We start from the raw sequence: 72,089 nt of genomic DNA on the forward strand, positions 1-72,089 counted from the left end.
ACAATAAATCGGCTATATCTTTAAGAGTTCTTGAGATTTTCACTTGAAATTTTGTAGAGACATTCTAGAATTAGAGTAGATTCGAATTAAATCAAAAAAATTTTTGACACCGAGAATGGGGGGGGGGGTCCCCTTAATTAACATCGGATAGTCCGTTTGCATGTTATTATAAAATTAATTTTTAGCACAATTTTGACCATTTTGTGGGGGAGGTACCAGAAGGAGTGGACCAATATTCCCCGTCTTCGAACTTAAACTAAATTTGGAAGAAATATTAAGATTTGCTGCCTTCGAGACAGACAGACGGACAACGCGCGGACGGACGAACATGGCTAAATAGACTCCAAAATTTTCTTAAACGGATTTGGTCCAAAGAAACATTGGGTCTAAAACCAATATTTCGATGAGGCACATTTTCACCGCATCAAAGTGTATATACTACCCTCAATAGCCTAAAGGCTGGGGGTATAAAAAGCTTTGTTGATCCTTCAAAAAATTTTATTTCAAAAATCCACGCATTATGGGTCTTTCAAAAAATTTTATTTCAATAACCCACGCCTTATGGGTCCTTCAAAAAATTATATTTCAGTAATCCACGCCTTATGGGTCCTTAAACAAATTTTATTTCAATAATCCATCCCTTATGGGTCTTTAAAAAAATGTTATTTCAATAATCCACTCCTTATGGGTCCTTCAAAAAAAATTTTATTTCAATAATCCTCTTATGGGTCCTTAAAAAAAAACATTTTTCAATAATCCTCTTATGGGTCCTTCAAAAATATTTTATTTCAAAAATCCACGCCTTATGGGTCTTTCAAAAAATTTTATTTCAAAAATCCACGCCTTATGAGTCTTTCAAAAAATTTTATTTCAAAAATCCACGCCTTATGGGTCTTTCAAAAAATTTTATTTCAAAAATCCACGCCTTATGGGTCTTTCAAAAAATTTTATTTCAAAAATCCACGCCTTATGGGTCTTTCAAAAAATTTTATTTCAAAAATCCACGCCTTATGGGTCTTTCAAAAAATTTTATTTCAAAAATTCACGCCTTATGGGTCTTTCAAAAAATTTTTTTTCAAAAATCCACGCCTTATGGGTCTTTCAAAAAATTTTATTTCAAAAATCCACGCCTTATGGGTCTTTCAAAAAATTTTATTTCAAAAATCCACGCCTTATGGGTGCTTCAAAAAATGTTATATCAAAAATGCACGCCTTATAGGCCTTTCAAACATATGTATTTTAAATATCCATGCCCTATGGGTCCTTAAGAAAATTTTTGTTTCGAAAATACACGCCTTATGGGTCCTTCTAAAAATGTTATTTCAATAATCCACGCCTTATGGGTCCTTCAAAAAATTTTATTTCAATAATCCACGCCTTATGTGTCCTTCAAAAATTTTGTTTTTGCAATAATCCACACCTTATGGGTCCTTCAAAAATTTTGTTTTCAATAATCCACGCCTTATGGGTCTTTCAAAAATTTGGATTTCAATAATGCACGCCTTATGGGTCCTTCAATTTAGATTTCAATAATCCACGCCTTATGGGTCCTTCAAAAATTTTGTTTTCAATAATCCACGCCTTATGGGTCCTTCAAAAATTTTCTATTCAATAATCCACGCCTTATGGGTCCTTCAAAAATTTTGTTTTCAATAATCCACACCTTATGGGTCCTTCAAAAAATTTTATTTCAATAATCCACACCTTATGGGTCCTTCAAACATTTTTATTTCAATAATCCACGCCTTATGGGTCCTTCAAAAAAATTTTAATTCAACTTTCCATGCCTATGGGTCCTGCAAAAAAGTTTTCTTTCAAAAATTCGCGCCTTATGGGTCCTTCAAAATTTTTTTATTTCAAATATCCATGCCTTATGAGTCCTTCAAAAAAATTCTTTGAAAAGTCCACACCTTATGGATCCTTCAAAAATTATATTATATATTTAAAAACTCTTTTCTGGGTCCTTGAAAATTAATATTTAAAAATATGGATCCTTGAAAAAATCTCCTTTACAAAATACGCGCCTTATGGGTTGAAAAATATTCTTTAAATATTCATATAAAGAGTGAATATTTCCGTTGTCTTTCTGTTAATTTTCGGTACGGTCCCTAGCACAGTTTTACAATCTTAGTGTCGGTAATTTGGCATTTTGTTTTCCCGAATAAAAAACCAACATGCATAAATGTTACAATGATATATTCTCCATTTTTAAAAAAATGTTGGATACACACCTCTATGTAAAGGGTATTAACACTTCGGCTCGGCCGAACTTACCGACGTTTTTACGTGTTTTTATTTCAAATGTTAAATTACAGATTCGTTTTTATTACACCCCACTGAGGTAATCTAAATTCCATTTCCACCGGTCTATTGGCCCATAACGTATACGTGTCATGTCATTACTTATACGCCATCCATATGGTTTCAATAATTACCCAAATCAATAGTATTTTCGAACCAATTACAAAGTTGTTAAAAATTCGAAAAACAAATATTTTGAAATTCAATTGATTGTTGTTCCAAACAAAAACCAAATATGATTTATATTGAATTAGCTAATGATGATTAAAATACTTAATAGTCATGTAAACAATCCCATTGCCAAGTGAACTGGACAAGGAGCCTGGTATTTTGCCAAATGCCAAGTGAAATGAATGAGGAGCGAAATAATTTGCACATTTCTGCAATTAATTTTTGCAAATGTTCTACAAAATGAAGTGAAAAACAAAAAAAAAAAAACGAAACAGAAAATGGGCACAAACTAATTGTTTTAATAATGGGGTGTCGATATAATATTGCTCGTGTAAACGGGTGTAATGGTACTTTTTTAAGATTATACTGAAATAATTTTTTAAAAGAGAAAGATTTAAATAAATTATTTCTTTAAAAACAGGATCATCTTTGAATTTAAAAATAATTTGGATTTTGCAAAAGAATGACTGTATAATGGAATTTAACAATCAAACAATCGGAGAATTTTTATCAGACGATGATAATTTATTCCATGTGATTAGGATGATCTTAGCTTTCAAATGATATTTATATAGCTTTAGTGGGTTGATTTAAACCACTACAAAAATCAATGTTTTTAATTTTCTGAAAATCTTGTTCAAAAATTTAGGGATTCGAATATAACTTCGAAAATAAAAGTTATTATCGAGTTTTGAATATGAGATGTGAATTTCGTGTATTTGAGGGTCTTACGTAAAATCGTATGACCGACTTGTGATATTATGTTTACGATTTATGGATGTAAAAGATGCACAATTACTCGAAGTAGTGTCAGGATATGTTTTAGAAAAATATATATAGCATTCTATTTAACTGGATACATGTCATAACTACAATAATCTGTTATAGCCCCAATTAAATATATTTTGGTGAGATTTTCTACCCAATGGAAATCCAAAATATAAAAAAACAATAATTTTGTTTGGAAAACGGTCCGTTATATGGGGACTATTTTACATCGTGGATCAATACTGTTAATTTTTAGTAGGAATCATTTTGCACTATAATGAACCAGTAAGGAAAGAAGAAAAGTCGGACGGGGCCGACTATATGATACCCTTCACCATTTCGGGTATATTCAACAGATGAATCCTAACAGACGTCGCATTTTTAAAGGAACAGTAAACATGTCATTCTGCAACCGCTATTACATTTTTCCTTTGGTCAGATATAGAAGCTACATCTAAACCTGAACCGATTTCAGGAAACTCCACACACATCATTCTAGACCTAATTCATTACGCTGTGCCAAATTTGGTGCAAACCGTAAGATATTAGGGGACTTTGGTACCCCATTTACCTTAAATCGGACGAAAATATATTTGGGAGCTATATCTAAATCTGAACCGATTTTCCCCAATTTCAATAGGGTTCGTCCTTGGGCCAAATAAATGAGCTGTGCCAAATTTCATCCGATTCGAATAATAAATGCGACCTGTACTTTGTTCACAATTTAACATGGACAGACAGGCGGACAGACGGACGGACGGACATGCATAAATCGACTTAGAAAGTGATTCTATGCATATTCTCAAAAGGTACCATGTGTCTATCTCGTTTCCTTTTGCCTGTTACAAACATATGCACAAAGACATAATACCCTGTACCACAGTGTGGTGAAGGGTATAAAAACGAAATTCCGGCTACCGGTTGAAAAAATTAGCCAAAAGTAACGCCCACACTTCCCGACAATTTTTTTACCTATTTCTATACCCTACACAACTGTGCTGTTATGGTATTATAGATTCCCAAGAGTTTGTAACGCCGTGAAATATTGGTCGTAGACCCACTTTTTAGTATACCGATCATTTCTAGACTAGCTGAGTTCATGTAGACATGTGTATCCTTCCATCATTACAATTTGTAAACACGATGCAGGTAACAGTTGTGGACCAAACTTCACGAAATTTTGCATGTAGTTTCGATTCAGACCAAAGAATTGTTTTTAGTGGTGATCCGTTAATATTAAAAGGATCCGAATGACCAAAAGCTTTAAAAATTATTAAAAAAAAGATACGAGGGTAATACATAATTTTGACTTCCAATTGGCTAACATGTTGCAAATTTTACTAAATATTGCCCAGGAAGGTAATTACGCAGAATGTTAAATTCACTGACAGTTGTAAAGAGTATCGTATGATCGGGCCCGTCTGATTTTTTTCAATATATTTACCATCAAAATCTTCGAAATATTAAAAAAAACTGAGAAAATTAATAAATATATTACAAACACCCTGGGCTAGGACCCTCAACATACCAAATCAGTGAGCGGAGCAGTTAATCTGACGGGGCCTACTTTACAACTATCACTTTGCTCTGCGGATCTATATTCCGATCCTGTGTAATATTTTAAGATATTTGCAATCTGTTGACCGCTAAGAAGTCAACAGCGCCTCTGCGGCATTTTTTCCGTATCATACAAAATTGTTGATTTTCGGTATTATTATTGGTATTAATTCAAGGGACAAACACTCCTCTCGGATATACTATCAACATTACGGTTCTATGTCCTTCAGGAGTAAATATATACGCCACAGAAAACAAACAAAAATTATAAAATATAAATAAATATATATAAATATAAATATAAATATAAAATATAAATAAACATAACTATAAATATTGGCCGATTATTATAAACAACAATAGGGGTTTTCTTTGGCCATAACCCGTCCTTGCATATAGTTTGTGACGATTGCCCATGTATCGACTAGATCGACTCAGTTGGTCGAGATTGGTATAAAAAACATGGGATTAAGACCAATAATTCGCAGCGTCTTGGAGCCACAGAAAGCTACAACGCCCTGACAACATAGTTAGGTAGGGTATAAAAAAAGCTGGATATGTAAAAAAATCTCATATTCGAATTTTACTGATAAGAAGTTGCATTATTCAACAGGAATACAGAACCAATTATTATAAATTCTATTCTCTTCAGAAAATGGTGCGGTATCATTATATGAGGGGTACGTGGAAACCTGAAAAAAAACATTTCAAAACAGATTTGTCTCAACCTCCAAGAATCTGAAATTCCAAATTGTGGCAACTGTCTTAAAGATAAATGGTACAGCTCATGGTTCATTCGACAGCAATTTTCACCGCCGACGCATATTGGCCCATAGAGGATATTTCTCTCAAACACTCCAAGAGCAGCCTCATTTGCTTGCGCAAGTACCCATGCTTCAGATCCACACAACAGCACGGGTAGTATCAGCGTTTTGTAGAGTGTATGTTTGGTCTAGCGAGAGGTGGCCTTGTTCTTAAATTTTTAATCAGATCATAGTAGCATATGTTGGCCAACACTATTCTGATGTTATAATTTTGTGTGTGACGTTACCGAGGTATATAAAATCGCTCACTGCCTAGAAGCTATAGTTTTCAAGTTCCACACTTTGCCATTTACTCTCAGTCCCACTTTGGCAGACTCCTTCTCAATTCGTTCAAAGGTGGCTGTTACCGCTCGCATTGCTCGACCGATTTCGTCGGCGTAGGCGAATAACATATGCTCTTTGGTATACACAGTGCCATTTCTGTTCACATTTACATCTCGTATGACCTTTTCCAGCCAGTTAAAGTTAATCTGCATAGCCGTATTAATTTCGCTGGAGCGCCAAACGCAGACATGACTTTAAACTCCTTTAAGCGGATTGGGCTGTCGAATGCGGATGGTTACAATATGTCGATATATTTTTCGTGGGTCTTTTCCATGATTTGGGACAGTGTGAAAATTTGCTCAAATAATGTCATTGACCATTGGCTTCCGTCGTTTACATAGCACGCTGGATATCATTTTATATGCGATGGAAAGGATAATAATTCCTCTGTAGTTGACACATATCGTCTTGTCTCTTTTTTGTGCGCGGGACACAGGATGCTGCGGCTACAATCATTGGACATGCATTCCTCTAGCCAGTACATGCTTCTGATCAACATCTGACAGCCTTTCAGTGAAAAAAATGTGGACGAAACGCTGAAAAATACCAAAAATGAGGCGGGACCTTAATATGGCGCCTATGTCGAAAAGGGGACCTCTATTCAAAATTTTCTAAAACATGTTTGTTTAGTAGAAGATCCTTACAAATACAGCTGGTGCAAGAATTGAAACCGAACGATCTACCTCAAAGCAGAATTTTTGATGAATGGCCTCTGGAAAAGTTGGCTGTACATTCCCTTTTTGAGAGTATGCCAAAACTGATCAATTTAAGGCACAGTCAACATTTACATGAAATAATCTTCAAGCTTTAAATCAGATTGACCATATTATCAATTCAAATAAAGATACAAATGCATTTTTCTAAACTCTATGTGTTTTTTAACTTTCCTATAAATCTTTATAATATACCAATTGCATCTATTTGTTTACAGTTTTCTAATTCAGTCGCATATTATTAACAATAAATCACGTTCAAAAATTAATTAAATTTATATATCGTTACACCCTCATACATCCCTAAAAACCCACACCTGCTAGCTGCTACCATAAAAATTCTATGCCATTAAAACTTACCTTTAATTTGCACTCCTCCAAAGTGTTTAATTAGGAAATGAGAACAATTCGAAGATGTAATGATTTCACATGGAGTGTTGGTGTCGGTGTTGGTGCTGCTTCAGCAGTTGTTTTTGTTGTTATTGACGGCTCGACTGAGTTCGGAATGGTGCAACTTCTTCTCGGCTCGAACAGCACTCACTAGGATTTTTGTGTTGGATGTTTTGAACGTTTATAATAAACACAGTTCACACACGCACATTATGAAGGCCGGTCTAGATCCGTATTGACCCACTTTCGCGGCACAAGTACCAAGTACAACAGCAACAACAAACATTCTGCAATTGAGAAGAGTGAAAAAAAGTGTGTAAAGAGAATGTGAATTTGTTGTTTTTTGTTTTTATATTTTTTTTCCATTGAAACTTCAATAGATGATGCAAAAATAAAGAGGAGAGGAAGAAGCAGAATAATAATGCAGCAAGGAGAACAATAACAACAACAAAAGCAGGTGATATCAAAGGGAAAATGTTGTGTGATGTTTTGTAAAGAAACACATGGACACACATACACTGCTACAACATCAACAACAACAACAGGATTGAATGGAATACAATATCCTACATATTTAAACATACACACACACTCACACACCTACGCATACTTTGCTGCTGTTATTATATCGACGAGTTCAACATAAAAATCCGTGAGTATTTCAGTCATATGCAAATTCAATTGAGTGTATAAGTACGTACCACTCGATGTGTGCATTTACATACATACGTACGTGCACATGTAAATATAATGATTGAAGATGGAAAACATAATACGTCCAGTTGAATTGATGTTGATGTTTCAACGTATGTATGTATGTATGCTTGTGGTCTGTTGCATGCAGTTTTCTGTTCTGGCTTTTTGTTCTTTTGTGTAAAGATCCATATTTGTTCCTAGACACATTTCACATTGATTGCTGTCGTTGTTGCTGTTACTGTTTCTGACATTTTGTGCATTTTACAATTCACTTCAACAATGACATGGCATATTTATCATCCATCGAAGCATAATTTCAACCGCGTGAGAAGTTATTTTTCAGATATACATGTACTGAGGCATTTAATTGGATTTCAATGGGCAAATGCATCCAGAATGGAATTTACATTAGTGTGCTTGTTATTTAAATCACTGTCGGTAATCGAAGTATAAATATTTAAGTTAAATTTTATGAAGTATGTGAAATCGTTGGTTCTTGAAAAATTAATAATACTATCCAAGATTTTGGCAGGTGTTCTTGCAAATCTATTTAGAATACTTATATCATTTTCGATTGGAAAATGCGGCAAATTCCTTGAAAATACCTAAAAATGGGCAGGATTCTTATATTGGGGCTATGTCAAAACATGAACCTATAATGAAAATTTTCTGCGCAAACATATGACAGAATACCTCGAACGGTTTTAGATATTTTGAATGCGTAAAGAATTAAGATTTCTGCCGAACTTATTTTTTACTAGTTATAGCCTATGTGGTGAGAATATAATAAATTTGTATGTCCCCAAGAGTTTGCAATTAAATGAAATATTATTATTCAAATTACTTTTTATCGATTGTCAAAAATCGGTTTGCTAAATCGATTTAGCCGCACGTGACATACCGTCTATTATAAGTAGTAGTCAAAGCACAGGTCATATTTATGAACCCATCCTCACGAAATTTTGCATAAAGTTCCAGTTCATACAAACAATTTTAATATTATCAAATTGACCGTTTTTCTATTCAATCTCCCAACCAAAAATATCATCCTAGCACCACAATATTTTATTCGGTGACAGGGATCAGTACTATTTTGAAGGTCAAATAAACCAAGATTTTTGTGAGGAAAGTTGCAAAATTGTACGTTCATTCCGGAAGATATGGTTGTGAAAATTTAGCATTGTATGAAAATTCCTTTAGGAAACAATATTTTCGGGCCATAGGAGCCAGATGACAATTTTTATACCCTTCACCACACTGTGGTACAGGGTATTATGTCATTGTGCATATGTTTATAACAGGCAAAAGGAAACGAGATAGACACATGGTTTCTTTTGAGAATATGCTTAGAATCACTTTCTGAGTCGATTTATACATGTCCGTCCGTCCGTCCATGTATTTTTGTGAAAAAAATTTGGATGAAATTTGGCATAGGTCACTAACTTGGCCCAAGGAACCCTATTCAAATTGGGAAAAATCTGTTCAGATTTAGATATAGCTCCCATTTATATTTTCGTCCGATTTAATGTAAAAGGTGCACTAAAGTCCCCATATATCTCTCGATTTGCACGAAATTTGGCACAGCGTAGTGAATTAGGTCTAGAATGATGTGTGTTAAATTTCATGAAAATCGGTTCAGATTTAGATATAGCTCCCATATATATTTTCGTCCGATTTAATGTAAATGGTGCACTAAAGTCCCTGTATATCTCTCGATTGGCACGAAATTTGGCACGGCGTAATGAATTAGGTCTAGAATGATGTGTGTTAAATTTCATGAAAATCGGTTCAGATTTAGATATAGCTTCCATATATATTTTCGTCCGATTTAGTGTAAATGGTGCACCAAAGTCCCTAAATATATTTCGATTTGGACGAAATTTGGCACAGCCTAATGAATTAGGTGTAGAATGATGTGTGTTAAGTTTCCTGAAAATCGGTTCAGATTTAGATATAGCTCCCATATATATTTTCGTCCGATTTAATGTAAATGGTCCACCAAAGTCCCTACATATCATTCGATTTGCACGAAATTTGGCACCGCGTAACGAATTAGGTCTAGAATGATGTGTTTTAAGTTTCCTGAAATCGGTCTAAATTTAGATGTAGCTTCTATATCTGACCAAATGAAAAATTTAGTTTCGGTTGCAGAATGACCTGTTTGTGGATCCAATTTGATTTTGCTAGTCGTTTAAAAATGCGACGTCTGTTAGTATTCATCTGTTGAATATACCCAACGTGGTGAAGGGAATCATATAGTCGGCCCCGTCCGACTTTACTACTTTCCTTACTGGTTTGTATCTCTATTCGTTCAGTCAATACCACATACACTTAATTTAGTTTTATTTAGTAGTGTTCGTTCAAATTTCTAAGAATTTCTAATATTCGCACACTTCTAGCACGAATTTCCAAAAATCCGTTCTGTACATCAACCCAACAATACATTTGTGATCCTCAATCTAAATTTTAATATTCTAATATTCTAACACAAATACTGAGCCTAGTTCAAATATCCAATATACTAAGATATTGAATATAAAAACCCGGAAAACAAATTCAAAATCCCTTACCGAATTAAAGCTGTATATAAGAAGGGATATTTAAGATGAAGATTCCTATATGTGAAAAAACCACTACTTATATTCATATTTCATAGCCACAACCTTTATTTAGTTTTATTTAAAATTTCCTTGTCAATTTTTTAATTAGATTCTTCAATTTTCTTCCGCTTCTCAAGGCCCTCGCACAAACGTAAATGTCATATTATTTAAATGAAAATAATATAATTAACCGATATATTATTTCACAGAACGCCTTGTATGCAGATGCAGTGTATTAATTATCCAAAGGAAATGCAATTTAAAAGGATTCCAAGAATCATTTTCGCGTTCATTTTCATTTGGCGTTCTCAGAACAGAGAACAAAAAACAACAACAATGACATCGAGCATATAACATTACTGGGGAAGAGAAGGTGAAGGAGGGGAGGAAGACGAAGCGTGAAAGGTATTTTCTTTATCCTTCCTTCGTTATGTGTTGGATTTACTGTTGCTGTATGTTGTTGTCCTTTGTGCAATTTACTTTTTTCACACTTTTTTTCCGTTCACTTCAAGGCAAACGATAGCATAATGGGGTAAAGTATGCCAAATGGTGTTGTTGTTATTTTGGCTGCATGTATGGAAGAGGGGAGAAGGCGGAAAGGATGCTTTCGTTTCTTTTTTGCTTTTCATTACAACATTTTGCTCGTTACTTTTATGGCTCACGTTGCCTTTTGTGGTTGTTGTTATTTTGTTTTTACTATTTCTGTTTTTTTTTTTTTGCTCTCATTTTCTATTTCTTTTAAATCCTTTTTGTGGCACTGTCCTTAATACATCTATTATATGGGAGCATGCATGCATACATGTGTGAGTGTGTGGGAGCCTTTACGTTTGTGCGTATTTTTGTAGTTTTGTTTTTTATTATTACTTGGAATTACTTACACAACGAACACAGGACGCAATGTTTTGAGTTTTTGTTTTGCTTTGGCCGTTTGTTTGTTGCCTGGTGGTTAGGTTGTTGTTAACGTTTTTTTTTTGTCCTTATTAAATTATGGTTGAAGGGCGTGTAAGTGTGTATTTGTATATACTATGTCATACACACACTTTCTCTTTTGGCCTTAACTTGTGTCACAGCTTATTAAAAACAACGACAACAACAACAATACTTTTCATTTTCCCACCAACACTTTATGAATGCACGCTGGCATACACAGACACTGGCAGCAGCACCACCACGGCCACTACTACTGCCATAGAATTTTACTCATTGACACACATACACCGATACAGCGTACAACGCGCTTTCTGCCAAACAAAGACAATGTTTACGCATACACATGCACACACACACACAGCTTTGCGAAAATTTATTAGGAAAACGTAACAAAACGAAAACGTAACGAACGCAACGGACACGGGATAATAACAATGAACTCAAAGAAGAAGAAGAAGAGCAAGCTGGAAAAAATAAAATTTTTCGCACGCTTTCCCTTTTTATTTACCGTACGAAGACAAATAACCACGATATAATAGTTTTAATTTGTTATTAAATATCCACAATGGCCGCTATTGGCCAATTGTTTACACTGAACACCGAAAAAATGTAGTATATTTTTAGGCGCCCGCAGGAGTTTACCGCAAACTTTCACTTTTCTTTGGAAATTCCTTTGGAACTTCTTTGTTTTCTCTTTGCTTTTTACCTTTTTGTTATACTTCTTTTTTATCCTTCGTTTCAACTTCTTTTATTCTTCTCCTTCTTTATTTTGGGTTGTAAAATATTTTTTTATTTTCGTTTTATATTTTTTTATTTGCTTTTTATTTTATTTATTTTTTTTTGTATTTTAGCTTTATATAAAATGATTATAATTTCACAGACACACTGACACTCAAACTGCAGAGTTTTTGAAAAACCAGATATCGTTCATTTGTCCGCGTTAGACATCCGCCAACCGAGAAAGTTTGTGCTTAAAAGAGTTGTCTGCCATCAGCAGGCAAGTCGGTATCCCCCAAAAAAATAACATTAAGAAAAACAAGGCTCTCATTTCTTCTACTCTCTCTCCTTTATGAAACACAGACACACACTCTTCTGACACAAAATGTGGCGCGCTCGCTCGCATATTTTGGATTTTTTTTTTTTTTTTTTTTGTTATTTTCACCTTTCCTTCTTCCTCTTTTTTTGTTTTCGAGGGAAATTTCTCATTTGTGGCCATTTGCAAACATCTGTTTACATTTGCCTTTGCTGCAACATTTGTTTATATGGCCACATTCCCACACACGCACACTCAGTCATACTTCTGTTTGGGACAGCGTGACCGTTGTGCCACTAAAGTGGCAATTTTGCCACTTTTTTTCGCCTTTGCTACTTTTGTGATACTTTTTCATTTTGATACAAAATGTGCCACTTTTTGAATGTTTGTGAAACTTTTTGTTACTTTGTGCCACTTTTTTAAAAAAATAAAAAAATTTAAAGCGATTTTTCATAAAACATAATGATTTGTTTTGTAATATTGTATCAGACGGAGCGATTTTTAACTAGGTTGCGTTTTTTAACAGACGAAGCGATTTTTATTAGTAGGTTGCATTCGCATTTGTGTGTTGGTCTGTTCCCGTACTGCAAGAATCTACTACTTTTTACTACGATAACGAATTTTCCTTTATGATATCGAAAAAAATAGTAAAATCTAGTAGATTATTGCAGTAAGGGAACAGACCAATAGTATATACCGCTTATTTATTGTAAGAATATGTGATTTTATTTAGTTTTTTTTTCAGTTTACTGTATATTAAATACACATAAATTAATTATTTGTAATGTTTTATATAGTTTTTTATTAAATAAAAAGTAAAAAAGTGTGCCACTTTTTGTGACACTTTTTCAGAAGTTATGTGCTACTTTTTTTAAAAAATGATACTTTTTGTGATAGTTTTTGAAAAATTTCAGCGGTCACGCTGGTTTGGGACACATTCATCATGTTTTGGCTTGGTTCTTCTTATTGTTGTTTAATGTAAAGGAATTTGATTGTAAGGCGCATGACGCTCGCTCTCTCTCTCTCCCACTCAACTACATAATGTTAAATTTTAGTACTCACTCACCTGTGTGTTTGTACTAATGTTATTGTTACATGGCTATCTCTCAGCATGAACATTTGTTTTTCCATTAGAGAGAGGTAAATTATTTCTCTTGGACTATGTTTGAGACTATTTGGGTGAGATATTATTTTATTTGCCTGCCATGTTGTGGGAGTCCAAAAAGAAACACAATAAACCTGTTAAGCGATTTTTGTTGATTCTCATCATTACATGGTAAGTACTAAAATAATAGGGTGGTATGTAGGTATTAATGAAATAATCGAGAGATAATTAATTAACCAGAGATACCAGAAGTAAACTTTACATTCTTAAATATACAGTCTATAAAAAAATACAAAAATGAGACAATAATTTTTGTTCGATTCGGAGCTACCCAATGGCTCGTTATTTTTGGTATCAGATATTCTAATGAAGGATGCCTGAAAAATGGAGCTATGGCCAATTATGTACCGATTTTCAATTCCCAAATTATATAATATATAGAAGAACTACTATATATAATGAATCATTCATTTCGTGGGTTCTTTGCATAGTAATGGAAATTTCCCTATAAACAATTTATAAAATTACGATAGAATGTGATTTGGTGCACCATTTACATAAAATCGGACGAAACTATATATGGGAGCTATATCTAAATCTGAACCGATTTTCTCCAATTTCAATAAGGTTCGTCCTTGGGCCAAATAAGTGACATGTGCCAAATTTCATTCAAATTTGACAGACGGACGGACAGACGGGCATGCATAAATCGACTCAAAAAGTGATTCTATGCATATTCTCAAAAGGAACCATGGGTCTATCTCGATTCCTTTTGCGTATTACAAACATATGCACAAAGACATAATTCCCTGTATTATGAAGGGTATAAAAAACAAGTTAAAAAAGGTGTAAGTTGGAACTTTGGAAACCCTCCCCCATAAGTACGCTGACAGATACTTGCAATGAACATGTAGGGAACATACTGACGGACAATTCTACAAACCTATTTTTGTAAACCATTATGTACACCAAATAGAAATTTCAGCAAACTTTTAATGCGGATTTTCCATAAAATCTGAAAACCTCAAAACGTGGCCGATATCCTAAGAGAGCGGAATAATTACCAAAGATGGCTAAATCGTCTTAGTATTCCATAATTTGTAGGGTAAAAAGTTATTACTTCGAGTATCGACTATCCCCCATACTATGGCAGAATACGCCTATATGGGGACAACCCCAACACGCGGAACAAACCAGCTAAGTATTTTAATATAAAAAGGCGGTTATATGGGGACTACCCCTAAAAGGGGCGAATATTAATGATTTTTGGAAAGAAGATTTGCTGCCATATACGATTACAAAATACCCAATTACAGAGAACCCCAAAATACGGTTCCCTTATATGAGGGCTACCCGAAATAAATGCACCTATATTTATAATTTTTAATGGAGAGATTTGTTACCCAATAAGAACTAAAAATACTAAATTTCAGCGAATTCATTGGAAAAACGCTCTAAAAACCCTCAAAATACTGAAAATTGGGGGTACCGTTATATGGGGGCTACCAGAAAAAATGGACCTATATTTATAATTTTTTTCGTGGAGAGATTTGTACCAAATTTCAGCGAATTCGAACTCAAGAACCCCAAAATATCGAAAATTGGGAGGTACCATTATATGACGGCTATGCCTAAACGTGGACCGATATAGCCCAGCTTCGAACTTGAATCTGCCTGCAGACAAAAGACGATTCTATGCAAAATTTTGGCCATCTATCTCAATTCCTTCAGAAGATAGCGTGATTATAACAGACGGACGGAAGGACGGACATGGCTAGATCGGATATATGGGTCGGAAATGGATATTTATATTTATATGGGTCGGAAATGAATATTTCGATGAGTTACAAAATTTATATGGAGGGTATAAAAAGGCTGTTATATGCGGGCTACCCCAAAAGGGGCGGAAATGGATATTTATAAATAAATATGCCCTCCATACTATGGTGGGGGTATAAAAAGGCGGTTATATGCAGGCTAACCCTAAAAGGGGCGAATACTAATAATTTTTGCGAGGGAGATAGAAAGGCCCCGCCTCATTTTGGGGTGTTATAAAAGTCTTAACAGAATTTTCTCAACGAAGTGGATATATTCTGGTGAATAAATAACTTATTTCCGGGAATTACTCAATACAGGTTAATGTTTTTTATTTTCTAGTTTAATTTTCAATATGTTGAAGTTCCTACCTCAGTTTGAGTGCCTGTAATTTGGCGCATTCAGACCTGAACAACCTAATACCAAATAATACAATAACCTAGTCCTCAACCAGTAAGGAAAGTAGTAAAGTCGGACGGGGCCGACTATATGATACCCTTCACCACTATGGGTATATTAAACAGGACTATTAGCATGAAATTGGATGAAATAAAATATATGATATTTATCTAAATGTGAATCTACCTAGATCTATCCATAAAGTATGTAAATCGACTTCAAAGAAATATAAATAGGTCATCCGTTGGGCTATGTCTGTACTTCTAGAAAACGCAATTATATAATTTTATGCTCAATTTTGTACGATGTGCAAACTTTTATGTCAATTTGACTAACAAGAGGAGTTCGATGCCCAATTTACTTGAAATCGGGCGAAAATATATATGGTGCGTCAATTACTTAAAATCAATCTATAATAAAAAGGGCTATATCTATCTAAATCTGAACCGATTTTCACGAAACTTGGCTGACATCATTCTAGACCTAAATTATTAGGCTGCACCAAATTTCGTGCAAATCGAAAGATACATAGGGACTTTGGGGCACCATTTACATGAAATCGGACGAAACTATATATGGGAGATATATCTAAATCAGGGCCGATTTTCATGAAACTTGGCAGACATCATTCTAGGCTCAATTAAGTACGTTGTGCCAAATTTCGTGCAAATCGAAGGATATATAGGGACTTTGGTGCACCATTTACATGAAATCGGACGAAACTATATATGGGAGCTATATCTAAATCTGGACCGATTTTCTCGAAAGTTGGCAGACATCATTCTAGGCTCAATTCAGTACGTTATGCCAAATTTCGTTCAAATCGAAAGATATATAGGGACTTTGGGGCACAATTTACATGAAATCGGACGAAACTATATATGGGAGCTATATCTAAATCTGGACCGATTTTCGCGAAAGTTTGTAGACATCATTCTAGGCTCAATTCAGTACGTTATGCCAAATTTCGTGCAAATCGTAAGATATATAGGTACTTTGGGGCACCATTTACATGAAATCGGACGAAACAATATATGGTAGCTATATCTAAATCTCGACCGATTTTTACGAAACTTGGCAGACATCATTCTAGACCTAAATGATTAGGCTGTACCAAATTTCGTGCAAATCGAAATATATATAGGGACCGTTTACATTAAATCGGTTAAGTATATATATGGGAGCTATACCTAAATCTGAACCGATTTTTCCCAATTTCAATAGGGTTCGTCCTTGGGCCGAATAAGTGACCTATGCCAAATTTCATCCAATACGGATCATAAATACGACCTGAACTTTGTTTACAATTTAACATGGACAGACAGACGGACGGACGGACGGACGGACATGCATAAATCGACTTAGAAAGTGATTCTATGTATATTCTCAAAAGGAACCATGGGTCTATCTCGATTATGTTTGCCTGTTACAAACATATGCACAAAGACATAATACCCTGTACCACAGTGTGGTGAAGGGTATAAAAAGAGGTCCCGACTGAGATAAAAAGTTCGGTCCGATTGACGTGGTTCTTCTATCTCGTCGTCTATATTTATGCAAAATAATATGTCGAAATTTCCAACGAAAATGACAGGAGGCACCAGGCAGGACTTGGTGTAGTGAGAGCAATGTAAAGTAGTTCTCGTTTATAAAACTCGACCTCAGTGTAACATCGAAAGAACCAAAGGCTGTCACATAAAAATGCCAACTAAATACCTAAATGAAATTCTGCATTAATCTAAAATTGGTTAAGATAAATATGCAACCTATTATTAAATAGGAATTGATTTGGCTACATTTTTGAAACTCTACGTTAATATCGTCGCTGAAAGTACTCTTTAAGTTTTACATATCCCCCATATATAGGCTAATTTTCATTTAAATTTTAAAATTTGGTCCTGCGGATTTTTGGTGATTGGAAGACATATTTGCAGAAAAACTTAAAAAGTGGTAACTTAATATCATTATAAAACCAGTGAGCGGATCAGTTTAGACAGACGGGGCCGACCATATGATACCGAACACAACTTCCACGAAAATATAACTTTCTGTAGTTCTATATTCTGAGCTTGGGCAATATTTCACGATATTTGCACCCTCTTGACCGACCAGAGGTCAACAATTATTACTAATACTTCTAATTACTTGTCCAGATTCCCTTCACCGTGGGTTGTGCTGTGATGTTCGGCTTCCAATTATGACCAAAAAATTAAATTTTCGGTCCACCTCATCCCAATATTATTATCTGATCATCACCGAAAACTAAAGTCGTCTTTGATACAGGTATGATCCTCATGGAAAATTTCAAAGCGATCAGAGCTATATTTTCGCCATTTCGTTACCAAACAATATCTGAATACGAAAGCACCTGTAAATATTTATGTGTAACTCCCGCATCCGAGTACCTACGACAATATAATTGGTATCAATTTAAAGGTCAACCACTCCTCATCGATATACTATCAACTTCTCGGGTCTATATCCTTTAGGAGTAAATATATACGCTATACAATAAAAATTTTGTCATTTTTCACACAAAAGTCAAGGTCCATTTGACCCGCTAAATATCGGCCCAATCCCCTTCTCCGTGTAAAAATTCGATATGTTTGGGCCATAATTGCGGCCTCTGGAGCGACCAGAAAAACGGACAAAAATTAAGTATTTGGTCCATTCATCCGCTAAATATTAACCGATCTTTACCAAAAAGAATAGGGGTCTTCATTGGGCCGAAACCTTTCTAATTTCGTGAAGATTCGTCCATAACTGTGGCCTGTATCGTGTTTACAAATTATAATGGACAGACGGACGGACGGACACACATGTCTAGATCGACTCAGCTAGTCGAGATATGACGATCGGTATACTTAATGGTGGGTCTAGGACCAATATTTCGCGGCGTCACAAACTCTTCAACAACATAGTTGTGCAATTTACTTCAAAAAAAAAATAAATAAATAAAAATAACTTCATCTGAATTTGTTAAACCATGGTAAAACACCTCTTCAAAAAGAAATTTGCAATAAATTGAAACTTCTGTGACAATATTCGATTTTTCTATTGAAAGTTTCTCCATTAAAAACGAAAAAGAATAGAATGCAAAAAAAAGAAAACATTCAAAAGAAGTGAAAACCCTAAATTGCAAAAGAAATCGACAAAAAAGAAACTCGTTTTTCATGTGGGTTGCATATATGTGAAATAAAGTTACGCTGTTCGACTGTTTCTAATTTGAATACAATAAATATGGAAATGTGCTCTTTAAATATATTTGACATAAAAAAACAGCACAACAACAACTTGCTTACGCAGCTAACAGACAAATACAATTGTAAATAATCGGCAATAAAAGAAAACGAAGAAGAATATACAAAATCTACATAACAATAAAATTACAACAACAACAACACAACATATTTAAATACTAACAAAACGAAAGGAATAAAAAAACAACTGAGGAAGACATTTTAAGGAGACCTTTGATAGAAATCTCCCACACTACCTTTTGTAAACGAAAGTTGAACTTTCCGAAGGACGAGCCGCCGTTAAAAGTTCAGAACAGTAACTAGCAACGTAGTTGTTGTAATAGGATTTTTTTGTTTTTTTGTTTACACGCACTAACAAATCAAATGGGCATGATGGGCTGCTCATATGTAAATGCAAAATAATGCGAACATCAGATATAGGTAACCTACATAAATCGAATCGAAGACAGAAATTAATGCAATTTGGGAATGAATAATAAAAAGTTTGGAGTAAAGCACGTACTCATGGTAACAGATAATTGGGTGATAACTTTAAGTCTTTTTTGGTGTGTATATGTGGTGGATCTAAATAACGACTTCCATGTTTAGAAGGTATCTGCAAAATTATAGCTGGAAGGCATGGAAAATACAATGTAGATTTTATTTTTTAAATAGAAGACCTTATATAGGTATTTTATAGACATACGATTATTATTTTGTTAATATTGGATTTTTTTGAAATACGTATTATAACGATACGAAAACATTAAACATAACAATGTTCCATAAACATGTATTTCACTTCCAATATCCTGTAATGCCAATGATATGCCAAACATTGATCTGTACTGATAAACCGATATTGATAATTTTTGGCTGGAAGAGAACCTGTAAAATCAAATTAAAGCCAAACCGTTCCACACCCCAACGAAATACTAAACAATGGGGTTCAATTATAGGGGGAGAAATCGGAAAATTGAGTCAATATTGGTAACTTTTGTTAGACCGTTTTTCTCATAAAAATATGAAATTTCATACAATTTGGTTGAAACACCACCTCCCCATATATTAGTTTGCGGGAAAAGAAATTCATTATGAAAAATCGTAACTTCGCCTAGGAGCTAAAAATCTACCATAAACCATTTACACAAAGCTGGATTAAAAAATAAGCTTGATGTTTGGATGCCACATCAATTAACAGAAAAAATAGGATGGATCGAATTTCCATCCGCGAAGCCTTGGCCAAACGGAATGAGAAAGACCAATTTCTTAAACGGATGTTGACTGGAGGTGAGAAATGAATCACATATGATAACTCTGTGCGAAAACGATCGTGGTCAAGGAGCGGCGAAGCACCTCAAACGGTGGCCAAAGCAGGACTACGGCCAGGAAGGTTCTGCTACACATTTGGTGGGACCGGAAAGGGATTACTTATTATAAGTTACTTCCATATGACCGTTTGAACATAGCAATTGACCAGAACGCCCAGAATTGACCAACAAGAGAGATGTTGTGTTGTGACTCGCCAGAAACTTCGAAACACAATAGTGTGGCTCAATTCTTCCCGCTAAATATTGACCGATCTTTATCAAAACAGTCAAGCCTTTTCTATGGTCAGACCTGTTTAATTGTGTTCACTTTCGTATTGTAACCTCCAGAGCGACCTGAAAAACATACAAAAATAATGTTTTTGGTCCTTGGCCAGAACTCGTCTTACATGAAAATTTTCTTGACGATTGGTCCATAGCTGTGATCTGTATCGTGTTTAAAAATTATAATAGACAGATGGACGAACCCACATGTCAAGATCAATCCAGCTAGTCGACATATGACGATCGGCATGATGATCGGTCTAGGACCAATATTTCGTGGCGTTAAAAACACAAAGCTATAATACCCTTACGACATTGTTGGGTAGGGTATAAAAATAGACTCCTTGTATACTTATAAAATATCCTAAAATATAATATGTATGTTAAAAAATCCGTTCTTATATTTTTTCCTCAAAATTAATTTAAACAAGTAAAAAAGTGTCAGTCGGTGTGCCGAAAGATGTATATTCTCACCCTATGGATTGCGGAGGAAGTCTTCGGAGTAAGGTATATTTTTAATTAAAGATGTTTCGTTTTTTATGTTCATCAAATATATAATATTGACCTTTTTGTGGGAAGTACCAGATGATGGCAGACCGGATCCAGCTTTGGACTTGATCTGGCTTGGTAAAGATAATATGTTGTGCAAAGCTTGGTTCAAATCGGACATTCCATTCATACTATGAAAAATTTAGACCATTTGTGTGGGAGAAAAAGTAGACCAATGGATCCTATCTTTGGACCTTATCTAGGCTTGGTAATGATAATAGGTTATTCAAAGTTTGGTTCAAATCGGGCATTCCATTTTCATAAATATTAAAAAAGGTGGAAAATCGAATAGTCCGTTTGCATGTTATTATAAAATTTATGTTTAGCACAAATTTGACCATTTTGTGGTCAGAAGGAGTGGACCTATATTCCCCAACTTCGAACTTAAACTAAGTTTGGATGAAATCGACTATTCCCTTCCAATAAGGCTGAGATATCTCTTGTATAAAACCAAAGTGGTGAAGGGTATCATATATCCGACTTTTTATGTAGGTGACCTTCAATTGGAAGCTGATGCATGGACTTTTCGAAATTTTGTCAAAAGATGGAACCCTTCAAATCTTCTATAGTTAATGTCAGCCTTTTTTATACCCTCCACCATCGTATGGAGGGTATATTAATTTTGTCATTCCGTTTGTAACTCATCGAAATATTCATTTCCGACCCTATAAAGTATATATATTCATGATCAGGGTAAAATTCTAAGACGATATAGCCAATATATAGCCGTCTGTTGTTATCACGCTATCTTTTGAAGGAATTGAGATAGGGTGCTGAAATTTTGCATAGGTTTGTCTTTTGTCTGCAGGCAGGTCAAGTTCGAAGATGGGATATATCGGTCCACCTTTAGGCATAGCTCCCATATAAGGGTACCTCCCAATTTTCGGTATTGTGGGGTTCTTGAGCGCGTTTTCAACCGAATACGCCGAAATTTGGTACATTGAGTTCTTATTGGGTACTAATGTCTCCACAAAAAATTATAAATAAAGATCTAGTTTTTCTGGTAGCCCCCATATAGCCCCCTAATTTTTAGTATTTTGGGGGTATTTTATCACCGAATTATCCGTAATTTAGTATTTTGAGGTACCAAATCTCTCCACAAAAAATTATGAATATAGGTAAATTTTTTGGATAGCCCTCATATAAGGATACTCCCAATTTTCGGTATTTTGGGGTTCTTGAACGCGTTTTTCAACCGACTTCGCTTCAATTTGGTATTTTGTAGTCGTATATGGCAACAAATCTTCCTACCAAAAAAAATTTAATGTTCGACTCTTTTTGGGGTCGTCCCCTATAACCCATTGTTTATACCCTTCACCACACTGTGGTACAGGGTATTATGTCTTTGTGCATATGTTTGTAACAGGCAAAAATAATCGAGATAGGCCCATGTTTTCTTTTGAGAATATGCATAGAATCACTTTCTGAGTCGATTTATGCATGTTCGTCCGTCCGTCTGTCCATGTTTAATTCTAAACAAAGTACAGGTCGCATTTATGATCCGAATTGGATGAATTTTGACACAGCTCATTTGTTTGACCCAAGGGCAAACCATATTGAAATTGGGAAAAATCTGTTCAGATTTAGATATAGCTCCGATATATATTCGCCCGATTTAAGGTAAATGATGTACCAAATTCCGTATATATCTTTCGATTTGCACGAAATTTGGCACTGCGTAATGAATAAGGTCTAGAATGATGTGTGCAAATCGGTTCAGATTTAGATATATATGCTCATATATAGTTTCGTCCGATTTAAGGTAAATGATGTACCAAAGTCCCTATATATCTTTCGATTTGCACGAAATTTGGCACTGCGTAATGAATAAGGTCTAGAATGATGTGTTCAAAGTTTCGTGAAAACCGGTTCAGATTTAGATATAGCTCCCATATATAGCTTCGTCCGATTTTAGGTAAATAGTCCACTAAAGTCCCTGGAATTGTTTTTATTTGCTCGAATTTTGGCATAGCGTACTGAATTAAGTCTAGAATAATGTGTGCAAAGTTTCGTGACAATCGGTTCAGATTTCGATATAGCTCCCATATATATTTTCATCCAATTTAAGGTAATTGGTGCACCAAAGACCCTATATATCTTTCGATTTGCACAAATTTTGGTATAGGGTAATGAATTAGTTTTAGAATGATGTTGCTAATCTTCGTGAAAAGATCCATAGCTAGGCCGATTGACACAACGTACTGAAGTAATATAAATTAGTCTCTGGCAAGTTTCCCTGAAATCGGTACAGATATAGATATATATATATAACAAAAACGCGTGATCTGTTAGGATACATATGTAGAATATACCCAAAGTGATGAAGGGTATCATATAGTCGGCCCAGTCCGACTTTACTTCTTTCCTTACTGGTTTATATTAAAGTAGTTATATGATTTGTTCCTTGTTTGGATTTGGTTCTAAGACTCTGTTGTAATCATTTCATCTGCGGAAGATAGAAAAAAACAACAACATAAGGTTCGATAATTAACCTTATATATATATATATATACATATTCATATATATGAACTGCCAAGCCCCTGTGTGGGAGGTACCAGAACTAGTGGGCCGGTATTCCCCATTTTCGATGTTGAACTAATTTTCGACGAAAGAATAAAATGGGCAAAGTTTGGATGAAAACAAATTTTTTTGAAACAAATTTGGTCGAAAGAAACATGGTGTCTATGACCAATATTTAAAACCATAATCCGTTTGTAGAAATGTCGGTATAGGTACACTTTTTGGTATGTTCCCTATATTTTTTTACTTCAAGTACCTGCCAGTATATCTATGGTGAGGGTATCCAAAGTTCGGCCCGGCCGAACTTAACGCTTTTTCATTTGTTTTTGGTATATTTTCAAGCAAATTTATCACTAACACCACATTTTCTATCACAGATACAATAAATGTACTTCATATTATAACAATTAATAAAATCGCTTTAAGCAAACAATACAAACAATATTTTTAAATATTTGTAATTTGACAATATTAAAATTATTTAACGAGTAATGAGCTCTTAATTCGTGCCGAACAATTATTGTTGAAATGGCATTATTTTACGGCGATTTAATGAGCTTTGTAATAAAATAAATTATAAATTATGCTCATAAAGAGAGAATGATAGTCAAATAATAAATAAATATCATTGATTTGGTCAAAATGTGTATTTACACAAATTCGCTGGAAATCATTTAGTCCACGGAGAGAAAAAAAAAATAACAATAATGAGAAGGGCTGGGAGCAGTACCGCAAATAACCCCAGTTGATGAGGTGTTACCTTGGCAGCTGAACTGGGATTTATTTTTGTTCACTTTGCATTTTTGGTGACTAGTGAGTTGAGATGCAATTTAATGGCCCCCATGGGCATTTAGAGGTCTTTCACTCATTTACAATGGAATATAAATTATTATCAGTAAACAGGCACATACGCATATACTATGTCACACATATGCAGCCACACACACACACTCATTTACAAAATACAAATACCAAACCAGAAAAATCATAAAGTTTTCGCAATATTTAAATATATTTATTACGAATATACATTCATGTATGTATATTGTGTATGTGTATTTACGCATGTATGTAACTGTCAATATTTATGTAGGACCTGCCGGCTGCCTGGCAGGGACGGGCAATCAATAAATTTATGCAAATAAATGAGCTTAAATTGTAAATTATGCATTTCAACGGAAAGTTGATAAAGCCCACCATTAATACAACTCTTTGAAATAGAATATAAACGTTTATTTATAAATTGTGTGTGTGTGTGTGTGTGTGTAAAGTTTGTCAGGTTGATTGTTACCATTTAAATGAATAAATTCTGTGTTAAATATTTAACTGAGTTTAAATTTTATAATAAAATTAATAGTAATATTAATAATATAATAATAATACTCAATAAAAACGAAGTCATTGTCTAGGGCGGGTGAAAAATTCCTTATAGAAATGAAAGCCCTTGACGGATTATTTTTGACAAATCAAATGTGGAATATTTCTGAAAATCATGTCTATATCGAGTCATTTTGCCCTTTTTCTTCGTTCTTCGTTCTTCGTTTTTTTTTTTTTTTTTTTTTTTTTTTTGAACCATAAACTAAGTAGCACGCGACGAAATTTTGCTGAGCTCGGAATATTCCAAAAAAAATATTGTTTATAAGATTTTTCGATATTCTTGCAAACCTCAAGAATAATATTAGATTAATATAAGATTATAAGATTTTTCGATATTCTTGCAAACCTTAAGAATAATATTAGATTAATATTGAATTTTACAAAATTTCACAATATTGATAAATTGTGAGGGAGTTGTTAGATGGGGTGGATCAATTGGTCCCGTCAACATGTTTTTTCTTTGGAAAATATTATGTTTTTCAAATTATTTTCAACAATATGCATAACCCTCTCACCATTCTCTGAGGTATCTGAAGGAGTGAACTAATGATCCTCGAGCTTGATTTAAATTTCATAGAAATATTACCTGATACAAAGCATGTATCATACCCCATTCCTTTTGCAACACCTCGAAATAATACCCTGAAAAAAATTCTATGTCGATTCTCTCTGTTGAAATCACATAGAACTCACAATATTTAAGATAGAGCTTTGACATTTTGCATATACAATGCTATTACTTCCAGGATATTTGGTTTTGAAATTCGGATATAATTAGCATTACAGAAACTTATTGGATTTTTTTTTTGTCCAATACAAGGCATGGATTTCTTATAAAATATTTTTAAAGGAATAACTTTTTTTACCCTTCACCAGACTGTGGTACAGGGTACTATGTCTTTGTGCATATGTTTGTAACAGGCAAAAGGAAACGAGATAGGCACATGGTTCATTTTGAGAATAAGCATAGAAACACTTTCTGAGTCGATTTATGCATGTCCGTGCATGCATTTTAATTTGTAAACAAAGTTCTGGTCGCATTTATGATTCGATTTGGATGAAATTTGGCAAGATTCATTATTTGGCCAAAGGACGAGCCCTATTTAAATTGAAGAAAATCGGATCAGATTTAGATATAGCTCCCATTGGATTTATTGGATTTTTGACCAATACAAGGCATGGATTTCTTATAAAATATTTTTAAAGGAATAACTGTAAGGTGTAGATTTTTATACCCTTCACCAGACTGTGGTACAGGGTACTATGTCTTTGTGCATATGTTTGTAACAGGCAAAAGGAAACGAGATAGGCACATGGTTCCTTTTGAGAATATGCATAGAATCACTTTCTGAGTCGATTTATGCATGTCCGTACATGCATGTTAAATTGTAAAGTTCTGGTCGCATTTATGATTCGATTTGGATGAAATTTTGCAAGATTCACTAATTTGGCCAACGACGAGCCCTATTTAAATTGAAGAAAATCGGATCAGATTTAGATGTAGTTCCCATATATAGTTTTGTCCGATTTTATGTAAATGGTGCACCAAAGTCCCTATATATCTTTCGATTTGCACTAAATTTGGCACAGCGTAATGAATTATGTCTAGAATGATGTGTGTTAAGTTTCGTGAAAATCGGTTCAGATTTAGATGTAGCTCCCATATATAATTTCGTCCGATTTAATGTAAATGATCCACCAAAGGCCCTATATATCTTTCGATTTGCACGAAATTTGGCACAGTGTAATGAATTATGTCTAGAATGATGTGTGTTAAGTTTCGTGAAAATTGGTTCAGATTTAGATATAGCTCCCATACATAGTTACGTCCGATTTCATGTAAATGGTGCACCAAAGTCCCTGTATATTTTTCGATTTGTACCAAATTTGGCATAACGTACTGAATTCAGCCTAGAGTGATGTCTGCCATGTTTCGTGAAAATCGTTCCAGATTAAGATATAGCCCACTTATATTATAGATTGATTTTAAGTAATTGATGCACCAAGGGACCAATATATGGCTGATAGGAACAAAACGTACTGAAATTAGTATAACTTAAACTGTGACAAGTTTCATTGGAATAGGTTCATATTTGGATACAGCTTCCATATATATTTTCGTCCGATTTTAAGTAAATTGGACGTCAACCTCCTCATGTTAGTCAGATTGACATCAAATTTTGCACAACGTACAAAATTGAGCATCGAATTACCTAGTTGCGTTTTCTAGAAGTACAGACATAGCCCTAAGGATGACCTATTGATATTTGTTTGAAGTCGATTTACCCAACAAGAAACCCATGTACCAAATTTCAGCAAATTCGGTTTAAAAACGCGCCTAAAACCCCCAAAATGCCGTAATTTGGGGGTACCGTTATATGGGGTCTAGCTGGAAAAGTTGACCGATATTTATAATTTTTTGTGGAGATATTTGGTACCCAAAAATAACTCAATGTACCAAATATCAGCGAATTGGGCAGAAAAACACGCTCAAGAACCCCAAAATATCCAAAATTAGGCGGTACCCTTATATGGGGGCTATGCATAAACATGTACCGATATAGCCTATCTTCGAACTTATCCTGCCTGCAGTCAAAAGAAGTACAGACATACCACAATGGGTGACCTAATGATATTTTGTTTGAAGTCGGTTTACATACTTTTGTCCCAATGCACCAATTGAATGACATGTTTATGGATAGATCTTGGTAGATTCACATTACCAATTTCATGTTAATAGTCTTGTTTAATGTAACCATAATCCGACCTTACTACTTTTTTTTGGAGGATTTTTTAGGGAGCTTTTTTAAAGAATATTTTTCTAAGGGCCAACACAAGGCCTAATTTTTTAAAGAATAAGACCAACATAAGGAATATTTTTCTAGGTACCAAAACAAGGCGAAGATTTTTTTGTAGGGAATAAAGCAAGAATATTTTCCTAGGCTATATGTACTCAGATAGGGGAGTTATACGAAAATATATACAAGCATCCACCTATTGTTTAGTATTATTACCATACCGCTATAAAAGTTGGCGGAAATGTCGCGCTGATCGGTATTTTTAGTTGCTCTAACGGCCTCAACTATAAGCAAACATCATAATTTGCGGAGTTAGAAAGCTGTTTTGATATTGATCGAACTATATTTAGCTGGTCAAATATCCCAGACTTTTCTGGTCAAATTAGCCCATACTTTTGTGTAAACAAATTTAATTCGGAAAAGATGTCAAGGTAAAAACGAAAAGATGTTGAAAACTAATCGGTTAACAGAATATTGCCCAGGCTCCGAATATAAATCCTTTTCCACCTTTCCCATATATAAAACCAGTAAGGAAAGTAGTAAAGTCGGACTGGGCCGACTATATGATACCCTTCACCACTTTGGGTATATTCTACATATGTATCCTAACAGACGACGCGTTTTGTTATAAATATATATCTGAACCGATTTCAGGGAAACTTGCCAGAGACTAATTTATATAACATCAGTACGTTGTGTCAATCGGCCTAGCTATGGATCTTTTCACGAAGCTTAGCAACATCATTTAAGACTTAATTCAGTACCCTATACCAAAATTCGTGCAAATCGAAAGATATATAGGGTCTTTGGTGCACCAATTACAATAAAGCGGATGAAAATATATATGGGAGCTATATCTAAATCTGAACCGATTTTCACTAGACTTGGCAGACATCATTCTCAATCTTATTCATAACTCTGTGCCAAATTTCGTGCACATCAAAAGATTTCCAGGGACTTTAGAGGACTATTTACCTAAAATCGGGCGAAGCTATATCTTAACCTGAACCGATTTTCACGAAACTTTGCACATATCATTCTAGAGTTAATTTAGTACGTTGTGCCAAATTTCGTGCAAATCGAAAGATATATAGGGACTTTGGTGCATCATTTACCTTAAATCGGACGAAAATATATATGGGAGCTATATCTAAATCTGAACCGATTTTCGCGAAACTTTGCACACATCATTTGTTACCTTATTCAATACGCTGGGCCAAATTTCGTGGAAATTGAATGATATGTAGTTACTTTGGTGCAACATTTACCTTAAATCGGACGAAAATATATATGGGAGCTATATCTGAATCTGAACAGATTTTTCCCAATTTCGACAGGGTTCGTCCTTGGGCCAAACAAATGAGCTGTGCCAAATTTCATTCTATTCGGATCATAAATGCGACCTGTACTTTGTTTACAATTTAACATGGACAGACAGACAGGCGGACGGACGGACGGACGGGCGGACATGATTAAAACGACTTAGAAAGATATTCTATACATATTCTCAAAAGGAACCATGGGTCTATCTCGATTCCTTTTACCTGTTACAAACATATGCACAAAGACATAACACCCTGTACCACAGTGTGGTGAAGGGTATAAAAAGTACGAAGCAACAGCTTCTCTCTCACATTCTACAACCCTGATGGTATGGCATATCATTCTTTCCAGTCAACTCAACTCTTAGAAAATAACTTCATACTTATATTTGAACAACCATTTTCCACAACTACTTGAAATTACAACAACAACAAAAACCCAAGAATTAGGAAATACAATTCCATTTGATTACCTTCAAATGGTATATTCCTCTCAAGTTAATGGTAGTATTATTTAAATTAGTCGAGGTAGCTGAGGGGTTGTTGCGGGAAACTACTTCTACAAAATGGAAATGGGAATTATTCTAAATTAAATAAAACACAAATTTCATTTATGGAAGTAAAGTGGAGTACTCATGTCAGTATGTGTGTGTGTTTGTCTGTTGCTCATTTGGATGGAGTTAATGAACATTTGAGGGTTCCTTACCAAATGTGGGTAATGTAAAATTCGAGAAATGGATATTTGGTTAGTTTACCCTTTTTCACAATTCCGTTGCCCTTTTGTTTTAGGGGGATTTGTTCAACACAAAAAAAAAAGTTTTTTAATTTACTTTTCATATGACAAAGTTTTGAAATTTGAAGTATCTGATTTGTGCAAGTCATAATAGAAACAAAAGTAAATTTAAATATGTTTATCTACATTGTAATCATCTTATCTTTCTTTATGACCATCGCATCGCATCGTAAGGTATGAATGTGTGTGTGTGTTTATATTAAATATTTCTAGGAAAAGTGAAATAAATGGCGTCATTCACCTGTGCTTGGAATGATAAAATGATGATGAAAATAATCAGTTACTAACATGGTGGTCCTTCACATGTAGACTTTCTTGAAGAACACCTTCTGGACTTCTACAAGAAGACGATTCGATCTTCTATAACAAAGCCTTTTCTGGACTTTATTAAGAAGATATTCTGGTCTTCTATAAGAAGACTTACTGGTCTTCTATAAGAAGTTGTACTGGTCTTCTGTAAGAAGACGTACTGGTCTTCTATAAGAATACCTACTGGTCTTCTATAAGAAGACCTTCTGGTCTTCTATAAGAAAACACTCTGGTCTTCTATATGAAGACACTCTGGTCTTCTATAAGAAGACACTCTGGTCTTCTATAAGAAGACACTCTGGTCTTCTATAAGAAGACACTCTGGTCTTCTATAAGAAGACACTCTGGTCTTCTGTACGAAGACACTCTGGTCTTCTATAAGAAGACACTCTGGTCTTCTATAAGAAGACACTCTGGTCTTCTATAAGAAGACACTCTGGTCTTCTATAAGAAAACATTCTGGTCTTATATAAGAAGACATTCTGGTCTTCTATAAGAGGACATTCTGGTCTTCTATAAGAGGACCTTCTGGTCATCTATAAGAAGACCTTCTGGTCATCTATAAGAAGACCTTCTGGTCATCTATAAGAAGACCTTCTGGTCATCTATAAGAAGACCTTCTGGTCATCTATAAGAAGACCTTCTGGTCTTCTATAAGAAGACCTTCTGGTCTTCTATAAGAAGACCTTCTGGTCTTCTATAAGAAGACCTTCTGGTCTTCTATAAGAAGACCTTCTGGTCTTCTATAAGAAGACTTTCTTGGTCTTCTATAAGAAGACCTTCTGGTCTTCTCTAAGAGGACCTTCTGGTCTTCTATAAGAAGACCTTCTGGTCTTCTCGAAGAGGACCTTCTGGTCTTCTATAAGAAGACCTTCTGGTCGTTTATAAGAAGACCTTCTGGACCTTCTGGTCTTCTATTAAAAGACCTTCTGGTCTTCTATTAGAAGACCTTCTGGTCTTCTATAAGAAGACCTTCTGGTCTTCTATAAGAAGACCTTCTGGTCTTCTATTAGAAGTCCTTCTGGTCTTCTATAAGAAGACCTTCTGGTATTTTATAAGAAGCCCTTCTGGTATTCTATAAGAAGAACTTCTGGCCTTCTATAAGATATAAGACCTTCTGGTCTTCCATAAGAAGACCTTCTGGAATTCCATAAGAAGACCTTCTGGTATTCCATAAGAAGACCTTCTGGTCTTCTATAAGACGACCTTATGGTCTTCTATAAGAAGACCTTCTTGTCTTCTATAAGAAGACTTTTTGGTATTCTATAAGAAGACCTTCTGGTCATCTATAAGAAGACATTCTGGTCTTCTAAAAGAAGACGTTCTGGTCTTCAATACGAAGACCTTCTGGTCTTCTATGCGAAGACCTTCTGGTCTTCTATGCGAAGACCTTCTGGTCTTCTATGCGAAGACCTTCTGGTCTTCTATACGAAGACCTTCTGGTCTTCTATACGAAGACCTTCTGGTCTTCTATACGAAGACCTTCTGGTCTTCTATACGAAGACCTTCTGGTCTTCTATACGAAGACCTTCTGGTCTTCTATACGAAGACCTTCTGGTCTTCTATACGAAGACTTTCTGGTCTTCTATACGAAGACCTTCTGGTCTTCTATACGAAGACCTTCTGGTATTCTATACGAAGACCTTCTGGTCTTCTATACGAAGACCTTCTGGTCTTCTATACGAAGACCTTCTGGTCTTCTATACGAAGACCTTCTGGTCTTCTATACGAAGACCTTCTGGTCTTCTATACGAAGACCTTCTGGTCATCTATAAGAAGACTTTCTGGTCTTCTATAAGAAGACCTTCTGGTCTTCTATAAGAAGAACTTTCTGGTCTTCCATGATAAGTACTTCGGTCCTTCGAGGGGAAGCAGTCCCAGCCTTCTTGTGAAAACCGATGTGACCTCTGTATCCTCATGAATTTCATTCTTATTATTGCCTTTGTCTTTCTCCTGTTCAGGGATGCAATATTTTTTTCTTCTTCTCGTCCTTCTGACCCCATGAAATGTTCCAAATTTTCCAATAGCAACATCCTTAGGAAAACTTTGAATATGACAACAAATATTATACGTGGCTAAAGTTTTTTGTTTTAATATTTTGCTCCAGCATATCCCCATGGTGGCGTAGATGAAAACCTCATCATCGTCGTTTCCCAGGGAAAACCCCACAGAAGAACGTGTGAAACAAATGATTTTCAAGATATAGGAATGTATGTAAGTGTAGATACTTTCGTTTCATGTTGCAATTTAATTTAGAGCAAAAAAAAAAACGTGAGAATATTTTTAAAATAACTAAGACTTGAATCGATGTCAATAGACTCAGAGTTAGGGATGGATACTGTCTGTGAAAATTTGTGTGTGTGTGTATGTTAGTAATATTTCTATGTTGTATTAAAGTTATTTAAATATGCCGTGTTAGTCTGGATTCTTGGTTAGCAGGGTTTTGAATATAAAACAATTGAAGTTTTGTACTTTTGTTGTATCTTCCATGTCTTGTAGAGGTAGTTCCAGATGAATCCTACTTATATGAATAAGAGAGCCCCTAAAACGTAACCCAATAATTTACCAACAATAAAAACATACACACACAACATACATTAACTAATTATTATGCATAATTAGATGATGACTTCAACAATTAATTAATTGTTTATATTATTAATGTGTTTGTGTGTGTGTCTCTTTCCTCCAATTTATTTATTGTACTTGTAATGAACAACTTCTACGTATGCCTTGAAGTAATGCAGTAGCTGTTAGGTGTTAACCTATTTTCCAAAATATTCGACCATAAATTCATCATGATTATCTTTATTATTGTTATGCTTATCGCAAATTAGGCGTAGAAGATGAGATAAAATACCGCAGGGCTTTATGTTTTACGAAGTCTTAAAGGTAGGTAAATGCGAAAACTTCGAAGAAGTTTTGCTAATTTGTTAACAGAACACGTTCAGTTGTGTCCTGTCAAAAACTTCGGTGGGGGGACAATGTTCTTCATTTATATGCTTCAATTGAAGCAACATGGTGACTGAAACAAATAATGAAACTAATTAAATAAATAGCATTAAGAAAATTTAATGGATTTCTGCAACAATGTACAAAAGGGGTGATTTTTTAAATAATATTTTTTTCATTTTTCTCAATAAGGCGAAGATTTTTTAAAAGATATTTTTTCAGGGGCCAAAACAAGGCCCCTACATAACTATGTTGTCAGGGTATTATAGGTTTGTGCAGCCCCAAAAGTTTGTAACGCCGCGAAATATTGGTCCTAGACCCACCTTTAAGTATACCGATCGTCATATCTCGACTAGCTGTCGATCTAGACATGTGTGTCCGTCCGTTCGTCTGTCCATTATAATTTGTAAACACGCTACAGGCCACAGTTATGGTCCAATCTTCACGAAATTTTGCATGTAGGATGGGTTCTGACCAATGAAGACCCCTATTGTTGGGACCCCTATTGGGAAAGATCGTTTAATATTTAGGGGATTAAATGGACCAAATATTTAATTTTTGTCGGTTTTTTGGTCGCTCCAGACGCCGCAATAATGGCCCGAACATGGTGAAATTCTGCATGGAGAAGGGGATCGGGCCAAAGAATAAGCACGCCTGTTTTGATAAAGATTGGTCAATATTTAGCGGGTCAAATGGACCTGACTTTTGTGTGAAAAATTACAAAATTTGTATTCTATGGCGTATATATTTAACACAGAAGGAAATAAACAAGAGATGTTGACAGAGGAGTGGTTGACCTTTAAATTGATACCAATTATATTGTCGTATGTGGGTGTTACACTTAAATATTTACAGGTGCTTACGTATTCAGATATTATTTAGTAAACAATTACCACACTAGAGGGCAAAAATATAGCGCTGATTGATTTGAAATTTTCCATGAGGATCCAGGTATAGTCAAGGACAACGTCTATAATTTTCAGTGATGATCAGATAATAATATTGGTATAAAGTGGACCGAAAACGTAATTTGTTGTGTTTTTTCGAGTCGATCTATAGGCCAGAACATCGCACACAACCCACGGTGAAGGGAATCTGGTCAAGTAATTAGAAGGGCTGAATATTTGAAATATTTGTTTATCTCTAGTCTATCAAGAGGGTGCAAATATCGCGAAATATTGCCAAAGCTCAGAATATAGAACCACACAAAGTTATTTTTTCGTGGAAGTTGTGTAGGGTTTCATATGGTCAGCCCCGTCTGACTATACTGCTCCGCTCACTGTTTTTTTATGCTTAGAATAAAATTCTTTACCGATTTTGTCCGTCTGTCTGTTGAAATCACGATAAAGGTCACGTTTTCAACCTGAATTGTTTGTTATTTTGCGTAGCCGTCATTCTACTAAAAATATACATATAGGTCTTCTTGGGGAATTCTCCAAAATTGAACACATTTTTTTTTCAAAAAAAAAAAAAATTCTTTAACATTGTATTTTAGACTCGGATTGATATTTCTATGTTCAAGGTTTCTGGAAATCTTGATTACCTATATTTATGTCATTTCTAGAATCGCTATTATTATTTCCTGTTTTTCTTCATTTATTTCCTATAAATATTTTTAGTAAAATTATTGCACACTCTTTCAATGCCAATAGACTAATGACTAATATCAGATTACTTATAAGTAATCAGATTTCTATTACTTTCAATATTGCAATTCATATGTGTTAATCCTTGAAAAAAATCACACTATATCAAGATTATCGGCCGTCTTGACTTCAACAACATTTATATGACCATTATCAAATATATTCAAAATTTAGTATTTATTTTTTTTAATCAAAATACATCTTTAAAGTTTATTATTGGTTTTTCTGCGATCATTGACACCTGTTTTTGTGTATTCAGATAAGATTCAAAATTCTCTCTCTATATTGTATATACAGACTATATAGAGACAAAAATCATGACATTGATATTTTCGAAAAAAAAAACAACAACAACATAATGCTGATAAGAAATGAAACAAAACTAGCTTCGCACCTGTGATAAGACGATAAGGAATGAACTCTATTTTAGTTCTGTGTATTTTTGTCATTGGGCCAACAGAAATTTTAACAACCAACCATTTCACTTGGCATTGAGGAAGAAAAAAATTCAAACAAAAAAATAATAGAATTTAGAAATGAATTTCTAATCTAACAGCAGAGCTACCGTTAATGATAACAACAATTCTGCTGTTAGATAAAATAAAATAACATTTCGAATAATCAAATTGTCTGGCCATTAATGCTACATATACATCACACGCACATATGCTTATATGGGGAGTATTAGGAGGTAGCTGTCGTTATGGTTAAGATTATATAAAATCGGTTGGGTTACAAGGGGTTTTTTGTTGTGAAATCATTAGCCTCACATCACAATGACTTGACCATCATTGTTGCTAAGAAATTTTTTTGTTAGGGCTTTTTGTTGAAAATCAAATGTAGATTCATAAAATATATTGGAAAATCTAGTGGATTTTATTTGTCATGGACATTTAGATATTTTCAATAAAAATATATTGATAATCGTGTTAAAACGTGTTCAATAGTCTTATCTAGCAATAGGCCTATGTAGCATTTTATTTGATTTACAGACCGTGATTTTTTTTTTTTTTAATACCACTTGAGGCAATAAGCAAATCATACGCTATACAAAATATTTCTGAATGCTGACAGCATATGGTCTGAAAAGTTCAAAGATCGAATTTTGAAGAATGTTTTTTTTTCAGAACATTTTAACAGAAATGAGTTAGCGGTTATTTTGCCAATACACCTGTTTTATGTCTCTCAAGTTGAAACGAGACATTTTATGTACAGTTTTTATATATAGGCATGCTGAAATTATTTTTTTTATTAATTTGTCTTTCGAGATGAGCTACATGATCGGAGTTGCAATGAAAAGGAAAACCAGAGAGATACTACATTCCCACCACTATGCGGTGCGTTTCGCTGCTGGTTAAGCGGCTCATCAGGCATATTGGGCAATGTGGCTTACAAATGTCTTTACTTGATAAGTTGTATTTAAGTCGACTATTGTTGCGAAATTGCATCTACGAATTAAATTCAACCGTGTCAAGGTTCGGACATTTGGTAACACACCAGAACATTCCTTTTCAGAGCAGATTTTTCTTGTAGTGACGGACTTTTTTTCCATACAGACTACAATATTTTTTCTTCAATGGTTTGTAACTGCATATTGTGCAACCTTAGGAAGATAAGGAGGTGGCTTTGAACGCTAAGGCGCCGGACATCAATAGATGCCATGGGAACCAGGGTTCAAGTCCCAGCCGTGAAATTAAGTTTCCAACCCCACATGGAACTATACTATAGCGAATAATTTTGATGTCGTTTGAAACCAAATCACCTTCTGAGTCGATTATGCATAATTGTAAACAACATCCAGGTAGAATTTATGATCCAAATGAGATTAAATTTGGCAGAGCTCATATATTTGGCCCAAGGATGAACCCTATTGAAATTGAGAAAAATCAGTTCGGATTTAAAAATAGCTCCCGTATACATTTTCGTCCGATTTTATGCAAATGTTGCACCAAAATCCCTATATACCTTTCGAATTGCACCAAATTTGGCACAGCGTACTAAATTGAGCCTAGAATGATGTGTGCTAAGTTTCGTGAAAATCGGTTCAAATTTAGATATAGCTCCCATATATATTATTGCCCGATTTAAGGAAAATGGTGCACAAAAGTCCTTAAGTACCTTTCGATTTGCACGAAATTTGGCACAGCGTACTTCATTGAGCCTAGAATGATGTGTTCTAAGTTTCGGTTCAGAATTAGATATATTAGATATTAGATATCGGTTCAGAATTAGATATAGCTCCCATATATTTTAGTCCGATTTTATGTCAATGGTGTACCAAAGTCCCTATATATCTTTTGATTTACACGAAACTTAGCACAGTATTCTAAATTTAGCCTGTAATGATGTGTGTTGATTTTCGGGAAAATCGATACAGTTTTAGATATAGCTCCCACATATATTTTCGTCCGATTTAAGGTAAATGGTGCAGCAAAGTTCCTATATATCTTTCGATTTGCATGAAATTTGGCACACCGAACGGAATTGAGTCTGGGAAAATGTGTTTTAAATTTTGTGAAAATCGGGTCAGATTTAGATATAGCTCCTATATATTTTTTCGTCCGATTTAATGTAAATGGTGCAGGAAAGTCCCGAAATATCTTTTGATTTGCACGTAAAGTTTCGAGAAAATCGGTTCAGATTAAGTTTTGAATGAAATTTTGCACACCAAACTTAATTGAGTCTAGAATAATATGTGATAAGATTCGTGGAAATCGGTTCAGATTTAGATATAGCTATTATATATATTCGTGGTGCAAGAAAGTCCCTGTATATCTTTCGATTTTCACGAAATTTGGCGTGATGCACTGAATTAAGTCTGGAAAGATGTGTTACAAGTTCCGTGAAAATCGGTTAAGATTTCGTTATTGCTCCCATATATATTTTTGCCCGATTTTATGTAAATGGTGTACCAAAGTCCCTATATAGCTTTTAATTTACACGAAACTTAACACTAAATTGAACCTGCAATGATGTGTTCTAAGTTTCGTGAAAATCAGTTCAATTTAAGATATAGCTCTCATATATAATTTCATCCGATTTAAGGTAAATGGTGCAGCAAAATTCCTATATGTATTCCAATTGCCACGAATTTTGGCACTGCGTACTTAATTAGGTCTGTTATGATATGCTCTAAGTTTCGTGAAAATTGGTTCAGTTTCAGATATAGCTCTTATATATATTTTCCGATTTAATGTAAATGGTGCACGAAAGTCCCTAAATATCTTTCGATTTGCACGAAATTTGGCACAGCGTACTGAATGAAGCCTAGAATGATGTGTGCCAAGTTTCGTGAAAATCAGTTCAGATTTATAGATCCCATATATATTTTCGTCCGATTTTATGTAAATAGAGCATCAAACTCTTTCTGTTGGTTCGAATGACACGAACTTTTGCACAACGTGCCAAATTGAGACTAGGATGGTTTTTTGTGTTATGTTGAAATTGGTGTGGATTCATACATAGCTACCATATATATTTTCGATTGACCAAATAATCAACGGGTGTCTGACAGATGTTAAATTCCGAACAGTGCAACATACTACATAGCTTGTGTCAAGTTTGCTTTAAATCGATTTCCTCTTATATATCTAGGGTATACAATTCTAGGAGAATCATTTTTTTTTAATTTTTCACACAAAAAATGTTGGTCCATTGACCCGCTTAATATCGACCATATAATTTTTTTCTCAGTGAATAGCATATCGTTCTTACCAAAAAGTACCAATGTAAGTCCATCATCAGATATAGTCGTTTTATTTCGCATATTATAGTTGTTCAATTTTCGTTATTTGGAAGATTTGAATGTCCACCACCTCATGTTCGACCGATTGACTCGAAATGGGCTTCCGACTTGAGAATACAATGACATGGAATGCGAATTATTATAAAATAATAAAAAATAGAAACAATATTGGTAAATTTTTAATTATACACCATATAAAGCAGTCTTACGACATATATGATTCTATACAAAAAAATATAAAAAACGATCGAACATTGGCCAACAGATTGCTGTCAAACATCAAACTAAAGATGTACAACAGCACGTTGGCAAACAACACTTTTTATAATAAACAAATTTGCCATAAACAAAAAGAGAAAATACTAAGAGAGTGGTGATTGACCCAACTAACAAACTGACACAGTTATAAACATATATGTTAATACATATGTATCTACACGTGATCGTTCAGCTATTAAGAACAACCGAAACCCACAACAAAAATTCACGAATTATTTTTTGTGGGAACTTTTAAAAACCTGTTTCTAATGGAGCTTTTACAAATCGCTCTCTCGCTTGCGGTTTCTTAACCACAAGCTGAGAACTATTAGTGATTTATTTATATTTATTTAATAAAAAAACAACAACAATAACATATGAGCACTCTTACGATGAGAAGACTATACATATGTCTCATATTCATGCCCATAATTTATACAGTCCAACAACGGGAGGGAACCCAACCTGACTGGCACATTTTCCGCTTCGTCATTTGGCATCATTAAAAGCAACAACAACACCAGCCACCACCAACGACAACATCCATAGATAGGGGCCAAGACGCGCGTCAAGAATCAACAATAAAATAATTTCCATATAATCGATAGACCGCTGGCTGCTCGCTCGGTAATAAACGAACGTAAAACGAAATTATTGCACACCGGCGAGAAGTTCTTATCACAAACCCGAAAAAAAATCGGCGAGGGGCTGGGGTCTTTATCACATTAAGATAACTGCTCAGTTTTTTTTTATAATCCGAGGCGGCTTGGCAGTTTTTTGGTAGAATCACAATTCAGTTAGCTTAGGGAAGTGGTTCGGTTAAGATTGTGAAAAAACTAATAGTGAGAAGATCGGAAGACAAGCAAAAAACATATGTGGCAGTGAGAAAGTGTTAAATTGTGAAAAAAAATATTTAAAAAATAATACCGACTCCAACGTTAAGTTGTGAGAGTGGGAGGAGTGAAGGAATAAAAAAATTAAGAATTAAATGTGCCGGAGAAAGTTATCTGTATAAGAATGCAAATACATATACATACATATATTAAAATTAAATTATATTAAAAATTGTATAACGTGCAAAATAAAAATAGAAGAAGGAAGATAAATAATTTCTAAACATGCAGTCCTTTAAAGCAGATGAACTGCCGCAAAATCCGCGGGAAACCGCTAATCCTTTATCGACAATGATGTTCTGGTGAGTGTCCTTTTTTAAAAATTACACATTTTTTCGGGCTTCTGTAGACTCTCGATAAATATTATACGGTTAAAAAGTGGTAATAAACTTGATTAATCGGAATTTCAATACAAATCTTCCATAATTAAAAAAGTTGTCTTGTCACCGTGAATTAGCGGAATACGATTGTATATCCAAAAATAAAAGTAATATGTGATAATCGATTAAACCAAAACGGAAATGGTACTTCACAAATATGGAAGAAAAAAACAATTTCGAACTTTAGTCACATTGAAAGCAAATAATATCAAAGTGCAAAAACAAATATTTGACTGTATAATCACATCACATGTTGGTGACAAAATTCACAGAACTTGCATAAATATACACACGCACATACGTAGACAATTTTTATACTCTAGCATAAAAAATACAAAAAAAAGTTGGCAAATTTGTTTTGACAAATTAGAGATAGCCAGAAAAAAATTTGATGATTATTAAAAATGAGATTTCTTGTTTGAGAATATCCGGAAAAGTGTGACGTGAGAAAGTCGTGGTGAAGATCGAGTTGTTTATTTTTCGGTGTTGTCGTGGTTATACCAAAATCAAATATGGGGGGTTTTTTGCATACCCCTATATTATTTTTCAACCTCTACGAAGTACAAAGTAATATAGCCCATTTAGAGATTCAACTTGGACCACTATACTCAGTATTGGAGTATATGGTAGTATTTTGTTCATGCACTGAAAAATGTATAATACAAATTTCAGATTAAACGGATCATTTGTATGGTGTCAAAAATATAACCTATATTGAATCATTTCTGGAAATAAGTTTTTTCACTCTCCACGATCCCGAATTGCCAAATTGTAGCCAGTTCAATGAGAAAATTTTGGTAATAACATCGAAAATGAGGTGGGACCTTTACGTGGGGCCTATATGAAAACATAGACCAATATAGAACATTTTCTCTAAAAATGTATTTTACCTTACAAAATTCTGGAATGCCAAATTACATTCTCTACAATAGGAAAATTCAGCTAAATACGTATTTTAAATACTGCCATAGGGACTATGTCAAGGTAGTATTTTTATTGACATTTTCTCTATGTATTTCAGCCATTAAGAAGCCTTTATATCGAATCAGTGGGAAAATGTGGCTAATACATTTTAAATGCTTAAATGTAAACCTATATTGATAATTTTTAAATAAAAGATTTTATACCCAAGGAGATCGGGAAAATTTCAATTAGAACCTATTCGGTTGAAAAACGTGCCCAAGCCTTCAAAAATATCGAGTAAATATTATATGGAAGCTACCCAGAAACTTGGGCCAATATTTAGAAAATATAAAATTTCAGCTAATTTGTTCGAAACACGTGCTCAAAATCTACAAAATATCAACATTTGAGACGTACCATTATATCCCAAATATTTTATCAGTATTGATTATTTTTAATAGGACAATATTTTATTCAATAAAATTCCAGAATACCAAATTGCAGCTGCTTAGGTTTAAAACCTGACCAAACGTTTCAAAATACCAACCAGTGAGCGGAGCAGTATAGTCGGACGGGGCCGACCATATGATAACCTACACAACTTCCACGAAAATCTAACTTTCTGTGGTTATATATTCTGAACATGGAAAATATTTCGCTATATTTACACCATCTTGACCGACTAGAGGTCAACAAATATTACTAATATTCAGTAAATCCCTTCTAATTACTTGTCCAGATTCCCTTCACGGTGGGTTGTGTTATGATGTTCGACTTTCAATAGTGGACTATATATGGACTAGAAAAAACACAAAAAATTAAGTTTTCGGTCAACCTCATCCCAATATTATTATCCGATCATCACCGAAAATTATAGGCGTTATCCTTGACCATTCCTGGATCCTCATGAAATTTTCAAAGCGATCCGCGCTGTATTTCCGCCTCCAGTGTGGTAATGTGTTACTAAATAATATCTGAGTACGTAAGCACCTGTAAATATTTAAATGTAACTTCCACATCCGAGTACATACGACAATATAATTGCTATCAATTTAAAGGTCAACCACTCCTCTTGGATATACTATCAACTTCTCGGCTCTATGTCAGTCAGGAGTAAATATATACGCTATAGAATACAAATTTTGTCATTTTTCACACAAAAGTTAGGGTCCATTTGAACCGCTAAATATTGATCGATCTTTATCAAAACAGGCATGCTTATTCTTTGGCCCAATCCCCTTCTCCATGTAGAAATTGGCGGTGTTTGGGCAATAATTGCGGCCTGTAGAGCGACCAGAAAATCAGACAAAAATTTAGTTTTTGGCCCATTTCATCCCCTAAATATTAACCGATCTTTACCAAAAACAATAGGGGTCTTCATTGAGCAGAACCCATCCTACATCGTGTTTACAAATTATAATGGACAGACAGACGGACGGACGATCACACATGTCTAGATCGGCTCAGCTAGTCGAAATATAACGATCGGTATACTTAATGGTGGGTCTAGGACCAATGTGTAGCTTATGGGATCTCTCAAGATCGAATGACCAATTTAATATACACTGCACCTTATTATGTAGGCAAAAAATACCTCGACAGAAATGCTCAAAAATTAACTCTTTCAATTATTGTGTCATATTTAATTGTGGATACTTCGAAAGTTTATCCAAAATATACTTGCTTTTATTTAAATTATTATAAAATATCGTTTCAAATTTGTGTATAGTTCCCGCACATATATACTGCCAAAACGTGTTATGATAATAATCATGAAACCGCAAAATAATGTATGAGGATAAATATTTGAATGTAAGTAACTATACGATTCGGTCCATTTGATACGTAAAAATCAATAGATCATAATTCAATGAGGCATGTTCATATTGTCCCAGTACTAATGTACCCCTTTTTTTGTACGACATAATTTTTATTTGAATGCCTATTTTTGAAATAGCCATAAAATCGAATGGAGGCAATTATGGACAATAAAATTGTTGCAAGTAATTAAGGGGACCTGTTGACGTCACAAAAAAAAATAATATTAATTATTTTCATAACATTCATAATGAGCATATGCAACGTGGAAAAATAAACACGATCTTTTTTATTTGAAGTTATTTACATTTTGTTAAAAAATGAATTAGTTCTATTTGTTTTTAATGCTTGGATAAATGACATTATGAATGGTATCATATACTAGTTTGGGTTCAAATATTTATTTCCTTTTGATAATACAAATAGAGGCATCCATGGAATTTCTTTCACCATCATCCTTTCGATATTTCATGAACTCCTGGCCGTAAAAAGATTTGATCTCCTTGGATCGAAAATCATCAAGGTGGTTCGTCAATAGGAAGACGATACAAAACGAAGGAAAGTTGCAAAACGCGGAATTGAGCATTGATCAATAAAAGGTGTCTCAATTATTTTGTCAATTCCGCTGATCTGTCTGTCTTCCACGTTATGTATCCGTAAAAGCGTACCTTTACATACGAAACATTTTTTCCAAAAACGGAAGGGCCATAAATTGGAATGTCGGCAATTATGAACTATAAAATTATTCGGTAATTAAATGGAAGTATGTACGTCATACAACGACATTCCGCTACCATATATTACGTTGAGTATATACCTATTCCGTTTTGGGAATAATTATATCGACTATGTTCACATTAAAAAATAAAAATGAAGATACTGGAAGACCTTCGTTTACCTACAATATTTCCGATTTGTATAATATCCCTAAAACTAAACGTAAATTGGGCAAAACTGGGTTCATGCACAACAAAAATTTACCTCTAGCGAAATAGACAGCAGATATGTCACAAGATGCTCTTTTGTACAATACCCTTGTCTAAAATTAATATTGCCTAAATGGAGTAATATATTTCTTCTTCCGTTTCCAACATTTATATATTTTTTCGATCGGGATTATGCCGTTTTAGCCATGTTCGTCGTTCATTCACTTTAGATTTCGTACAATCTCATTTTTCATGCTCATTAATGTATAATTACTCCATGTGCGAAATTAAAAAAATGGTAATTTTCCTCACATTTTCTCCAACTCATATTCAATAAAAACTTCAAATTATCTTCGAAATTTAATGATGGCAATTTTGGAAATTTTTCATTAAATGATAAGATCTGCAAATTTTCCAAAAATTGCATATAATCATAACAGATATGGCCAAGTGTGACATAATCCTAAAAATGAGCATGATTTGTATACCCTAACGCAGATGATTTGTATACCCTACACAAGTATGTTGTCAGGGTATTACAACTTTGTGCAGCCCCAAGAGTTTGTAACGCCGCAAAATATTGGTCCTAGACCCACCTTTAAGTATACCATCTCGACTAGCTGAGTCGATCTAGACATGTGTGTCCTATTTAGGGGATGAAATGCATCAAATACTGAATTTTTGTCGGTTTTTCTGATCGCTCCAGAGGCCGAAATTCTTGCCCAAACATCTCGAATTTTTACATGGAGAAGGGTATCAGGCCAAAGAATCAGCATGCCTTTTTTCATAAAGATCGGTCATTATTTAGCGGGTCAAATGGACCTTGACTTTTGTGTGAAAAATTAAGAAAATTGTATTCTATAGCGTATATATTTTCTCCTGAAGGGCATAGAGCCGAGAAGTTGATAGTATAGCCAAGAGGAGTGGTTGGCCTTTAAATTGATACCAATTATATTGTCGTATGTACTCGGATGTGGGAGTTACACGTAAATATTTATAGGTGCTTTCGTATTAATATATTATTTAGTAACACATTACCACACTAGAGGTCGGAAATATTGCGCTGATCGCTTTGAAATGTTCCATGAGGTTCCAGTTATGGTCAAGGATAACGCCTATAATTTTCGTTGATGATCAGATAATAATTTTGGGATGAAGTGGACCGAAAACTTATGTTTTTCGAGTCGATCTATAAGCCGAACATCACAACACAACCCACGCTTAAAAGAATCTGTACAAGTAATTAGAAGTGCTGTACTTAATATTACTAATATTTGTTGACCTCTAGTCGGTCAATAGGGTAAAAATATCGCGAAATATTGCCCTAGCTCAGAATATAGATCTACAGAAAGTTATGTTTTCGTGCAAGTTGTGTAGGATATCATATGGTCGGCCACATCCGACTATACTGCTCCGCTCACTGGTTTATACTTGAACCTGATATAATTTAATTGTTATTATACCCTTCACCACACTGTGGTACAGGGTATTATGTCTTTGTGCATATGTTTGTAACAGGCAAAAGGAAACGAGATAGACACATGGTTCCTTTTAGAATATGAATAGAATCACTTTCTGAGTCGATTTATGCATGTCCGTCCGTCTGTCTTTCGATTTGCACCAAATTTGACATAACGTATTGAATTGAACCTAGAATTATGTCTGCCAAGTTTCGTGAAAATCGGTCCAGATTTAGATATAGCTCCCATATATAGTTTCGTCCGATTTCATAGAAATGGTGCACCAAAGTCCCTATATATCCTTCGATTTGCACGAAATTTGGCATTACGTACTGAATTAAGCCTAGAGTGATGTCTGCCAAGTTTCGAGAAAATCGGTCCAGATTTCTATATAGCTCCCATACATAGTTTCGTCCGATTCAATGTAAATGGTACACCAAAGTCGCTATATATCTTTCGATTTGCACAAAATTTGGCATAACGTACTGAATTGAGTCTAGAGTGATGTCTGCCTTGTTTCGTGAAAATCGGTCCAGATTTAGATATAGCTCCCTTTTATTACAGATTTATTTTAAGTAATTGACGCACGAAGGAACCAATATGCTGATAGGAACAAAACGTTCTGAAATTAGTATAACCTAACCTGTGACAAGTTTGTTTGAAATCGCTTAATATTTGGATAAAGCTTCCATATATATTTTCGACAGATTTCAAGAAAATTGGGCATCAAACTCCTCATGATAGTCAGATTGACATTATATTTTGCACAACTTACAAAATTGAGCATAGAATTACGTAGTTGCGTTTTCTAAAAGTACAGAAATAGTCCAACGGATGACCTATTTATATTTGTTTGAAGTCGATTTACATACTTTATGGATAGATCTAGGTAGATTCACATTAAAAATAAATATCACATATTTTATTTCATCCAATTTCATGTTAATAGTCCTGTTTAATATACCCATAGTGGTGGAGGGTATCATATAGTCGGCCCCGTCCGATTTTACTACTTTCCTTACTGGTTTTTTATTTTCAAAAATTTCCGTCAAAACTTTATTTCTCCCCTTTATTTTGTTTCCAGCTTCACAATGCCAACATTTTTCAAGGGACGCAAAAAAGTCCTCGATGAATCGGATCTTTTTCGGGCCCTCAAGGAACACAAATCTGGTAAGTGTACTAGTGCTATTTATATTATTTTTATTAGACTACAACTATAAAGATAACCATTCAAAAAAAAAAAATAAATAAAACAAATATTTTAACACGCTTCTTTTCGCCTCATTGAAGGCAAAAACAAAATTACGTGAACGTTATAAATATTCTGATTTTATTTTTTGTTTTTGTGTTTCGTGTGCGGTTTTGCAATATTATCTTTCTAATGATAACAACAATTGTCGTTTTTTTATTCTCAATCAATTTAAAGTAACGAAAATTAGCAAAGTCATTGTAGCGTACTATGAAAATCGAATGGTAGCAACATATGGCTGGCAATAACGCCGATATCGATTCCAGTGATTATCAGTTTTGTGTATGGAAGGCCAAGTTGTCGTTATCTTAATTACTCACATAATATTCATGACGGTGCTAACAAGCTTCTTTTGAGTAGTCACTACGTTGAGTGTTGTTGTTGTGTTTTTTTATAATAATTGAGGAATATTTTTTTTTGTCGAAAAAGTTGTTTGCAGGTAAAATTTTTTATAAGTAGAAAATTATGACATTAATAAATATTTATTAATTATTTAATTTTCAATTGGCACTCGACTAGGAAAAAAATACTTCATTGTTGTACATTACGTAGTAGTACCTACATCAATATAAAATGCATTCTCAATGGGCAGTTATTACACGATGAAGAGACTGACTGAAGAGAATGATTGGCCATTAACTTATAAGGAGTGGAAAATTTTCATAAGGAGGTTAGGTGTAGATTGGAAGTAGATCTACTAAGTATATATCAGTTTGAAATGTTTAGTTTGATTAGAAAATTACTTCCTAGGTTATTTTTAAATTAAAAAGCAATTTATTATAATATGACTTGTCATAAATGCTTCGATTATTAGACTATAAAATTATGACATTAATTAATATATATTAGTTATTTTCTCAATTGACACTCAAGAAAAATCGCGTATATAAATAAAGTGCTTAACATTTCAATTGACTCTCAAAAGACAACTACCTGTTGAATAGATAATGACAACGTTTTAATATATATGAGTACAATTATAAGACTAACTGGGCTAACTGAACTTGGGCCGATCATATGTTACCCTACCTTACTACCATTGAACTTTTATTTTCAGCGGATTTACATACCGAGCCTGGAAACTGTAATTCGATACACACAATAGTCTTGGTTCATTTGACCCGCTAGATGACTAGATGTTTGGCTTATAATAGTGGCCTAGAAAACCATACAAAATTAAAGTGTTGGTCCATTTCGTCCTCTATGTCTCATTTGATTGTCACCTGAAATTATAAGCGTCGTCCTTGCTCATAGCCTGTCCTACAGGATACAGACTTTGCAGTTTTCACACACAAGTCTGGCCCTCTAAATGTTGGCCGCATATCATAAAAAGAGTCATGATTGTTTCTTCCTCAGATCACTTTCGCCGCGTAAAAGTTTGTCATGTTCATGATATAATTAAGACCTCTAGATCGACCAGAAAAAAATGCATAAATAATGTTTTTGGTCATTTTCATAGCCTAAATATTGACCGATCAATAGGTAACAGGAACGAATATTGATGCTAAATTTTCGTTAGGATTGGTGTATAACTGTGACAGACGGACGGATTGATACACACATCTAGATCAAGTCAGCTAGTCGAGATATCTGTATAATATCTGTGGGGATAGGACCAAATTTCGGTCTTTTCAAAAAAATTGAAATAAATTCCACCTTGGCCCTTGAAAATTTTCCTTTTCAAAATTTTCCTTTCCCTGTATTGGTCTTTAAAAACGCTTTTTTGTTTCAAAAAATCCTTGAAATTTTCTTTTTCAAAAAATCCACTAAAAGGTCCAAGTAAATTTCCTTTTTCAAAACATGCATGCCAAAGTTCATAAGCTTCTTCTTTTTCAAAAACTCGAGGTTTTTCAAAAAAATATTTTTCTTTTCAATCCAGGCCTTTAATAGCTCTTACAAATTTTATTTTTAAATCAGTAAGAAAAGAAGTCGGACGAGGCCGACTATATGATACCCTTTACTACTTTGACTATATTCAAGAGATGCATCCTAACAGACTTCGCACTTTCGAAAGAACCATTACCATGAAATTCGACTAAGTTCAATATGTGATCTGTGTCTATATGAGAACCGAGAACCGGGTATATTTCTATCACCATGGTATGGAAAGTATATAAAGTTTGTTTTTCTATTTGTAACTCATCGAAATAATCATTTCCGACCCTATAAAGTATAGAAATTCTTGATCAGCGTATAATTCTATGACGTTTTACCAAGGACCAAATTGATATAGATCGCCAAAATTTAGCATAACGTTGTCTCCTGTGCAGGTCCAAAGATGAGCTTCTTGGTCTTGATCAGCGTATTATTCTATGACGATTGATATAGATCGCAAAATTTAGCATAATGTTGTCTCCTGTCTGCAGGTCCGAAGATGAGCTTCTTGGTCTTGATCAGCGTATTATTCTATGACGATTTACCAAGGTCCTAATTGATACAGATCGCCAACATTTAGCATAATGTTGTCTCCTGTTTGCAGGTCCGAAGATGAGCTTTATCGGTCTACGTACCAAATGCCTCCACTAAAAATTATTAATATCGATCCAATCGAATTCGCTGAAATTTGGTACAATGGGTTCTTATTGGGTACATCAACCGCACACATGCCCTCGGTAACCTATGGCAAATTCCATTTCATTAGGATATGAATCGGATGTACAAAATTTCGTGACAATCCGATTAAACTTTACTCTTTGGTGCACCATTTGCTTAAATTCGGACGAATATATATATATATATATATATATATATATGGGAGCTATATCTAAATCTGAACCGATTTAAATTTCAAAACTTGGTACACGTTAAGCTATCCTAACTTCAGTACGTTGTGCAAAAGTGCGCGCCAATTGGCCTCAATTTGACACTTTGGTGCGCCATTTGCTAAAAATCGGACGAACACATATATGGGAAAATTTATATGGGAGCTATATCTATATCTAAACCGATCTCTCCCAATTTCAATAGGGTTCGTCCCTGGGCCAAATAAATGATTTGTGCCAAATTTCATCTCATTGAACAAATATTCTTTAAAAAATACACCCCTTGAAAAATATTCCTTAAAAATTTACGCCTTGTGGTGACCCTTAATAAAATATTCCTTAAAAATTTACGCCTTGTATTGAACCTCAAAAAATATTATTTAAAAAATCCTCGCCTTCTATTGAAACTATAAAAATATTCTTCATAGAATCCATGCCTTCTTTAGGTTTGAAAAAATATAAAAAAAAAATAATTTTTTAACCTCCTTGCAGTATAGATTCATTTTTGAACTAAAAACAAAAAGATATACCAAATATCATACAACAACGAATAAAGTCTGACGGAGTAGATGTTTGCAACGCCGATTACGATGCATAAACTTTTTATAAACACATAATATTTCGAAATATTTATTTACCAACTTTTTCGCTTATTGCACCTTACAGATCTCATGGGAAACAAACTGAGTCAGGCATGGGAGGAACAAATTGAGAAAAGCAAACGTACAGGCAAAAATCCCAGTCTGATTAAGGCTACAGTAAAGGTTTTCGGTTTACATTATATGCTCTTGGGTATATTAATGTTTTTGTTCGAAATATTCCTAAGGTAAGTTTCAAGAAACATTCGGAAACATCCCAAGTATAACCGAAATTAAAAAAATTCTATTTCCCACAGATGTTCACAACCGTTGTTCTTGGGTGCCCTTGTCTCATACTATGCTGATCCCGAAACCGATAAAACAGATCAATCCAAGGCATTCTTGTATGCCTTGGGTGTGATTTTAACCAGTGCTGGTAGTGTACTCTTTATGCACCCGAATATGTTGGGCATTGTCCATATGGGTATGAAAATTCGTGTGGCCATTTGTAGTATGATTTATCGTAAGGCGTTGCGTTTGAGCAAGAGTGCCATGGTCAATACGACATCGGGGCAAATGGTGAATTTAATCTCAAATGATGTGGGTCGTTTGGATACATCGGTAATGCATATGCATTATGTATGGATTGGTCCGTTGGAAATATTTGTGGTTACCTATTTTATGTACAAAGAGGTAAAATACTGAAAATATTTAAATGTTTTACAAAAAAAGTTTTACATTTCTAATTTTTTTATTTATCTCTTCATAGATTGGTGCCTGTTCATTAATTGGCCTAGCCGTCATGTTGTTATTCGTTCCCATTCAGGGATTTTTGGGTAAAAAGACCTCCATTTTACGTCTACGCACAGCCTTGTGTACCGATGAACGTGTACGCCTCATGAACGAAATCATTTCCGGCATTCAGGTCATCAAAATGTATGCCTGGGAAATTCCATTCGGAAAAATGGTCGATTTTGCACGCCGCAAAGAAATGAAAGCTATCCGCTATGTGAATTATATTCGTGGTATTATCGGCTCCTTTATTATGTTCATATCGAGAATTTCGATCTTCAGTAGTTTGGTGAGTTATGTGCTATTGGGAAATTTCCTCACCGCCGAGAAGGCCTTTGTGGTTACAGCCTATTATGGTATCTTACGTATGACAATGACTGCCTATTTCCCCATGGCTGTGGCTCAAGTTGCCGAAACTCTGGTGTCATTCGGTAGAATACAGAAATTTATGTTACTGGATGAAGTGGAACATGCGGAAAAACCTGCAACTAATGGCAAGGTTATACCGGCTATTATTAGTGAAAATGGAAAGACCATTGACGTGAATACCGCACCCAGTAAAGAACCTGGTATTGTTCTTCAAAACGTGCGGGCCAAATGGAACCCAGAATCGTCGGAAAATAATTTGGAAAATGTATCGCTGGAGTTTAAGAGGAAGCAATTGATTGCTGTTATTGGTCCCGTCGGTTCGGGTAAATCAACGTGAGTACTGTGAAATTAGATTTTTAGGGTTTTCTATTCGATTTTTCTTATTAGATTTTTCTTAATTAATAAAAAATCAATTGTTCTTATTTCAGATTATCAGAAAATACACGCCGATAAATTTTTTAAAATTGTTTTATAGTCCTTAAAAAATATATTTTTTTTTAAATCCTCCCTTAAATAAAATATTTTCTTAAAAAAACTATATTTTTCTTAATTAATAAAAAAATCATCATTTGTTCTTATTTCAGTTTAATTCAAACCATATTGGGAGAGTTGCAACCTACCTCTGGTTCCGTCACAGTCAACGGCACAGTGGCATATGCCTCACAAGAACCATGGCTTTTCACCGGTACCGTACGTCAAAATATTCTCTTCGGTCAACCTATGGACAAGAAACGTTACAATTTAACCGTTAAGAAATGTGCCCTCGAAAGAGATTTTGAATTGTTGCCCTATGGCGATAAGACGATTGTTGGAGAACGTGGTGCCTCATTGTCTGGTGGCCAGAAAGCTCGTATTAATTTGGCTCGTGCCGTCTATCGTCAAGCTGACATTTATCTCTTGGATGATCCTCTCTCAGCTGTAGATACACACGTTGGGCGCCACCTGTTCGATCAATGTATGCGTCAATATTTGAGAGATCGTATTGTAATTCTCGTTACACATCAGCTGCAATTTTTGGAACAAGCTGATGTGATTGTCATTTTGGATAAGGGCCAGGTGAGGGCTGTGGGCACCTATGAATCTATGCGTCAAAGTGGTTTCGACTATGCCAAACTGCTGTTGCACAAAGGTGATGAGGACGATGGAGAGGATGGTGCCGATTCGGATAATAATAAAATCGATGATGATCAGGATGCCCAAAAAATGAAACGTCAAAATAGCAAGGCTAGGCAAAGGCAAATTAGTGTTACCTCTGTTGCCTCAACGGTGGAATCGTTGCAAGATGCGGCGGCGCCCAAGCAGGTTGAGGAAACCCGAGAACAAGGCAAAGTTGGTTGGAACTTGTACAAGAAATATTTTGGCAGCAGTGGAAGTGTGTTAATTGTGGGCTTATGGATGTTCTTTTGTATTGGAGCTCAGGCATTGGGTTCGGCTGGTGATTATTTCTTGTCGTATTGGTAAGTTGAAGAAAATTTAATGTTTCTACAAAAATTCAAAATTTTCTTTCTTTTTTCAGGGTAAACAAAAACGAGAATAAATTACACGACTTGGATGCCCGTGTCGAAGTGCAAACCGATCCCGTTGATATTTACATTTTCAGTGCCATAAATATTGCGATTATTATCTTTGCCATGTCCCGTAGTGTTATATTTTTCAATTTGGCTTCGAAATCTTCCACCCGGCTGCACAATAATATGTTTGTCAGTGTCACCCGTGCCAGCATGTATTTCTTCAATACAAATCCATCGGGTCGTATTTTGAATCGTTTCTCCAAGGATATGGGTCAAGTAGATGAAATTTTGCCACAAGTCATGATTGATGTTATACAGATTTTCCTATCGCTTTTGGGTATTGTCGTTGTGCTGTGTCTGGTCAATCCCTATTATATAATTGTCACCGTGGTAATGATCGTCATATTCTATTATATCCGATCGTTCTATTTGAAAACGTCGCGGGATGTTAAGCGTTTGGAAGCTATAAGTAAGTATTCATATAACATATCAAATGTGGTGGTCCTTGAAAAAATATTCTTTACAAATTGTGGTCTTTAAAAAATATTCTTTAAACAATCCAAGCCTTGTGCTGGTCCTTGAAAAATGTTTCTTAAAAAAATCCACGCCTTGTGTTGGTCCTTGAAAAAATATTCTTAAAAAAATCCACGCCTTGTGTTGGTCCTTGAAAAAATATTCTTTAAAAATCCACGCCCTGTGTTGGTCCTTGAAAAAATATTCTTTAAAAATCCACGCCCTGTGTTGGTCCTTGAAAAAATATTCTTTAAAAATCCACGCCCTGTGTTGTGTTGGATCCTTGAAAAAATATTCTTAAAAAAATCCACGCCTTGTGTTGGTCCTTAAAAAAATATTCTTAGAAAAATCCACGCCTTGTGTTGGTCCTTGAAAAAATATTCTTAAAAAATCCACGCCTTGTGTTGGTCCTTGAAAAAATATTCTTTAAAAAATCCACGCCTTGTGTTGGTCCTTGAAAAAATATTCTTTAAAAAATCCACGCCTTGTGTTGGTCCTTGAAAAAATATTCTTAAAAAAATCCACGCCTTGTGTTGGTCCTTGAAAAAATATTCTTAAAAAAATCCACGCCTTGTGTTGGTCCTTGAAAAAATATTCTTAAAAAAATCCACGCCTTGTGTTGGTCCTTGAAAAAAATTCTTAAAAAAATCCACGCCTTGTGTTGGTCCTTAAAAAAATAATCTTAAAAAAATCCACGCCTTGTGTTGGTCCTTGAAAAAATATTCTTTAAAAAATCCACGCCTTGTGTTGGTCCTTGAAAAAATATTCTTTAAAAAATCCACGCCTTGTGGTGGTCCTTGAAAAAAAATATCCTTTAAAAATATTGGTACTTGAAAAAATATTCTTTAAACAATCCACCCCTTGTGGTGGCCCTTGAAATTTTTTTTTTTTTTAATTCAAGCCTTACGGTGGTCCTTGAAAAAAAATATTCTTTAAAAAATACACGCCTTATGGTGGTTTTTTATTTATTTATTTTTTTAAATCCACGCCTTATGGTGGTCCTTGACAAAATATTCATTAAAAAAATCCACGCCTTGTGTCAATGCAAAAATATTTTTTAAATCCTCGACTTGTGTCGATCTTTGAAATTTTTTTTTTAAATTCCACTCCAATATGTTCTAATCACATTATTTGATGTTCTATTTTTCAGCCCGTTCCCCCATCTACACCCATTTGGGAGCTTCTCTCAATGGCCTTGCCACCATTCGTGCCTTTGAAGCCGAGGAAATTCTTATCCACGAATTCGATAACTATCAAGATCTGCACAGTTCCGGTTTCTATATGTTCCTGTCGACAACACGTGCTTTCGGCTACTGGCTGGATTGTTTCTGTGTCATTTACATTGCCATTGTTACCCTTAGTTTTCTACTCTTCTCCCCGGAAAATGGTGGTGATGTCGGCTTGGCCATCACTCAGGCTATGGGTTTAACTGGTATGGTCCAATATGGTATGCGTCAATCGGCTGAACTGGAAAATAATATGACCTCAGTGGAACGTGTTGTGGAATATGAATCCATCGAACCCGAGGGTGAACTTGAGTCGGAACCCAATAAGAAACCACCAAAATCATGGCCCGAACAGGGTAAAATTGCCTTTGAAGATTTATGTTTGCGTTATGCTCCCGATCCCAAATCGGAATATGTTTTGAAATCATTGAACTTCGTTATCCAGCCATTTGAAAAAGTTGGTATTGTGGGTCGTACCGGTGCAGGAAAGTCTTCGTTAATTAATGCCCTATTCCGTTTGTCCTTCAATGATGGTTCCATTGTCATTGATAAGAGAGATATTGAACAGATGGGCTTGCATGATTTGAGATCGAAGATATCGATTATTCCCCAGGAACCTGTGCTGTTTTCTGGTACAATGCGTTACAATTTGGATCCATTCGAAGAATACTCAGATGCCAAGTTGTGGGAGGCTTTGGAGGAGGTAAGCGGGATAGTTGAATAAAATAAAAAAATTATAAACTTATTAATTTCATTATTTCCCCTCCAGGTCAAACTCCGGCAAGTTGTGGCCGATATGCCCAATGGCCTGCATGCCACAATCTCCGAAGGTGGTGCCAACTTCAGTGTGGGCCAGAGGCAATTGGTGTGCTTAGCTCGTGCCATTCTTCGTGAAAATCGCATATTGGTTATGGATGAAGCCACCGCCAATGTCGATCCCCAGACTGATGCCCTCATTCAAACTACCATTCGCCATAAATTCCAAGACTGTACTGTACTCACAATTGCCCATCGTCTACACACCATCATGGATTCCGATAAGGTTTTGGTTATGGATGCCGGTCGTGCTGTTGAATTCGGCTCACCCTATGAACTGCTTACCCAATCAAAGGTTGGCATCTTCCTCGGTATGGTTCAACAGACCGGTCAGGCTACTTTTGATAATTTATTCAAAGTCGCCCAAAAGGCCCACGAGGATAATTTACAAAAGAAAAAGGACCAATAGATAGATGGATAGATATAAGATGCGACGACTCACATAACCACCGGCCAGTCTGGCAAAAGATTTTTTTTCAGGGGGAAGATGGAGAAAAATAGGAACAATAACGCGAACAAATCTAAATGCAAATATTGTATAAAAAATAAACAATGTTATTGTCTGTTCTCTTCTGCTTTTATCTTCCATCTCCCTCTCTTGCCAGTTTAGCATTTGTTTTTGTAAAATATTAAACATGATTTTTAGTTTTTTTTCTTTTTATTTTTCTTAGGTTAAGTAACTTAACTCATAAGTTCAGTTGTAATGAACCTAAAATAAGTTTATATGTATATAATAATGTCGACAAAGGAAATTATTATTTATGTATTTGATTAAGTATCACAAACGACTAAAAATATAAGCTAATTTAATAAATTATTATAATAAAAAAATTGATAAAAAATGATTTTTAATTTATAATTACATTTTTCAATTTTCAACAAAGGTCTGGATATTTTAAATATCATTTTTTCAACATCCTACAGAGGCATGGATTTTTTAAATAAATTTGTTTTCAACATCCTACAGAGGGTATATTTGTTCTTAGTGGAGGGTATATTAGTTTTGTTTTTCCGTTTGTAACTCATCGAAATAATCATTTCCCTATAAAGTATATATATTCTTGATCAGCATAAATTTCTATGACGATTTAAGCATGTCTATCTGTAGTAATCAGGTCGCCAACATTTTAAATTCGTCTTTTGTCTGCAGGCAGGTCTAGTTCGAAGATGGGCTACATCGGTCCACGTTTTGCAATAGCTGTCATATTAGGGTACGCCCCAAATTTCTTTGTGCATATGTTTTTAAAAGGCAAAAGGAAACGAAATAGAGACATGGTTCCTTTTGAGAATATGCATAGAATCACTTTTTTAATCGATTTAGGCATGTCCGTCTGTCCATGTTAAATTGTAAACAAAGTACAAGCCGCATTTTTAATTCAAATTGGATGAAATTTAGCACAGCTCATTTATTTGGCCCAAGGACGAATCCTATTGAAATTGGGAAAAATCGGTTCAGATTTCGATATAGCTGCCATATATATTTCCGTCCGATTTAATGTAAATGGTGTACCAATGTCCCTATATATCGTTCGATTTGCACGAAATTTAGCATAGCTTAATGAATTATGTCTAGAATGATGTGTGTTATGTTTCCTGGAAATCGGTCCAGATTTAGATATAGCTCCCATATATATTTTCATCCGATTTAAGGTAAGTGGTGCGCCAAAGTCCCTAAATATCTTTCGATCTGCGCCAAATTTGACATCGCGTACTTAATTAAGTCTACAGTGATGTGTGTCAAATTTCGTTAAAATCGGTTCAGATTTTGATTTAGCTCCCATATATATTTCCTCCGATTTTAGGTAAATAGTGCACCAAAGTCCCTTTATATCCTTTGATTTGAACGAAATTTGGCACAGCTTACTAAATTGAGTTCAGAATGATGTGTGCTAAATTTCGTGAAAATCGGTTCAGATTTAGATATAGCTCCTATATATATTTTCGTCCGATTTTAGGTAAATGGTGCACCAAAGTCCCTATATGTCCTTCGATTTGAACGAAATTTGTTACAGCGAACTAAATTAAGCCTAGAAAGATGTGTTCTAAGTTTAGTGAAAATCGGTTCAGATTTGAATATAGCTCCCATATATATTTTCGTCCGATTTTAGGTAAATAGTGCACCAAAGTCCCTTTATATCCTTTGATTTGAACGAAATTTGGCACAGCTTACTGAATTGAGTTCAGAATGATGTGTGCTAAATTTCGTGAAAATCGGTTCAGATTTAGATATAGCTCCTATATATATTTTCGCCCGATTTTAGGTAAATGGTGCACCAAAGTCCCTAAATATCTTTCGATTTACACGAAATTTGGCACAGGTATATATTAGTTTTGTTTTTCCGTTTGTAACTCATCGAAATAATCATTTCTGACCCTATAAAGTACATATATTCTTGATCAGCATAAATTTCTATGACGATTTAAGCATGTCCGTCTGTCCGTCTGTCTGTTGCAATCGCTCTAGCGTCTTTACGAATTGCCATTGACATTTTACATAGATTCGTCTTTTGCCTGCAGGAGGTATAGTTGGGCTATATCGGTCCACGTTCAGGCATAGCTCCCATATTAGGGTACCCCCAATTTTCAATAGTATGGGGTTCTTGAGCGCGCTTTTCAACCGAATTGACTGAAATATATCAAATATATCCACTAAAAATTATAAATATCGGTCCATTTTTACGGGAAGCCCCCATATAAGGGTACCCCCAACTTTCGATATTATGGGGTTCTTGAGCGCGATTTAGAATCGAACTCGCTGTAATTTGGTATTAAGTAGTCGTATATGGTAACAAATCGCCCTACCAAAAATTATTAATATTCGCCCCCCTTTTTTTGTATTAAAATAGCTAGATGATTAGTACCGTGTGTTGGGGTTGTTCCCATATATGCGTATTCTACATTAGTGTAGGGAATGGTCTTTACTCGAAATGTTTAGTTTTTACCCTACAAAGTATGGAGTTTCAAGACGATTTATCCATTGTTTGTAGTCATTCCGCTTTCTAAGGATATCGTTATAAAAAAAACTCGATCCTGGCTATAAAGAAATATATCGTCCAGCATTTAGGCATCTCTCTCATATAATTACATCTGCTGAAGGAAAGAATTGAAATACAAAACTAAAATATTGGGTTCGAAATAAATCGGTCATTAATTAGGCATAGTTCTCATACACTGTGTAATCAGTATTGGTCCCCCTTTAGGCATAGCATCATATATCGTTGCATTATAAATTACAGTAGTCCGGGGATTTTATATTCTACCATGCGTTATCAGTATCAGTCCACGTTTTGGGGTTTTCAGATATTAGAAAAATCCCCATTAAAAATTGTATTTGGTGTACATAATGATTTACATAAATCGTTTTTTAGAATTATCGGTATAGACCCACTTTTTGGTATGTTCCCTATATTTTCATTGCAGGTATACCTATGATGGAGGGTATCCAAAGTTCGGCCCGGCCGAACTTTACGCTTTTTTTCACTTGTTTTTTTTTTATATTTCATATAAAGAAATTTAATCGGTATGCCGATTAGTCAAAACTACCGCAAATTTTTCTCAACAGAATTTATTTTAATGACCACATTTCTATTCGTTCGAAAGCATTGAGGTGTTAGAAGTTAATTTTATGTATAGAAATATAACTGTTGACCCTTCTGGTTTGATAATTGTCAATGCTACATATTTCGAAGTTTCTTAACCCCCAACAATTACCTATATCCGTATTTGACTGTAGTATTAAAAGGCGATCGACTTATTGCTATGAAAAATATATGTTGTTGTAATACGCCATCAAAGTATATGTTACTCAACCCAGCTAACATTTTTCGAAAATTTTAATCATAATCGAGTCTTTTTTAATACTGCTGGAAGATTAAAATGCTCGAATATGAGCGCATTTTCTGATCGTAATTGACTCAGTCGTCGGGAGAAAAGTGCGACCCGGCACGAGTCCTCTGTATCAATCAAATATGAGTCTTCCTCGGCATTAGATTCGAGTAATTTTTAACTTTTTTCTAATAATTTTAAGGGTCTTTTTCGAATCATTTTTTAAACACTTTTTATCCATTTTTAATTAATTTGTGACACTATTTCGAGTCTTTTTTAAGTAATTTTTAAATACGTGATTTTTAAATAAATAAAAATAAATATATTAAGTTTTGATTTTAATGTTTATTTATTACAAACATTAAAAAAAATAATTTCATTTATTCATTTTATATTAATAATCAAAAATTAATTAATTTTGTATAACTAAATAAGTAAAAAATTTAGTATAATTAATATATTTTATAAAAGTTATTAAATATATCAAATATATTGTTAATAATACATATACAAATAATTTACCCCGTCTGCATGTAGAAAATTCTGTTGATGAATACTGTTCACTTCTTTATCGTTACCGATGACAAATATCTGAAAAGAAATATATATTTTTCGTCTTAATAAAAACCTTATATGTTTGAAAAATTAACTTACTTTTGATTGCCGTTGCTATAAACAATTTTTTGCGCTAGCCTTAGATCAGGTTCCCTTCAGTTGTCTTGCGTAGGTAAGCCATCTGAGAACACCTTCCGAACTGCAGCTCCAAGAAATTGAGCACGCCATGGTTTCTTCCAATAACATCTTTCTGAAAATAAATTATAATGAATTTCGTTAGTTTAGTTAATTTAGTTGATTAATTATCAAATCACATTAACTCACCTTTTAATACTTTTGTTTCACTTCACTAAAAATTGATATTAACACCTCCACTTAACATTTATAAATGAGCAGAAATTAAAATTTTCTCCAGTAAATGCAAAAAATGTCTTGTTTTACTTGGAAGAAAACAAAACAAACAGGTTTTAATCACCCATCTGTGCAAAATGTGATCAGAGAATACACAATTCTAATCACTTTTCAAACATCTGCATGCTCTTTTTTTGATTAAGCCCTTTTCAATCTCCAGATGATCAAAATATGATGACAAATAACGGAACAAACAGTCATATTTTACACACATTGATGATTGTTTTTTTACACACATTGATGATCAGTTTTTAATCACCAAAGGACTCTTTCAAGACTCCCTACGGTGATTTTTTCAAAAACGATCTTCCAAATGCTAGCTGGGTTAAACAACTTGTATGTGAGTGAAAACTACTCAAACATGTTTGAAGCGATTGTTTTTGTGTTATCGCTCCCTCTCTCGCCATCTCTTTCTCTCAGCCAAAACAACACACGTGAACTAAAAATTTTTGTTTATTTACTTAAACTATTATCTAACAAATGCTGACAACAAAAATGAAAAGAGTTAATATATTTCAGCATTTTTTCTCTCCCTCTATTAAGAGAAACTCTTTTAATACATTTACAAATTTGTATATTTATGCTCTTTACTGTGTGTTTAGCAAGAGTAATTGTTGAAGTAGACTCGCACATTTTGTGTTTGATAATTTAGTGACATAAAAATGCTACAACAATACCCATACATCGTATTAACCAAATTATCGACACAGTGTTCGGCATATATATTAATTTTTTGTAAGAATTTTCTGCCTTTTTTAAAGAATTGTTTTCAGCACCCCAAAGAGGGGAGGATTTTTTTAAAGTGGCGTGCATGTATGTCTTAAGAATTTTTTTAGCTCCAAACAGAGACGTGGACTTTTTAAAGATTTTTTTTTAATACAAAAAAAGGCGTGGATTTTTTCAAGATTTTTGTAATGCCCCGAAGTGGCGTGGTTTTTTGTAACACCATTTTTTCAGCATTACAAAAGGGGCGGATATTGTTTACATATTTTTTTAAACATCCCAAAGAGGCAGAGGTTGTTCCCACTATTTTTATACCCTCCACCATAGTATGGAGGGTATATCAGTTTTGTTTTTCCGTTTGTAACGCATCGAAATAATAATTTCCGACCCTATAAAGTATATATATTCTTGATTAGCGTAAAATTCTATGACGATCTAAGCATGTCTGTCTGTCTGTTGTAATCACTCTAGGGTCTAAACGTATTGAGATAGAGCGCCAAAATTTTGCATAGAGTAGTCTTTTTCAGGCATGTCAAGTTCGAAGTTGGGCTATATCGGTCCACGTTTAGACATTGAGATAGAGCGCCAAAATTTTGCATAGAGTAGTCTTTTTCAGGCATGTCAAGTTCGAAGTTGGGCTATATCGGTCCACGTTTAGACATATCTCCCATATAAGGGTACCCCCAAATTTTCAGTATTTTGGGGTTCTTGAGCGCGTTTTTCAACCGAATTCGCTGAAATTTGGTAAAATGGGTTCTTTTTGGATACTAAATTTTTCCACTAAAAATTATAAATATAGGTCCACTTTTTCTGGTAGCCCCCATTTAACGATACCTCCCAATTTTCAGTTTTTGGGGGGTTTTGACCGGATTTTTTTCACCGAATTGGCTGTAATTTAGTACTTTGAATTGTTATTGGGTATCAATTCTCTCCGCAACAAAATTATAAATATAGGTAAATTTTTTCGGGTAGCCCTCATATAAGGGTACCCCCAATTTTCGGTATTTTGGGATTCTTGAGCAAGGTTTTCAACCGAATTCGCTGTAATTTGGTATTTTGTAGTCGTATATGGTAACAAAACTCCCTACCAAAAATTATTAATATTCACGCCCGTTTTAGGGGCAGTCCCCTTATTTTTCCGTGTGTTGGGGTTATCCCATATATCTGTATTCCATCATAGTAGGGGGGGGGGGGGGGGGGGGGGGGTTATTCGGTAGACGGAATTTTCAGTTCATACCCCACATAGTATGGAATTCTAAAACGACATGGTCGATTTAGCCATATGTTGTAATCATTTTTCTCTCGGAGGATATCGACATAAAAACTAAAACGTGAGGTTTGAGAATGAACTGTATCGACCCACATTTAATATCAGGTCCTATATAAAACATTTTAAAATGAAAACACCAAGTAGTTGCTAATTCCTACACAATGCTGTCAATATTGGTCCCGTTAATAATATATGTCAACATTTTAGGGTTTTGAGGTTTTAGGAAAACCACCATTAAAATTGCTGAATTCTCTATGAATTCTGATTTGTTCCGCGTTTTGAGTTTGGTTCTAAAACTCTGTTGTAATCATTTCACCTGCGGAGGCTAGCGAGATAAAAAATTTATGTTCGATAATGAACATTTAGACCTAGTGCCTGTGTGGAGGTTCCAGAGAGTGGACCGATATTAACCATCTTCGAATTTGAACTAAGTTTGGAAGAAACAATAAGATGGGCAAAGTGTGGATGAAATCTAAATTTTCGGAAACGGATTTGATCCATAGAAACATGGGGTCTAAAACCAATATTTCGATGAGGCATATTTTCACCGTGTTAAAGTGTATACACCCGCATTAGCCATTAGGCTGAGGGTATAATTATCCATTAAAAAATTCTGAAATTTGTATGATGGTTAACATTATACACTGCGTATCATAACTATAGACACACCCTTAATTCAATTGGTATGTTAGTTGACAAATAAAATGGACCCATTAAGTTATTGTTCACAATAAAACGATCAAAAACACATATTATTCCACAAAAATAATTAATTTATTCTTTATGGTTTCGCCGAATTCTGCCCTTTCAAAATTGCTGGTGTTGCATAACTATAGACGCACTTTTACAAAATTAGAAAAAATTATTTTTTAAAACTTAAATAAAATAAAATAACTTTTATAAATAATGGGTAGGGCCTTCCTTATTTTGAATAAGTTCAAAAATTTTATCCATCACACTGTTGATCAAAATTATTCGCAAGTCTTCATCGATTGACCGCCATTCATCGATAATCACTTCTTGGAAATAAAATAATGTTTGGTATTGGCTGTTTTCTGCATAGACACGACGAGTCATAAATCCACACATGTTCTCGATCGGATTCTGGTCGGAAATTTTAATATTTTTCGATTTTAACCATACTTGAGTATGACCACTTTTATGAACTGGTGCGTTGTCCTGCTAAAAAACGAGTCCTTGATTGTTGCTGCTTTCCCAAAATGGCAATAATTTGTCTTCCAAGACTTGAACGTACTCCATTGAATTCATCCGACAACATGGAAATGTCAAATAATGGCTATAAAATGCTCCCAAGGCCATTAAGGAACCGCCACCGAAATATCGTTATTTCTTAATACAATATTTCGGTGGCGGTTCCTTCCCACCTTGGGAACATTTTATAGCCACGGAATGCTTTATTTGACATTTCCATGTTGTCGGATGAATTCAATGGAGTACGTTCAAGTCTTGGAAGACAAATTATTGCCATTTTGGGAAAGCAGCAACAATCAAGGACTCGTTTTTTAGCAGGACAACGCACCAGTTCATAAAAGTGGCCATACTCAAGTATGGTTAAAATCGAAAAATATTAAAATTTCCGACCAGAATCCGATCGAAAACATGTGTGGAATCTTGACTCATCGTGTCTATGCAGAAAACCTCCAATACCAAACTGTATTTTACCTCCAAGAAGTGATTATCGATGAATGGCGGTCAATCGATGAAGACTTGCGAATAATTTTGATCAACAGTGTGATGGATAAAATTTTTGAACTTATTCAAAATAAGGGAGGCCCTACCCATTATTATAAAAGTTATTTTATTTTATTTAAGTTTTAAAAAATAATTTTTTCTAATTTTGTAAAAGTGCGTCTATAGTTATGCAACACCAGCAATTTTGAAAGGGCAGAATTCGGCGAAACCATAAAGAATAAATTAATTATTTTTGTTGAATAATATGTGTTTTTGATCGTTTTATTGTGAACAATAACTTAATGGGTCCATTTTATTTGTCAACTAACATACCAATTGAATTAAAGGTGCGTCTGTAGTTATGATACGCAGTGTATGTAGCAATGTTTTTTTTTATTGTAAACAACAAATTTAATAATTTCCATATTATCAATTCGGCAATATGGTAAAAACAGAACCATCGAGGAACCAATTCAATTACACACCTTGAATATTGTAATCACGCCAAAATAATTCAAATAGAGGCGTATTATCTAAGATAAATGCGAATGGGGGTTATTTTATGATCCGAGGTGGTTTTGTATTTTTTTGGTAAAATCACTATTCAGTTGGCTTAGGGTGGCGATTCGGTGCAGATTGCGAAATAGAACGAACGTCGGCAAGTGAAAATTTAATAGTTTTGAGAAAATATTGGAAATCTGTGGAAAGAAAACAAAAAATACATATTAAATGTGTGATCGTTGAAATTGAAAAATAAAAGAGAATTTAAAAAGGAAAATAAATATTGAAAATTTTGTGAAAAGGAAACATATTCGAAATAAGTGCTAAAAGTGAAGAAAATTAAATTATTTCAAAATGCAATCCTTCAAGGCAGATGAACTGCCGGAGAATCCGCGCGAATCTTCAAATCCTTTATCGTCGTTAATGTTTTGGTGAGTTTTCTTATCGTTTACGGAAAACTTTTGCGGTGAAATAGTGTAGAATAATTGATAATCATTGATATGATAATAGATTCAATTAAACATAATTACATTTGTTCAAATCCAATATATGACCCTCGGTTTTTGAAATAGCAAATAAAATAAAAAAAATTAAAATTCAAGTGTTATTGTTAGCGCCGCTCACACAAAATTTATTTTATTTATGACAAAAGCAAAATAGGATTTGGTACCAAAAAATATATAATATAATAAATAAAAAATCTTCAAATAAATTAAATAAAAATAAACGCTGTAGATAATCCTTGAAAAAAAATGAATTAAAAAATCGCCGTTTAGATAGTTTAGATTGTAAACACAGTAAATGCCACATTTATGGACCAATCGGTAATCGGAAATGTAGGTTCGAAGAACCCTATTTTTGGTAAAGATTGGTTAATATTTATCAAATTATCAAATGAACCAAAAACCTTATTGTTGTATGTTTTTTTCTGGCCGTTCTAGAGGCCACAATTATGACCCGAACGTCAGAATTGACGAAAACAAGCATTGTTCCTTTTATGATAATCGGTATTTATTTATGAAAAAGTTGCATTCCATGGTGTGTATATTTCTATTCTGATATTATTAAGTATTTCTATATCCATGTCCTGATGATCGCTTTGGAATTGTACATGAAATTCCGTTTATGGTCAAGCACGACGCCTATAATATTCAGTGATGATCAGCTAGTATTTAGAGGAAAAAATAAACCGAAAACTTTATTTTGTATGGGTTCTCCAGTCGCTATAGAGGCCACTACTACAAGGCGAACATCATAACAAGAGAAGGATATCTGACCAACTAATTAATATTAATGTTTTGATAATGATCGGTCAATACTTAACAGGTCAAATGAGCCACGATTTTGTGTGTAAAATAACAAAATATAAGTCTTATTATGGCATGGTAAGGAAGAAGAGCAGATGACATCGCGAAATATTTTCCAGATGCGAAATATGGATCCACTGAGAATTAAAGTTCAGTGGTAGTTGTGTAGGCTATCACTGCTTCGCCTACTGGTGAAAATAAGATTGTTTATGTTTTACTTATGGATTTTAAATTATTTTTTCGGAAAAGTACATTTATTATCTTAATTTTTCATTGACTATCTGAGTACGGAGTTTTTATACCTTCCACCGACCGAAAATGCTATAATTTAACATTTCGAAAAATTGTCATTATAGGTTTTAAAAAATGAGGCTATTAGTAAAGAAAATACTTTTCATTATAGGCCATGTTGGTAAAAACATACAGAGGTCCCGCTTAATTTTAGCCTAGCCTTATCTAATTTTTCATCCTTATTGTCTACTAGCATATACCCGCTACTTCGTTAGCGAATGTGGGATGTATTTAAAACCATCCTATATCGACCATTATTAAAATTTAAGAACCATTTAGTACCATAGTATGTTCTCAAATATACCTCTGTATCTCAACCCTACACACCCATTCCGACCGCAGCAGAAATGTACCTCTATACTAAATTTGGTGTAATTTTTACCATTTGTACTCTTGTTATACTTATTTTGAAAAAAAAATCACCCAAATCCAAATTGAGTATCAGTTAGTGCACATTAATATAAATTTCCATAACTACCTACTTTAGCAATCATAAGTACGAATTTCCAACACTTCCCACATACCTTAATCTTAATTCCAAATTTCAGGATTCTATCGGTTCACTTAGAACACATAAGTAAAAATTTCCATTTCTACCTACATCATGCAATCAAATTGAAATCATGAATTAGATAAAATCTTAATTATAATCCAAATAGTATCAAATTTAGAACACAGTAGTACGAATTTCCAAAACTTCCTACTTAACCCAAACATGCACTCCCACAGTGATCCTAAATCCAAGTTTCAGGATTCCAACTCTATTGGTTCACCCACAATTCAAATTGTAGCAAATTTAGTACATAGTTGTACCAATGTCCAAAACTTCCTACATACCTCAATCCTACACCCGCACAGTCATCCTAAATGCAAGCTTCAGGATTCCAACTCTATTGGTTCACCCACAATTCAAATTGTACCAAATTTAATACGTAGTTGTACCAATGTCCAAAACTTCCTACACCCCCACAGTCATCCTAAATCCAAGTTTCAGGATTCTAACTTTATCGGTTGACCCACAATTCAAATTGTACCAAAGTTAGTACACAGTAGTACCACTTTCCAAAACTTCCTACATACCTCAATCCTACATCCCCACAGTGATCCTAAATACAAGTTTTTGGATTCCAACTCTATAGGTTCACCCACAATTCAAATGGTACCAAATTTAGTACACAATAGATCGAATTTCCAAAACCTCCTTCTTACCCCAAACCTACACCCCTACAGTGATACTAAATCCAAGATTCAGGGTTGCAACTCTATCGGTTCACCCACAATTCAAATTGGACTAAATTTAGTACATAGTAGTACCAATTTCCAAAACTTCCTACATACTCCAATCCTACACCTCCACAGTGATCCTGAATCAAAATTTCAGGATTCAAACTTTATCGCTTCACCCACAATTTAAGTTGTACCAAATTTAGTAACATTAGTACAAATTTCTAAAACTTCCTACATATTTCAATCTTACACCTCAACAGTGATCCTGACTCCAAATTTCATGATTCTAGCTCTATTGGTTCACCTAAAATTCAAATTGTACCAAATTTAGTATCATTTAGTACCCATAAGTATTATTTTCTTAAACTGAATCCTGACCCTAATCCTACATCCCTACAATGACCCTATCTCCAAACTTCATTGTTCCAGCTCTATCGCTTCACTCAAATCCAAATTGTATCAATTATAGTACGATTTAGTACTTTTTATACACATAAGTAAAAATTTCCAAAACTACGTGCATATCCCAATCCTACACTCCGACGGATCCCAGCTCGATTTGTACCTCCAAATCAAATTTGTACCAAATATAGTACCATATAGTACTTTTCGTACACATGAGTACACGCTTTCCAAACTCTCCTCATATCTACCCTACTTCTCAACGCTATTTTACATTCCAAATTTCAAGTTTTTAGCTCAATCCATTCACATGCTACGAAATTGTACCAAATTTAGTACATTTTCGTACTTTTCGGATAGTTATAGTTCGAATTTCCAAAAACCCTTTAGTACATCTATCCTACAGTCAATCAACGACCACCAACCCAAATTTCAGAGTTCTAGCTCCACCAGTTCGCCAAAAACAAATGGTATCACATTTAGTACTTTTCCTACCGTTCTAGTACGAATTTCCAAAAAACCCAGCCTTATCTGTCACCTTTGGACCAAGAGTGACCCTCACCCAAAACTTCAAGATTCTAGCTTCAGCCGTTTCGTCTGGCCGTTGATGAATCGTTAAATCAGTAATCGTTACTCTTTTATTAGTATAGTATTAGTACTTTTCGTACCGTTCTAGTACGAATTTCCAAAAACCCAGCCTTATCTGTCACATTTGGGCCAAGAGTGACCCTCACCCAAAATTTCAAGATTCTAGCTTCAGCCGTTTCGTCTGGGCGTTGATAAATCGTTAAATCAGTCAGTCAATCAGTCAGTCAGTGAATCACTTTACTATAGATAATTGGGTATTTAATATTTTGGGAATATAAACAAAGTATTAGTCGGCATATAAAGGTTCCTATTTTTAAAGAAATTTTGAATATGTGACTCATGGTGGAGGAACTTAAATACTTTATTACATGTTAAAAATAAAGTTTTAATGATAGTCTGTTGTGTACATGTTTCGAATAAATATTTTTTATGTGGTAGTGGATTTTTTTTCGATATTATTATATGGACTATTTTCATTAACATTTTTTCACATATACTCGTAGCAATATAAATCTCAATAATTTGGCGAATGTTTATCTAACTACCAACACCTATTAATATTTCATTAGAAACTTTTATAGATATGATTCCATCTATAGATTACGATTAATTAAACAACATTATCATTATTTTCGTGTTAATTTCAGTTTTACAATGCCGACATTTTTCAAGGGACGGAAAAAGGTGTTAGATGAATCAGATCTTTTTCGTGCCCTCAAAGAACATAAATCTGGTAAGTACATACACATCTATATCTACAAAGAAATGTCAAATCATTTTATGATTTCCTAAATAAAATATAATGTCAATGCTACTTTTTTCCAAGGTTAATAAACGTTTTTTTTAAATTAACTTTCCATTTCCATTATTATTACAACATTATGCAGACGTTTATTTCCTTCAAGTCAAATCAGACTATGTTTGTTATCTAAATTCAATTCAATTGTTATCTAAATTCTATTGGACTAAATAATTACTCAAATTGTACTCTAGGCATTGCTGATAAGATTATTTGATTTGGTTATTTTTGAGATTATAAATTGATTAGCAAAGTTTTCAAGTACCGATATTAGAGTGGGAGTTCCGTGAGAGACAGTAGAAAAAAAAGTGAACCACAATACATTCGAATGGACATTTATTTATACAATTGGCACTTGAAATAAAAGAAACACAGCAACTAGAACCTCCATCAATATTTACTCGAAAAAAACACACATTTTCTCGATTTATTCAGAAAGCCCATCTGCTCAATTGATAAAGTAATTTCATTTCTCGGGTTTTCGGCGATATCATAGGGATATTTGAACAACCTGTCAAACAAAAAATAATGACAAAAACGCAAAGAAATAGCTAAATTTGCAAATATTTAACATTTAATCTAAATTGATTTCCCAACATGATTTCACTTAGACATTATAGGTATTTACACTATGCGAGAAAGTGGTGCTTATGCTGTGACGTATCAGAAAAAAATCGTCTAAGAAATTTTTTAGATTTCTTGTAAAAAATGCACGAAAAAAAAACAGTTTGGTGCTCAATGAGTGGCTATAATATTTTAAACGGGCAAAAAGATAAATGGACCATAACTTACATTTTTGAAGTATGGTGTGATGACTTTTTTGCTGATTTCTCTAAAATTAATGAAAACAGTTTTGTTTGTGGCTATTGTAGGTTAAGGGTTCTCAATCAGATCAAATGAGGAATGTTGAGGTACCTCATTTTATTGAAACTGAATAGCACAAGACACGATTTTTGACTTCTAAATATTCTTTACAAATATAGCTCATTACATTTCAGATATGGTCCTCAAAGACAAGAAATGGTTTAATCGCCCTTATGAACCGAACTTAGATTGAAAATGACTAGTATCATCAAAATTCATATAAAGGTGACTATACCCATAGATTGAGACTTGGATTTTTGTAGGAATATAGGTACTCCAATGAGAACCTCAAAACCCATTAAGAGCCAACTGGATTAAAATCTGTCTGTTCAGGGTAGCCACTATATGACGGTACTTCCAGTATGCGCTATTTTGGACATATTTTCCAACTAACTACACTGTAATTTTGTATTTGGAGTTCTCCTTGTACAACACATTTAAGTGTTGCCCTCATAATATAATACCACATTTGTTTAAGATAGGTTTTCGATCCAATTATACTGCATGAACACCAGATCGAAATAATATGTGTTCCCCTTTATGGAATTGGTGGCCCTGATTTGGCTCCCAATGTCTTCTAGTTGTCTCAATCGATGTTCCACCTTTTATAGTCATGAGGTGTATTGTACATTAAAATTGTCAATACAGAAATATCAACAGGAGACCCCATAAGGTATATATATTCATAATCAGGATATTTATACCCTTCACCACACTGTGGTACAGGGTATTATGTCTTTGTGCATATGTTTGTAACAGGCAAAAGGAAACGAGACACATGGTTCCTTTTGAGAATATGCAAATCCGTCTGTCCGTCCGTCTGTCCGTCCATGTATTTTTGTTAACAAAGTACAGGTCGCATTTATGATCCGATTTGGATGAAATTTGACACAGTTCACTTATTTGGCCCAAGGACGAACTCTATTGAAATTGGAAAAAATCGGTTCAGATTTAGATACAGCTCCCATATAAATTTTCGTCCGATTTTAGGTAAATAGTGCACAAAAGTCCCTATATATCCTTCGATTTGCACGAAATTTGTCATAGCGTATTGAATTAAGTCTAGAACAATGTGTGTTAAATTTCGTGAAAATCGGTTCAGATTTAGATATAGCTCCATATAAATTTTCGTCCGATTTTAGGTAAATAGTGCACCAAAGTCCCTATATATCCTTCGATTTGCACGAAATTTGTCATAGCGTATTGAATTAAGTCTAGAACGATGTGTGTTAAATTTCGTGAAAATCGGTTCAGATTTAGATATAGCTCCATATAAATTTTCGTCCGATTTTAGGTAAATAGTGCACCAAAGTCCCTATATATCTTTCGATTCACACGAAACTTGGCAAAGCGTTCTGTATTAGGTGCAGAGTGATGTGTGCTGAGTTTGGTGAAAATCGGTTCAGATTTAGATATAGCCTCCATATATATTTTCGTCCAATTTAAGGTAAATGGTGTACCAAAGTCCCTTAATATCTTTCGGTTTGCACGAAATTTGGCACAGCGTAATGAATTAGGTCTAGAATGATGTGTGTTAAATTTCCTGAAATCGTTGAAATCGGTTCAGATTTAGATATAGCTTCTATATCCGACCAAATGAAAAAATCAGTATAGGCTGCAGAATGACATGTTTATGGATCCAATTTAGTTTTGATGGTCCTTTTAAAATGCGACGTCTATTAGGATTCATGTTGAATATATCCAAAGTGGTGAAGGGTATCTTATAGTCGGCCCGCCCGACTTTACTGCTTTCCTTACTTGTTTTACCCTCCACCATGAATATCACAATTAAAATATCGAACATTAATAGGGCTCCTAGGAAAATGCCTATGATATGATAGGACCTTGATCATACTGAAAAAATTAGTGGATGAAATACCCAAGCATGCCAATATTTCACTGCAAACCAGTCCAGGACGTGCTTGCCTTCGAACGAACATCGGTCAAGATTGAATTCAATTCTTGAAAAAAATATAGGTTCCTAATACGCTCGTGAAAATCCAAACAAATTACAATAGTGATCCCCATGAGGCGGGGTGGGGGTACTTTTTTGGGGACGCTTTTTTACAAAACAGATCCAGGTTGAAAATCATCCTACTAAAATTATCATTATCACTTTTTCGGGAGAGTACCCCCCAGATTACGCTGTTACTACTGTATATTTTGGATATTCGGTTTTCCCTACAAAAATATTGGCCTATTTCCGGTTGGTTCACGTTTTTCAGACTAATTGATTTTAATTGGATTTTTCAGGATCTAATGGGGGATCAAATCTTTCTATCGAATATTATGAATATTGATTTCCCTTTTTGGCATAGCTTCCATATAACGACATGGGGCAATTTTCGGGTTTTTGAAGGCTTTGAGGGGGGAAATGCGACTATCCAACGGTTTTTGAAGGCTTTGAGGGGGGAAACGCGACTATCCAACGGATGTGACTGTACAACTATACACAAAATGATTAATATATATTATCATTGTAGTGGCTGTAACTTGTCATTCTGGGACATTGGAGAGTTAATCACTATTGTCTTTTTGTCCATATTTTGACATAGCCCACACATAAAAGTCCTGCCCAATTTAAATTTTTTTGTTTCTTTTTATACCCTACACAACTATGTTGTCAGGGTATTATAGCTTTGTGCAGCCCCAAGAGTTTGTAACGCCGCGAAATATTGGTCCTAGTATACCGATCGTCATATCTCGACTAG

At 34.4% G+C, this 72,089-nt stretch overlaps 2 protein-coding genes across 2 annotated transcripts in view; both read left to right on the forward strand.

Moving 5' to 3' along the window:
• The first annotated feature begins 39,845 nt into the window (after window positions 1-39,845).
• On the forward strand, window positions 39,846-55,332 carry LOC133338148 (probable multidrug resistance-associated protein lethal(2)03659). Its single transcript, XM_061546331.1, has 9 exons — window positions 39,846-39,922; window positions 46,192-46,277; window positions 49,785-49,944; window positions 50,014-50,389; window positions 50,466-51,190; window positions 51,442-52,314; window positions 52,374-52,837; window positions 54,032-54,810; window positions 54,877-55,332. Exons 1-9 carry the CDS (start codon window positions 39,846-39,848, stop codon window positions 55,330-55,332), a joined length of 3,996 nt encoding a protein of 1,331 aa, XP_061402315.1.
• An 8,921-nt stretch (window positions 55,333-64,253) lies between these two features.
• Window positions 64,254-72,089, forward strand: part of LOC133338149 (probable multidrug resistance-associated protein lethal(2)03659) — a 17,215-nt gene continuing 9,379 nt past the window's right edge. The window contains exons 1-2 of the mRNA XM_061546332.1: window positions 64,254-64,331; window positions 68,363-68,448. Coding sequence (XP_061402316.1) covers window positions 64,255-64,331; window positions 68,363-68,448 — 163 coding nt within the window. The 5' untranslated portion in view covers window position 64,254. The remainder of the gene's footprint in view (window positions 64,332-68,362; window positions 68,449-72,089) is intronic.

This window comes from Musca vetustissima, unplaced genomic scaffold (assembly GCF_032173495.1).
Source record: "Musca vetustissima isolate MV318-11 ecotype Yass unplaced genomic scaffold, APGP_CSIRO_Mvet_v1 utg1018, whole genome shotgun sequence".
In the NCBI taxonomy this organism is placed as follows: domain Eukaryota; kingdom Metazoa; phylum Arthropoda; class Insecta; order Diptera; family Muscidae; genus Musca; species Musca vetustissima.

Coding starts and splice junctions, on each gene's coding strand:
- LOC133338148 (XM_061546331.1), top strand. CDS start 39,846: ATGCAGTCCTTTAAAGCAGATGAACTGCCGCAAAATCCGCGGGAAACC. Junction 46,278..49,784: donor CCTCAAGGAACACAAATCTG/GTAAGTGTACTA, acceptor TGCACCTTACAG/ATCTCATGGGAAACAAACTG. Junction 52,315..52,373: donor GATTATTTCTTGTCGTATTG/GTAAGTTGAAGA, acceptor TTCTTTTTTCAG/GGTAAACAAAAACGAGAATA.